The sequence below is a fragment of the Cupressus sempervirens genome, chromosome 7, assembly GCF_028749045.1.
Source record: "Cupressus sempervirens isolate cs-2001-9-10 chromosome 7, ASM2874904v1, whole genome shotgun sequence".
Classification (NCBI taxonomy): domain Eukaryota; kingdom Viridiplantae; phylum Streptophyta; class Pinopsida; order Cupressales; family Cupressaceae; genus Cupressus; species Cupressus sempervirens.
The window spans coordinates 715,733,123-715,805,211 of record NC_143124.1 but is presented as its reverse complement, the minus strand read 5'-3'; the positions used below and the strand labels follow the sequence as shown (position 1 = coordinate 715,805,211).

General features: G+C 34.9%; 1 protein-coding gene across 2 annotated transcripts; it reads left to right on the top strand.

Moving 5' to 3' along the window:
• Positions 1-28,694: 28,694 nt before the first annotated feature.
• LOC149549228 (GDA1/CD39 nucleoside phosphatase family protein) lies at positions 28,695-59,499 on the top strand. Of its 2 annotated transcripts, none has more exons than XM_089792640.1 (3): positions 28,695-28,934; positions 39,152-41,417; positions 59,004-59,499. In XM_089792640.1, the coding sequence occupies exons 2-3, from the start codon at positions 39,368-39,370 to the stop codon at positions 59,282-59,284; spliced, it is 2,331 nt and encodes a 776-aa protein (XP_089648766.1). In that variant the 5' UTR covers positions 28,695-28,934; positions 39,152-39,367; the 3' UTR covers positions 59,285-59,499. The 2 variants fall into 2 exon arrangements, with proteins under 2 accessions (XP_089648766.1, XP_089648765.1); XM_089792639.1 differs by having other exon boundaries at positions 39,145-41,417.
• Positions 59,500-72,089: the final 12,590 nt, after the last annotated feature.

Genomic DNA, 72,089 nt, shown 5'->3' with positions numbered 1-72,089 from the left:
ATGCTTTACATATTCCAAGAAATCAACTATATCAGCTAGAAATCACGATTTCCTCATTATTTGTCAAATGTTGTCCCTCGTCCAACACTGTGTTCTAACACTCAGTCATTACTAGATTACTCAGTCACTACTAACTATTCTATTTGGCACATTTATTGATACTCAGTCAATATTGACGCTCGATTGACACTATATTTCCCTCATCTTATACTGTCACTCGATCAACTCTAGCATCACTCGACATGAAATTCAAGTTCCTTATTCTTCTACTCTTTTTACTTGGTCAGCCTATGCATTTGATCATTCTTTCATCACCGCTTCTAGGCTTCAGTATAATGGTCTTTTTCACTTGAATTATGATTTAAAAACTTCATTATCTTGTCAAAGTCCAACTAATCAAGTTCTCATTGTAGTTTATCATAACTCAACCTTTTCTCTAGGTACTTTTGTTATATCCTCAAATCATCTTCATCAATCATCTTGATATGGTACCATATTCAAATAACATATTGTCTTACCAATAAGGTTTGACATCGATGAAAACATAACAATTGTTCCAATTGTATTTTCCAATAATTCTAATGAATATACTAAGTCCTTTAATAAGGCCACTCATTGAGGAGTGATAGATCTAGTTAATCTCTTGTGAAAATCCCCTTGCAGGGTTACATTTAACAAATGTGTTTGTAATCTTTAACAGGGTTGGCTCTTAACTGAGCTTAGTTTAGAAGATAAAAATTATTTGTGGGTAAAAATTCTCATGGTGGTTTTTCTCCAAATTTGATTTTTGTCTAAATACTAGTGTTAATGTGTGATTAAATGTGTTGCACATTATTTCATGTTTTCACATGTATAAATTTGTAAACTATTTCTAGCTAGTTGAATGCTTAATTTAGTTGTTTTCTAAAATGTTTAAGTAGTGAAAATTATTTTAAAGGGACCTAAGATAGCTAATTCACCCCCCTCTCAGTTATCCAACATGTCCTCCACATTTGTGTAGGTCCTTCTCCTGTATTATACCTCCCTGGAAAACCATTTTAGCACTCAGAACTTTGAAGATCCTATTTTTTGTAAGGCCAAAGTGGACACTAAGGCAAGACCTTTCCCTTTACTTGTTCTATGTTCAAGAGTTGTTTCCACAAGCCTTTATTTTCCTAATTGCGTAGTCTTTTTTTGTCTTGGTGGAGATGGGGGTTACACCATCAAGGGAGGATTTTCTTATTATAGAGCATATTCTTCTTGCTTTTTACTCACTTCTCCTTTATCTGCTTCTTGCCTTTGAATATCGAGGAAATGTGAAAGCACAACTACATTGTCTTATTCTAGAGAAAGAGGCAAAGATGAATCTTGTTTCCCTAGAGGCAGAGGTGGTATCTCCAATTTATTATTTGAAGGAAATGGAATATTAAAGGACTTCTTGCCCTCAAGCTCTTTTGGTTTCTCATCTCTTATCTCTCCTTCTTCCCTTGGGTTATCTAGGTTCACGTTGATTGGTGTAAAATCAAAATCAAACCACTCAAACATATTAGACCCCTCCTTAGTCACATCCCACTTGTCCTGATCAATTGACTCCTCTTTGCCTTTGCACCTTGAGTTCTTCTAATCAGGGGAATATCATCCTCTGGTTCTTCATCTTCTTCCTTTGGTACCTCAAGGATTTCTTCCATGGTGGAAGGTGAAATAGTAACACTCATTTTTATCTTATATATCACCTCCTTTTGACTTCATAGATTTAGGTTGAAACATAACTGGTATAGTTCTCTTCCTCCTTGGCATAGTCCTTTTGTGAGTAACTTCCTCTCATGAAGGTACCTTCTTTTTTCCTACTTTCAGGATAATTTCTTTTCTTGCCCTTTTTTATCTTTACCTGGTGAAAATATGATACCTATCTTTTGTGTCAGAATATAATGCCAAGCTTCACTAGTGAAGATGATTTCTTTATAGGGCTCATAAGTTTGTTCCCCTCACCCTTCTTGGGTAGAGTTGATGCTTTTAGAGATGGCATATTCTATAGAGGAGCCAGTGGGAAAGTCTTGGCGACCCATTTCTTTGTCAACTCAATAATGACACATGCGATATTGGATGTCATCATTCTCTTCCCTAGCAATCTCGACATTCAAAACATGTCTATCATAAATCTTATTTGTGTTGTAGGGAGGGTCTATCACATCAAGGAAGTCCTTGTTCAAAATCTTGTTTCGAGCTCAAAGACCTACTTGATCTTTTCAACAAGTGAGAGACTCATTCTTAAATAATAAAAAATCTTGACTTCATAATTGTCCACATAGTTCAACCATTGATCCTCTACTATCACATCTGGAATGAACTCCCACCCCATCAAATGTGTATACATTCCAATAGGATCAAAATAGGGGTGGGTTTTGTGGAAATCCTTGTTAGCATGAATGTTGATGATACTACATTGGAGGAGTATCCTAAGCATTGGAGAGTATTGACATGTTACATTCATGACTATGTTTTTCATTGATGTCAATATAGCAGTATGTCTGTGAAGACTATAAAAGTAGTAGACATAGATCTTAGTTGTATAGACAATTTTTTGATTATGTGGTGATGTGTGTTCATGTACATGTTTGATATTGTGTCCTAATGTTATCAATACCTGAGTTGAAGATGTATGGAAGATATGCCTAATTTATAGAGAGCAGTACAGAGACATAATACCTAAGAAGAAGTTTATGATGTTTGTATTATATCGTCTGACAGAGATATAATCTAGAGATGCATGGTTTGCCAATGATACAACATAGTCTAATGATGACATTGAAGTGAATGTGCAAGCCCTAGTATTATACATGTGAGAAGTTGCATAGACTATGAGCCGATAGTTCTATTGTAATTATGAATTAATTAATTATCTTATTATAATTAATTTGGAAAGCCTCAAGGCTGACTTAAGGAATTATTTTGAAGATATGGTATAAAGGAAAATATGTTTTCCTTGTTTGTAAGTAGCATGGTGATCATTGTATTGAGTGAGAAGTGTGAAAAGGAGTAGAGTGTTTGATGAATGCAAGTAAGCGATCCAAGGGATTATTAGATGTAAGATTTGTGATTTGGTTATAAGTTCAAAAGGAGAAGAAGTCTAGTTGATAGGTCAGAGAAAGAGGAAGGAGCAATACTATTCATTTCCATTATTCTACAAGGAATAATACAGAGATCATTTGGATAGTGGGTTCATTGGTCTTGCCCCTGAACCTATTGGGCAGTGGGTTCATCTATCTCCTACAACTCATAACAGGGTTGGCACAACTCCTAATAAGGTTGGAATCTCCTAACAGGGACTGATATGTACTTAATGTTGTTATAGACTCCTGATAGGGTCCATCCTTTAACAAGAAATATTTATATTAGTACATCATCTTGTGGGTATCATCCCCACTAGGGTTTTCCCTCTGATCAAGGGTTTCCCTAGTTAACATATCCAGTGTTATTGTGTACGAGTATCTTGTTGTGTTTTCTAATTATATTTCTCATATGATTAAAGTTTAATAAGGTTGATAACTATGATATTAGTTGGATAATTGATTGACCCCCTTCCCCCTCTCTATTATATTGGTGGACTATATATTGTAATAGTCCTCTAATTAGTATTGATCCCATTCTATCTCAAAAAAGCTTATATCTTTGTATTCTCTGATCTGATAAGTCCCAATGTAGATAGGCCAATCCCATATCTTTCTACATTTGCCCCTACATCTCTCATAAGTCATCCGCAACTTCCTATTGATCTCCAATATAACCAATTTATTTGAGGGATATCAAGGTAGCTTCTTTAGATGTAAAGTTATACCAACTACGTTGATGTATGTAATATCTTAAAATGATTGAAATAGGCACCAATCTATTTGACATGGGTCATAGTCTTAATAGACAATCTCTTGGAGTATTTGCCCTCAAAAAATTTGATGATTGTAAAAATGAAGGCATTATTTACAATTTTGTATTCTGGGTTTTCCTCCTTTAGCTCCTTTTGTACCAACTAAGGGTACATAATTTATGGCCGACTATGTTTGTCTTGGAGAATTCATTTTCTTGTCAGCCCATAATACTCATCTCTTTTTGCCAGTAGGTAGACCACATAAGAGGTCATATAGAATCGTGGGCCTATCTTTACTTTTGTGATTTTCTCATCCAAATAGTCACTGATTATAGTTCCCCACTATATGATGTTGCTTCTTTTCCTAATCTTTTCAATAATGTGCACCATCCATATCTCAAGATGGCTAGAAGCGTGCAGACCCATCACTCTGCTCAATAAAATGATGTAGTACCCTATATCTACCACCATGTAACCTCTACTCATGTCCACCTTGCTTTGTTTCTTATTGGAAGTCTTATTACCAAGTACATCTTCTAAAAGATTTCATCTACCATGGCATAGTTGTCTTTGCACCATCTTAATGTGCTCTTGAAGTAGATTGCATAATACTCATTAGATACAAGCACATGGAAGTCTTTCTCGATGTTTTCCACCTATTTTTAAAGTATTATTTCCACTGTGATACTCTTTACTACCCTTTCATCTAGTATCTAGTGGTTTGTGAGCGTTATGATCTATTCAAAAGATTATATAGATGTAGGATGTGATGAAACATTTACCAAACCAACCATCACTATAGTAGTAATCAATTCTCACCTCTCATAAGGCTTCTTACATATTCTTAAGAACTAGTTCCAGTAAATGTTACCAACCTTGGTATATGAGAATGAAGATATTCAAATCTCCATTTTTTGGGAGCCCCCTTGAACTTGTACGTAACAAGCCTAGGAGAGAGCTTTGCCTTAGCCGCAACTCCCAAAGATGATTTCATAGTGCACAAAGTCATTTGTCAATATTATAATGATAAGCTCATGCATGAAAAAAATCAAAGGAACTAGAAAGGCTAACCAATAACAAAGGCTTAAACAATAGTTAAAATGGGGAAACCTTGAAAGTTGTGCATCTTATGTAGATGCGGACTTGCACACCTACATAGAAATGCACTAGAAACTATAATTTTGCGCACCTATGTAATATGTGAAGGTGTACATACCACATTATGTGGATCTTGTGCACTTGTGGATTTTGGCAAAAGAACAAAGGGGAAGAGAGACATAAGATGGGATGTGAGCACCTGCACACACAAAAGACCAGCAAACCTAGAGACATGCACAATTACAAGTGTAAAGAGATGTGAATGATAAATAAGGCTTTATGCCATGTATTTTTTAGACTTTGAGAGTGTTTCCATCACTATTAGTGTTTAAACTTATGACATAAATGTCACGTGTGCGCAAGTGTACAAGGTGCACAATATGCACAATGATGTATGATGCAAACTTGACTTTGACCAAATGATTGACTCAAAGGACCAAAATATGTAGACCTATGTACATGTGCACATTTGCACCTACATAAGTTATACAGGAAACTTGGACAAAAAAAAAATGGAAGATCTCAAAATTGCACACTTACGTAGGTGTTCACTTGTAACACTCTGTAAGTGAAAAAGACACTTGGAAAATAAAAGATAACAAACCAAAGGACTAACTCAAAAGCTTACTAAGCTGGACCCAAAATTCCCTAATTTTTGAGATCCATAGGGAGATATTTTAATTTGACGAGTCAAAGAAACCAAGGATCTAAAATAGAAGTAGGGGGTCCTTATTTGGAAAAGATTCTAATGGAGTGTGTCTCAGAACTACAACTTGTCCTTGTGATGGAAGAACTAAAGGAACCATGTTAGGATGAGAGAGAGGAACAAAGGAGGAGTAGTCAATAAAGGAGGAATAGGAAGAAGACCACTACTCAGATTAGACTTAGGTGTACTAAATTTAAAAAAAAATCTAAATTTTTAAAGTTTACTTATACTAAAAGAGATAATCTAGATGAATTGGTGGTTTTTGAGGTATGGAAGGCTGCAAAAAATCAAGGTCTACACAATATTGATGCCTAGAAGGATGATAAAGACTATAGTTAATGGTCTATCTCACCATCATGGGGAAACTTAAGACATTTGTAAATAGGATAATCTATGACTTGCATGGATGAGAGCCAACGAACACCAAGCTTAACTTGAAATTAATCAAAATTATGAATAACAATGAATGTAGTCTCCACAAGTTTACCACAAAGTTCCACAAAAAGAGATATAAAACCATAGGGATGATCAAGGAAACTATTGCAAATTTGAATCCATACATTATATGTATCATAGGAATACTTGTATAATTATTTTTATTATAAACGTGTTATTCAATTATAACATTCACCATGGAAGAAGGGTCAACTAGAACACCACGAGAAGGAATACTAGCTACCCTACATGTAATGTAAAGATTTATATCAGGTGCTTTAATCATATCGACATGATCAAGCATAATTCAAGGTTTAGGTGGAGGTTAAGGCTTAGGTTTAGTTTGGACGTACTCAACATATTTAATAACATGGTTGGCTTCTTCAACTTTATCACCATAAATAATATGTGTAGCAAAAGAAAAGGGTTGGGCAATAATATTGGTAGAGTGAGATGGTAAAGGTTTAGTGTAAACTTCCAAGTTCTAATTAGCAGGTCCAATAAAATAATTTTCATTATATTAATATCAATGTTAATGAATATAGTATTAGAGTCAAGAAGATATTGAATGACATTCTTCAAAGAATACAACCTTTCAATGCCATTGTTGGGTTGAAAGTTGCAGTGGTGATAGTGTTGAAAATAAATTATATAGGAAGAGGTTTTCTTGGGTCAAGTGGTAATATGATAGGAAGATTAAGTATGTTAGCATTAAGTAATTTCATCATCACATTATGCAAAGATTCAAACAATGGAGTATAACCATTGTCGGGTCTAAAAATAGAGGACAATAGAGATACACCTTTAGTTATAGCCAACACTTGATCATCTACTATATTAGATGATTTTTTGATCTTTATGAAGTTGTTAATCTTATGAAAATCATTAGGATGAGATGTGACATGAACCTTATCAACAGTAAAAGGAGCCTTTAGAATGTTGCTCTCAAACTAATTCATGTGTAGTTGATAATGATGAAGTGTTGCATAATAGTGAGAATGAATTAAATTCAATAAGGTGAATCTTATCTCTAATATTTATTTACAAATTATAAATAATAGTGCATTATATATCAATATCAGGTGCATGATAAGAAATCTGAGAATGCAAACGTTTGAATCTACCAATAAAGTCATTAACTGTTTCTTTAATTCCTTGTTTAGAATGCATTAAGTTAGTGAAAGAAATTTGAGGATGAACATTGTTTTGAAATTTTTGAATGAAATTATTGGAAACTTTTTAAAATAATCAATGAAATAAGAAGGTAATTAGAAATACCAGCGATAATCTTTGTCTCAACTTAGTCATGAACCTATAATTGTAAGAAAAATCACTACACCAGATTTGAAAGGTTTTAACATGAGTCACAATATCACCCTTATCATTACAAGTCTCAAGATGAGTGATCTTAATATCTTGAGAAATAAAATCTGAGATAATGTCTAAGGACAAAATACTAGCAATGTCTAGTGTGATAATGTAGAATTTGGATTGAGTCCATGAAGCAAGTTGTTGTTGCAAGGAAGAAAATGTTTGAGCTAGGCTATTAATGTTGGAATTAATAGAGGAAATAATAGTAATAGATACATGATATGTGTTAGGAAAATTATGGGAGATAGAAGGAATGTTGAAAGAATCACGAATCTTGGTATAAGTGGATGGAGGAGGATTGGAATATCTGAAGGGCATACTATAGTAGGAAGGCATAAATGAAGGAAATGAAATAGGTGACACACTTGTATGAAGCATGGAATTATGGAGACTCATGGTGCTAGGATTGGAAACTTGTATGGAAGTGGTAATAGGAGGTCGCACATAAGTTTAAATGTTAGGTATAGAAGTAGAAATTGGCAGGGAAGTTTCAACACTTGTATAAGGAGGAATGTATCTTATCTCTTGAGTACTATCTATTAAAAATTTAACATTGGGATCAACAAGATGAAGAATTTTATGTAAGAGGGTAATGCCATGCTCATAGTTTTTAATGAGTTTCCTTAAAAATTCTATAGTGGAAACAATTTTAGGATTGTGGTTTTCTTGAACTAACCAATTCCTCCAATTTATTAGTAAGCTTTTCGAGTTGAATAGGAGCAAGACATGAGTTATCATCATCATCATCATGGGAAGAATGACAAGAGTTATTTTTTATTCTAGGATTTGGATAAAGAGGGAGTATGTTGGTTAAGAAAAATGAAAGAGGGACCTTCGAGCATAATCTTCCAAAGGGGCCCAAATTAGATCAACACTAACCAAAGGGGATGTAAGAGGCACCAATGATTAATCTAAGTCCTTTTCCAAGATGTATAATAAGGGATATCTTTGCAAAGGATATTATTTTCCTTTATTGTTGTGTAATTTATTGATTTAATTATGTGTTTGTTTAGTGCAAGTAAATTGACCAATTGAAATGCAAGTAACGAGAAACACACATCACAACCAAATTCTTGAAATAATCAAATCTAATACATAAAATTAAGAGATATGAAATGAAACATGAGAAACCAAACTCACCTTGAGGATCAATTAGAATCTAAAATTAGGTAACAAATAGTGACAAAAACTAAAATAGATTTGGACCCCAAACCTAAAAAATTGATATTTGTAGAATCCAAGAATTTGGAGGTCTTTAGAAAGGGATTCCCTAGTTCAAGGAGAAGGCAATAATTTACCTTCTTTATGAAATTATTTTGGATCTTAAGCTCTACGTACAATCTGAAACCCTACAACTAATTATAGCCAAATTTTATTGCTTTGCATAGCCTATAAATCTACACTTTCACACAAGAAAAATGGTATTTTTGTAGGAGAGGGGATTACCTTTGTTAATTCTCATTTGATGAATCTACATTGAAATTAAATAATCATGTAAAATCAAGACAAATGTAATAATTCATCTCGCTCACTAGATCTCCATGAATGAATTTAGATTAACTATCCACAAAGATGTGTGAATGCTTGTATTTAGAATTTTTTTATTAAAAAAATGGAAAAATGGAGAAAAAATACATTTAATTTACCAAGGTGCATAGGTGGAATTTTAGAAGTTAGTGAAAAGTTCCTTATTTCATGCATTTAATGTTTGTTACCAAGCCAACTTTTGGCTTGAAGGTGTATTTAATGAAAGTAATTATTTAATGTCTTTTATGCTAGGATGACTTGTAGCTTAGTTGGGGTATAAGTAGAGGGTCTTGTGGAGTCTTGAGTCATTATTCATTCAACATGGAGTAGGTGAGAGGAGTGAAGTGTAACAGAGCTAGTAGCTGCAACTTGGAAAACAAGGAGATTGTTTGGTGGCTTGTGAGCACAAGTTTAGATCTTCCTTGGAGGTTTATATCAGAGTGTTGTTGTGTTACAGTTATGGACTAGCTAAGGTTTGGGTTGGATATTGAGAGAACTTGTTGAACTATTACTTGCTTTGCATTCAATCATAACCAGGAAGGCCTTACATCCCAACACATTGCATGTAATTAGTTGTTTTATGAATAAAGAAATGATTTTGGTATCAAATCTTGTATCTTGTATTCAGTTTCTACTATACAGTTATTTGTCAAGGGCTAGGACATCTCCTTTGGGGATTCCCATGCCTTGTATTGCATCAGATGCTATCAAAGCCAAATTTCCTGAGCATGTAGACAAATCACTAAAATTGAGGTAGTTTGCACTAGGACTTGAGGTGAAGATTATCAAAGCAAAGTTCGATCTTGTAGTGAAATGTTCCTTTTCAAGTCCTAGATATATTTGTTGGAAGGTAGTCGATTGTGTTTTTGACTTATAATTGTAGAGGACTTATTAATGGATCCTAATATGGAGTGATGGTTGCGAAGATAGAAGGTTGATCTTCTTGGAGCATGACTGCAAAAAGTTTGTGTGATTTTGTATTGCAGATCCGTGTTCCTAGACTTATGATTTGTTCCAAGTGTTTTGTGTGAGGTAGCAGGTGGCGATTTGACTTTCAAACAATTTGGGTTTATCACAAGTTACTTGGGTAGGATTTGCTACAAAGGGTTTACAAAGATCTTGGGAGAGGCCTCTGACAAGATTGGACCTTGGGATGATTGCAGATCTCCATGATGTGGTGGAGACGAAGATTTCAAAGGCTTTTTCTTGGATGGATTTTTCTTTGTCTGATCAAGTTAAGGAAGGGATAGTTGAGTTTCACATAGATTTATGGAGTTGGACTCTACCAATTAGGAAGCAAGTTATCTAGCCAATTAGATTACTTGTTCAAGAGAGAAGAGGTGAGGTGGAGGTTGGTTTTGTTGATTAATTTATAGAGTCTAAAATGGAAATTGTAGAGCACTTGGTCATGGATGATCATGTTGTTTTGGGTGATTATTTGTATGTTGCATAACATCTTATTATGGATGATGATATTGATAATCGTGAGAATTCACATATGGATGTTTCTACTGATGTGGAGTTGGATGTTGCTGGTGTGGATTCACTAGTTTCTAATGTGGTTGAGGATCTACATGATATTGCGGGTCTATATGTTCCTGATATTCCTGTGGTTGACATGACTAGGGATTTACATGTTTCTCTTATTGTTGATTTGAGCTTACATGTTGTTGATTTGGTTTGGGAGTTACCTTATGTTGCTAATATGGATTTTATGTTTGAGGATATTGTTGCCGATGGTTGTGATCAATTGCTGGGATTGTTGGTGAAGCATTATGTTTAGTTTGTTCCTAGGATTGAGCTTGTTGATTGGGTTGCTGAGATTCTTTGGATTCTAATGTTTGAGTGGATGAAGCATAGATGGTTGATTTTCAGATTTTTTCTTCTATCTGGGATGGATTGGAAACCTTTGGTGAAGATGAAGTTGTGTGCAAATATATCTTTTGGCATCAAAGTACGTGACATACTTTTCTATCTACTCAGGGAGTCTAATGTAGGAGCATCTTGCACCACAAAATAAAATGGGGCATAATTTAATTTTTTTTTTAAATGAAAAATTGTGAAGGAGAGAGAAAATGGCAATAATTTAAGAGAAAAAATAGAAAAAAAATCAAGAAAAAGGCATTTCATTTACCAAGGTGTGTAGGTAGCATTTAAGAAGTTAGTGGAAAGTTCATTATTTCATGTATTTAATGTTTGCTACCAAACTAACTTGTGGCTTGAAGGTATATTTAACGAGAGTTTTTATTTAATGTCTTTTATGTAGGTCGACTTGTGGCTTAGTTGGGTATAAGTAGAGGGTCTTGTGGAGTCTTGAGTCATTATTCATTTAGCATGAAGTAGTTGAGAGGAGTGATGTACAATAGAGCTAGTAGTCATGGCTTGGGAAACAAGGAGATTTCTTGGTAGCTTGCGAGAACAAGTTTAGATCCCGCTTGGAGGTTTCTATTAGAGTTTTGTTGTGGTATGGATCTAGACTAGCTAGGGTTTGGGTTGGATCTTGAGAGAACTAATTGCTTTGTATTTTTTCGTAACTGGGAAGGCTTTACAGCCCAACACATTGCATGTAATCAATTGTTTTATGAATAAAGAATTGAGTTTGGTATCAGATCTTGTATCTTGTGTTGTGTTTTTGTTGTATGGTTATTTTTTGGGGGCTAGGACACCTCCTTTAGGGATTCTCTTGCCTTGTATTGCATCAACAATGCCTCCACAAATACAATAGATCTACAAGTTTCAAATAATAGATCTATGAATGTAAATATGTTCTTGAACACTTGAAGGGTTGAACTCTTTAATGGACTATTTCTTGAAATGGATGATGACCTGAATGAATCTTTCTCTTGATAGCATAAATGTACTCAACAATAATGTATAGATTTTGTGTGTAGGGAGTTATGGATTTCCAAATGAAATGAGTAAGCCTTATTTTATAGTAATTTTGAGATCAAAATCAAAAGGTTTGACTGCATTAGGTAGGAATGCAAATTGAAAAATCTAAAATTAGCCCAGGATTTGAGGTAAAATACCTTAGGTAAGGAACAACCTCATCCCTTACTAGGGGGTTGGGGACTTGATCTTCCCTTACCTTGGGATAAGGGATAATCTTGGCCTTAACCCAAGGGTTTCTATTCCTTAAAATGTGCATCATAATCTTGGAGATGGAGAATAATGAAAAAAATGGGCAAAAACTCGAGGAAAGACAATACTTCAAGCATAAATGCATCCATGGACCTAGAAGATAGGTCAAAGGAGGGATACAAGGTCTTAAAAATCAATTGCACATTTTCTAATATGGTACATTTGCATACAAGTCTTTAATTTTTTTCTCTCCTTGAGTGACAATATTATCTTCATCTATTAGGTGAGTAGATTACTAAGAGGGAGGTGGTGAATTAGCAATCAACCAAACATACAAAAATTTCACCTTTTAAACGTCTTAATGATGAAAAACTCTTTTGTATAAAATAAAGCATTAAAAACATGAAATAATTCACACATCTTACATAGAGATTTTGGTTATGTGAAAACCCAACTTGGTTGAAAATCTTGGTGGGGATTAGTACCCGGATATAGTTTGCACTCTTCTAAAGTACACCTTATTAGGAGCTTATCCATGTTAATAGTTTGCACAGACACTATTAGGTTGGTGGATTTTACATCTAGCCTTGTTAAGAGCTTTAACATATTAGGAGTAGCCTTGTTAGAGGACTTTGAACACTAGATAAAGTGTCACCCTATCAAATGATTTATAATAAGGACCTTTACAATCCACTTGGTTAAGGGATTTCACCTATTGCAACTCTTAGGGAATAGCATAAATATTGATCTATAAAACAACATTATCTCTTCTTGATCAGATCCACTTAAGTTCTCTAGCTCTTCTTAACTCACTTCTCTTCTTCCTAAATGGACCACACCTTTCACTTCTTCTCTTGCACAAACTGGTCCACAAACAACAACATTACACATGTCCTTCTTTCTCCTATTATACTTTTTTTTTTCCACTTCCATCAACTTTAATAAACCCTAAAAGTATTACTATTGGGAAATTCAAATGTCCCGCTTAGATCCAACTTCTATAAGACAATATCTTATGTTACAAATCAATTTACATGACCACACCAACTAATTCATAGTACTTTTTATTAAAGGTCAAACACATTTTGACTTGTCATGATCTTCCTCTAGAGTCTTCTCCACAAATTTAATATAGATCATTGTATTCCAGATCATCACCTCCACACGTACACCTACCTCACTAGATCACAAATGACTCACTCCAATTCATTTCAACCTTGTCACTTGTCATTGATTCTAGTTAACTGATCATCACTCAAGAATTCATCTTTTGTTAACCTGTCTATCACTTCTTTGACCTATCTTTCATTGCTTCACCAATCACTTATCTAACCTAAATCTATTATACCCATCACCTTTTCATCCCATAAATACCTCAAGTGTCATGATAATGAGTTTCTATCACAACTATGCCATCTTCAATATCTTGTGAACATCTTATTGTGATCATTTCACTTCGTTCATCATGGATTTGATAAACCAATCAAATCAACTATTGATTGTCACTAATTGTTCTAGTAGTTACACACCTCATCGATCATCATACTCTTCTCTTTACCATTATCAATCTTCATATTCATATCAAGAGATAACCCTAATGATCTCTTGATAATCATACACATGATTATTCACGATTATTCTTGGAAACATACTAATAATAATAGGTTAATATTTTTCATCAATGGAAACACAATAATTGATCACCATGTAATCAAGTCATCACTTTTCAAACCATAATCATATCATTGCCATCTTTAGTTATGCAACAATACCAAAACCAAAAAGAAAAGCCCCTCCAATTACAATTCATAAACTCAAAAAGAGAGAGTGAAAACTCCCTAAGAAATTATTCTCATGACCCTCCTATTTTTCTACTAAAAACTAAATGGGAAAATGAAATTATCTTTTTAGATCATTAATTAATCTTGATTCTTAATTATCCAGCACTTGGTAGTGGAAAACTACCCTCCCTATTTTGATTGCTTGAGGGCTTCAAAGTGGAATGGAAGAGATATGACTATAGTAATATATAGATATGCTCAGTCAAGAGATCCTTAATCAACTCCTATATATTCTTACAATTGTTAAAATTGTCTTTCAACTTCTTTTTACTCGTCCAAACTACTTTGATTATCTCCTCCTTTCTTTTAGGGCATCTGAAAAAAGCATAAAAATGACAAAAAAATCCTAGTCCTTCTTCATTTAATAACTAAATAGATCAAATCAATGTATACTCCTTCCCATTAGCATATGTCAAAAACTCAATGTTTAATAAATTGTGTCTCTTCCAAAAGCTCTCTTGCATACTAAACACTAGAACCTCATTACACAAAAGTGTTAAATAGATCATCATATTGCCAACAATCCTCCTCCTACACATGAATTCATTATTTCAAATGGAACTAATAAATATTCTCTCTTAAAATGCTTAATAAGACATATTATGATAGAGTTTGTGTCACTTTTAAAGCTTAAATGAAAGAAATTATTGTCTTGATCTTGCGTGTTAGGGAGCTAATAATCTGCCAATCCTTTTGCCATCAAATGTATGAGCCTTACTTATTAAATTTTTCTTATTTTATTGACACTTCATAGAAAATAGTCATTCTCCAACTTCAAAGTTCTCTTCCAGCAAGGAATTTGAAATATTAAAATGTTGAGACAATTTGATGACCATATGATTTTCAATTGTCTCCTCTTCTCTACAACTCAAACTCTTCCCTGGCATATCATTATTTAGCTACAGTAATTGTAAGAAATTCCCAAATCTTATCTGTACCCTCTTCTCAATAATTATGTACTCGTTATCACCTTTTAGACTAACTATATCATCTTGCAAGCTTGAAAATTATAGTCCAACAATTAGATTTTTTATTCTCTCTATGAAATCTTCCCAAAATAAAGTGTCTTGCCCTAAACCAACATCCCAAGTTAAGTTATTAGCTATTAATGGATGAAAATTCAATATAAAGTTCCAAATTCTTGAACCTTTTGGAGGATTTTTAGTTATAAACAAAGACAATGAATTATTATTGTTTAAATATTTATGATATAATTTTTTTGCCTATTTTCTATTATGTTATTTAAACATTCTCCGAATAATTTTTTCCCATAGCACCTCCTTTTGCCAACTATTTTTCTTTATGCCCAGGCCTCCAAATTCATCAGGTCTACATGTTTTTTTTCCATTTTATCAAAGCTTGTTTTTTTCTTATCTCTAGTTCCTCTCCAAAAGAAGCTTATAAGTTTAGAGTCTAATTTCCTTTTTACACCTTTGGTAGAGGAAGAAATGACATATCATAAGTGGGAACAATTACTAGCATTTCTTTGATCATAGTCATTCTACTAGCTTTAGTTAATCATTTCCCTTTCCAACTTCCCATTTTTTATCAATTTTTTCTAAAATCATATCCCAAGCTTTACATTCTCTAACACTTTTTACAAGTTGAATACTAAGGTATTTGCATGGAAAGGTTCCTTTTATAAATTCCAATAGTCTACAAATTTTTCTTTCCACTTCCTCTTTGGTATTAATAAAGAAAAACTCTGATTTGTTATCATTTTCCATTTGATCTGATGCTTCCATGTGATTATTTATTGTTTGCTTAAAATATTGAGCTTCTTCCAAAGTGCTTTCTCCTAGTAGATTTGTATCATCTGCAAATTGTTGGTATGTTATTTTAGGGACCTCCTCAGTTACTATAATTTCTCTAATTTTCCTTTCAGTTTGAGCCTTTATTATAGCTCTTCCAAAAGCTTCTGCCACAATAATGAAGAGAAAGGGTGATATAGGACCCCCTTGTCTAATACCTCTAGATATGCTTAAAAAATATTTAGGGGTGCCATTTATGAGAAGGGAAATTTTTGGTGTCGAAATATTGTTATAAATTAAGTTGACCCATTGCCGAGAGAACCCAAAAACTTCAAGTGAATCTCCAATCCACTTTATCATAGTCTTTTTGGATAGCTAGCTTCATTAGCATACACGATTCCTTATTAATTTATATACAATGAATTAATAGTTGGATTATGATAATACCATTGAGAATTAACCTATCATGAACAAAACCTATCTATTCAAATATAATTATATGATCACGTTTAATAATAAAATTTAATTCCTAAAATTCTTGAATAAAACATTCAAGAATAATTTCCAGTCCATAAAATGGATCTTCCATGAAACTGAGGAAATTAAGTTCAGGTTGTCGGGATAGGAAAGGCCAGAAGGGAGGATGAGAATGTCAAAATTGGCAAACTGGAGGCTAGGGTATCAGAGATTGAAAAAAGGGTGGAAAGGATGGAGACTACACTTTATAGCTCGACTAATCAGAGCCTTAACATAATTAAAGGTCTAAATGATAACACCATTTAGTTGCACTGGATGATGGAGGAATTTAAAAAGGGGAAGGGGAAGGAGGATAAGGACAAAAAGGAAACCAGGGTGACCGAGGAGAAGGTGTCTTTGCAGGGGGAGAGCCTAAGCAAAAAAATGAGAGTGGAAAAGAGGAAGAGGGGAGAGGAGGCTTCTTAGGATGAAAGTCACTTAAAGACCGAGGAGGTTGAGGCCGAGGAAGAGATGGAGTTAAAGAAATAGGATACAATTAAAGAACTTGTCTCTTGATAGCTTCTCCCAGTTTTTACTGGTTTCCTAGCTTTTGACCTTTTGGTTTTTGTTTTCATTTGTTGGCCGGGTCAGGCTTGTTGTTTTTCTGTTGCTTGGTAGCTAGTCCTGAACTGTTAGTTTTTTTATGTTGATAACTGGTGGGTTTCAGGACCCCTTGTAAAAAAACCTGTTTTACTTAATAAAAAGCATTCACGAATAATTTATTGAATAGTTTCAAATAATTTTTTATTGTTAGCATTAATAGCATTTTTATGTATTTATTGAATGAATCTCGAAACAAAGTTATTTTTGAATAAAATAACTATTTTTATTATTATAAAAATATCATTCATTAACTAAACAAAAACAAAACCTATTTTTAACCCTTGATTCTTAAAAGACTTCCATCATTTTTGAAGGATTTGAGCAATACAAATCTACAAAATCCGAAGAGCACATGCATGCAAGAACTTGTCACAAAGAAGCAAAGATAAAGAGAAGGCAAGGGTTTGGCTCTGAAAATATGGAAAAAATATATTATCAGATTGAAAGAATGAATGAAATTTACAATTGATTAATCCTTATAGGCGATCGTAAAACCTAAAAGGGAAACCCTAAGCGGGAAATGAAATTTAATAATTAATATTTAATTATTAAACGAGAATGCATGTGCATAAAGGGAAATCTTAAGAAGGGAGTAAAGGTAATTTAATAAATGAAATTAAATTAACCCTTTACTCTAACACCCCCCTTAAGATGAGCAATAATGCAGCCACAAAAAATGAATAAAAAGGCAAGGAAACTATGATATTGAAAGCAAACTTGGGTCCCAACAACAAGGCCTGATGAGGTACCCAATCATAGCCAAATCTCTATGAATCAGAGAAATAGGGAAAACCATGTGGGAAAAACCCTACGCCAAAAAAAGATATAAAGAAAAAGTACTAATGATATGTCTCAAGAGACTCTCTCAAAACCATAAGTACAATGAAAACCCCCATGATAGAGGCTTGAGACTCCATAACCCCTCCAAAATGGTAGAACTCCTATGTTAATGAATAGACCGATGTGGCTCCAATATGAAAGAAACAAAGGCAGTGGACAAGGATGAAACCCCTGAATGTAAGGTGAAGCTGGAAGTCCTAGCTAATGCTTAAAGGAGAATGCATGAGAATCCTGAAATGACATCTCCAATGGAGGTGAGATAACAAGTGTATTGAATATGTTATATGAGAAGATATGTATGTCGTTTGATATATCCTCAACAACTGCACTAGGTGGCTCGATGAATGGAGTTGCAATGTTAGGCAATGCTGAAGAGTAATCTTGTGCAATAGATGGAATTTGAATAGGAGGTGGAGGTGTAGAAGTCACAACATTGGTCTTAGGAACAACACATAAGTTCAAGTGATTTGACTCTACCTTAGTAGTCTCTCGTGAAGAAGGAGAGTGAGTCTCCAATAGTGGAGATGGTGGACCAAAATGAGAGAAAGAGTATAGGCAGGAAGAATGGTCAACACTCCTTGTAGAAATAATATTGCTTGTCTCTCTATCTCTGACGTGCACCAAATATTGTACAAACTCAACTGTCTTCCTTGTCCCACTATGTGTAATCTAATAAATCTACTTGAGAGAAGGTTAGAGGACAAGGATGGAACACACAATACATCATGAAATGTACCATCATCGATGTTAATAGAACCTTTCCCACATACAGTTATAATAGTGTTATTCCCCATCAAAATTTGTGGAGTAGGAGAAGCCTCAAAAGAAGAGAACAAATCGTGAGAAGATGCCATATGGTGTGAAGCACCTGAATCTAGTAACCATATAGAAGAATGTGGAGTAGTAGTTGGACATAGTGCATGACCCTTTCTTATGTCGTTATCATTTGATTGAAATGATGATGATGAAGAAGATCTATGAGAAGTAGAAGGAATATCAATGTTGCTCTTTTGAAGGAGAGTTGTCAAATCTGAAACTTGTTTGGCATAGCCATCTAACTTCTTCTCATAGCAATGTGACTTATCATGATTGGGCTTATTATAATAAGCACACTTTGGTCTATCTGGCTTTGGTTTATCCCCCTTAAGAGGAGGTGGGCCTAATGTGATATGAGGGCTAGAATCAATCTGAGACTCTATAGGATGTGACTTCCATTTCTTCTCCTTCTTTCTTGAATATGTCTAAGCTACCAATGCATAAGTTTGTAAGTCTGTGAGAGAATCCAACTGAGAGAACTTATCTTTCTCTCAAGTCAAACGATCACAAAAAACCTCAAAGGATGGCATGGTAAATCTAGTACCCAAAACATCCACGGTGGAATATAAGGTAGAAATAAAAATCTGAAAGTTTCCACAAAGCTTGGAAAGAATTAGGTAAACGCACTCAGTGTTAGTCTTGGTTTTCCCACAACCATGCAATAAAGATATTTGTTGTTTGAACTTCATCAAGGATTCCTCAATGGAAGTAAAATAATCTGGTTCAAGAGACATAAGCTCTGCCTTAATCTAAAGCACCATGAACTCATTCATTGTACCAAACAAGTCGTAAAGCTTGGTGCACATAACTAGAGGGGTATTGCACCCATCAAGATGAAACTATAGACTGTCGGATGCCTATAAAGAAATTAACCCCTTTGCCTCATCCATCTTGTTCTTGTGCTACATGACCTCAAAAGACCTTTGTAAAACTAGCTGCACTATGTCTAAACAAGATCACAACCCTTTTGAACAAAGAAGCCGTGTCATCAGGGACTTCCATGTGTGATAGTTATGAGAGGTCAAAAGTTCTAGACAAGAAGAGGTCTCAACCATTGTTTTAGAAGGTGTTTTTTGTTTGTTTGAATATTTCTAGTTTATTGATGTAAATGACATAAATAATAATATAAAACACCCCACACAATGCAAAAAAAATGAACCCCATATACTAAAAAGAATGTGTATACAAGCAAAGAGAAAAAATAATTATGTTTGAGAATCAAATGGATCTTTAAAAAATATTGATGAAAAGAACAGATAATCTAAAAAGTGCTCAAGAAGATCTTTCTAGCACTTTTTTCATATTAGAAAATAGAGCTAAAAATCATCTGACTTCGAGCAAACAAACAAGTACAAAAATAGAAACATTTCCAAAAAATACCTTTACCATCATGCCCATCTTAGAATTAGCTTTTCGATGATATATTGTTTTCCAAAAAATGTTACTATATGCTCAAGCTAGAGCCAAAAAATTGACAGGTCCTCCAGAAAGCAAAAAAAAATTGTAGACCCCCCAAAAAAATTGCAAAGGGGCTACAAAAAGGCCCCTCACCTCCCACGTGACCGTAGGATGGTAGGTTGAGCTGAGCTTGGGTGGGGCAGCTAGCTATGGTGGTTTGCGAGTGGCTCGTGGATAGAGCACGAGCGCAATGGTAGGGAGGTTGAGCGCTGGTTGCAGACATGGGCGGTGGTGGCATGTCAATGACTGGGTGAGTGTTGACTGCTGGTGGTTAACGAAAAATTGCAAGCGATTTTATAACAACAACTGTATTTTTAATACTGGCTAAGGTTTTTTTAATCACATATTTTTTTTTGCAATTTCTTAGAAATTTTCTACCTTGTTTTGTGTGCCAAGGGTTGTATGGCCTTAGTAGACAATTTTTTTGCCTCAAAATGTAATGTTTGCAAAAATAGACATATTATATGTGGAAATAAGGGTTTTGATGTCCTCTGAATCCAATCGTGAGGTTTGTTTGGCCTCAAAGTGCTCCAAAATTTAGAGACCCCCTATTTTCCCAAAAATACATGAAAACAGCTAGATTTGGTTCAACAAATCCTCATTCCCACTTTCTTCAAAAACTTAAACAAGCTACATTAGATTTGACTATGATACCATGAAGGATTTGAGCAATACAAATCCACAAAATCCAAAGAACACCTGCATGCAAGAACCTGTCGCAAAGAAGCAAAGACAAAGAGAAGGCTAGAGTTTGGCTCTAAAAATATGAACAAATATATTATCAGACTGAAAGAATGAATAAAATTTACAATTGATCAATCCTCATTGAAGGAGATTATAAAACCTAAAAGGGAAACCCTAAGAGGTAAATAACATTTAATATTTGATATATTTTTATTAAATGGGAATGCATGTGTATAAAGGGAAATCTTAAGAAGGGAGTAAAGGTAATTTAATAAATGAAATGAAATTAACCCTTTACTCTAACAATTTTTAAAAAAATTAATAAAATGCTATTGCCAAATTGTTTGATTAATTTTTAATATTACATTATTGTATTGCTTGATTTTTACTTGTTCAAAGTGTAGGCAACACAAGAAAATGAACAAGGAAGGAAACCCCTAACATAGCTTCAGACTTTTGTCCTACTCAAGTAAATACACATGCCCGTAAATGAATGTGGGGCTTTAACAAGACATACCTTCTTGTTCATATCTTTTAATCATTTACATTATTTATTATCCCTTGCCATTAGGATTAGAAGGCATTCCTTCTATTACATGAACATTTTCAAAATTAATATATCTTTAATCCTTCTTGAACTTAAAATTATTCGAGCCATCATGCATACTTCCTGAAACTTGTTTCCCACGAATCTTAAGGCAAATAGCTAAGATCATTATTAGAGAAATTTATTGAAATGGACCATAATCTATATGTATATTATAAGATATCTTCACATACTCAATTATTTTTTGAGATTTTTTTGCCCTTACCTTAAAATATTTACCAAGTTTTCATCTTTCTTTACTGATTGTTAAAGTTTAATTTCTAAATAAGTCACACAGTTGGACAAGCTTGAAGGACACTAAAGATCTTCATCTTAAATATAATAATTTATGAGCATATTAGTATTTTGTTGATGCATAAAACACTTCTATCCTATTTTTATTTAACTCTATCTTAGATTTTTTAAAAGCTTAGTCAGGAAGTAACTTGCATTGCTTTGGTGTGAAAATAGACAGAAAAGGCCTAAAGAGATACCAAAAGAGAGAGTTTGTGTGTTTTATAGAATTTAAATAGTGCAAAGTGATCAATTTTTTTTAGCTTAGTAAAGGACTAACATGCACCATCTTTGGCATGAAACAAGTAGATGAAAAATACCTAAAGATGTATGAGAACAAAGGGTTTGCATCCTTTGTATGATTAAGATAACCTAAATAGAAAAACAATAAAATTTATAGTGACATCCAAGATAAGCTAAGTGTTTCAATCAAGATCTATTAAAATATTCATTATCTAATTGAATAATAATAAAATATCTAACATCTAAATCTATTCCATAAACTATCCTTAGTCTTTCATTGTCAAAAAAATTCTATTATGAAAAGTACAAGAAGAGATAGTTTGTGTCTTTTGCAAAATTAAGATAGTGGAAATAGAAAAACAATAAGAATTCAATGACACTCAAGATGAACTAATTGCACAAATAATTTAACATCAATTTTATTCAAAATTTATTATAATAATCATTATCATATTGAATAATAATTTTCTTTAACATCTAAAATTATTCCATAAACTACCCTTAGCCTTTGATTGTTAAAAATATTCTATTCCAAGACACACAACAAGATTTAAAATCTGTGTTTTTTGCATAATTGAATCAATGAAAATAAAAAAGATAAATAAATTCACTTGAGTGCTCATTATGGTAATGCCAAAGAAATAAAATAATTGTTGCAAACACATTTCACAAGTCTATGTAGGATAGGAAGTAGAGATAAAGAATAAATGTTACTTTGACATATTTAACTCCACCTTCGACTCCCATATGTAGAGGCAATGGCTCTTTGAGAGCAAAACATCTAGCTTAATTAAGGACTATCTTGCATCAACGTTGGTGTGAAAAAAGTAGATGTAAAAATGTACAAAAAGGAATATAGTTTGAATGTTTTGCATAACTAAGATAGAGGGCAAAAATTCTAGATTAGCGAAGGACTGACATGCACAATCTTTCGTGTGAAACAAGTAGATGGAAAAAGGTACAAAAAGAGATAGTTTGTGTGTTTTCTAGAATTGAGATAGTGGAAAGAGGGTGAAAATTCTAGCTTAGTTAAGGACAAACATGCACCATCTTTGCCATGAAACAAATATATGGGAAATATCAAAATAAGTAAGAGAAGAAATAGTTTGCATCATTCAGATAGAAAAATAAGAAGATTTACAACGACATTCAAAACAAGCTAATTACACAAATAGTTTAACGATAATCTATCAAATTTTTTTTATCAAATTGAATAATAATGAAAGACTTAACATCTAAAATTATTCCATAAACTATCTTTATCCTTTGATTCTTAAAAATCTTTTGTTTTAAAAAATATGGGAAGAGAGAATTTGTGGTTTTGCATAATTGAGATTATAGAAATACAAAAGCAACAAGATTTATGATGACATTGTAAGGAAACTTGGCAATAAAGAATATAACCGTTTCCACATAACCCATAATAGATCTAAAATAAATACAAAATTAAAATCCACATGCAAGAGAATAGACAACATACCCACAAAATTGTGACACAAGATATACCCTGGGAAACCCTCATTGAGGGAAAAAACCCAGCCTCCAAAAGCATCCATCACCATGTATTATTCAGCAAAAAAATACCATTGCCATACAACCATGGAAGCCTTCATGGCCATAGCCACAACCGAGCAAACTATGTGAACAAGCATGAATCCACACATCCCATGCTATGCTTCCAACCTTCACAAATGCTCCCTTGGCTAACCTGTCAAGCCTTGTCCCGCTCGACTCTTGCCTTTTGTCTTCTCCTTGTCACTCTCTTACACTTACAACAACTACCCTTGTGGCTGCTTATATAGTAGCAAGTCCCACAAAACCACCAAGTGGTATTACATAAACCATGTGCTAAAACCATGTGCTACCTAACCCACTAACCCCACATTTAATATTGGCATTTAATTCTTTTCTCCCAATATTAAATAATTACATGAAATATTATCACAATGTTACAATACAACTCATCAAGAATATTTCATGAAAATCTTTACATGTTGCACGTCCATCTAGGCACAACATTACATAATAAAAATAAAATAAAAAAATAACAATATTATGCAATGTGTGCAACACCCATTATCTCAACAATCTCCCACTTGTTGTATACATTGCATAGGGTCAATCCGTAGCCACATAAATGAATAAGGGAACAATCCCTCCCAACACATCCACCATCATGGATCAAAAAATACCAAGTGCTCCATCCTGGTACCCGCAACAAAATTAAAGTATCCAACATCTCGAACATGAATGATCTCACCTCCTATTATGCCACTCCCACTGGACATACATAGAAGCCATCCAAAGAGAAAACCACCCAACCTGTCGCATTAGAAGATCATAAAATTCTGTACCGACTGAAAAATCCAAGCACAAAAAACCTGATCCAAAGGTGATCATATGTATCAGTAGTTGTCAAAATATCCATAGCTGAAATAGCACCCACAGCAAGTGCCAAACCCATCCAACTATCCATACCTCAAAGGTATAATAAGTGAATCTCATATCACCGACATATCCAATCTGCAACCTGCAATCATAAGCCTCAAGAGCAATACCTGCCACATATATACCAAGAAGCTCCCACTGCAAAAGATAATGTCAAATCTATAACCAATCCACTCAACACATCTCAAAGAAGTGAATCCATGTAGTATCAAGGACATCCACAATACATAAACTAATATCTTGCAAGAACAACTCTCGTAACAAATCTCCAATAGTCTCCCAAGTTCTCCACAACCAACAGAGGAAAGAGAAAGAAATAATCATGTCATCTCTTACATGAGCACAAACCAGTGATCACAATCTCCAACCAATCTCAAATCCAATGTAGGCAAAAACTGAACATCCAAGAAGATAACCAAGACCGGAGAAGCCATGCAAAACATGTATCATGTCCTTCTACACACACCTCTAGATGTAAACTGTGCAAGTACGATCTCCTCCATAAAACCCCAACAAGAAGCCTCAACAACACCCAAACCATACCATATAACTAATCATGGATGTAAGCCTCTCACAAGAAGATCAAACTCAATAAACCCATTCATAAACCAAGGAATAACCATTCCTAATCCAAGGAAAATGCCCAACATAAAACCATCTCCCAAACTCAACCAGCATAACAACATATGCACATGGAGATGACCAATGCTAAATCATCTCTCAAATGAACCCTCCAGAACTAACTCATGTACCATAGCTCAAGATCCATATCCATGAAAGACAAGCATAAATTTAATGCAACTGAGAAAAATTAATGGGCTATACCTCTCAAGTAGCAAACTGCCGAGTAGACCAAGAGTGGGGAATGAGAATGCTCATCAAGATACCCAAGTCTCCAACCAAGACTCATCTAAGAACAATCTCCTCTCAAGTCCATATCAGGTGACTGCCCCTCAAACTTCCTACTAAAACCATCAATCGTCCCAATAAATACTTCTCTAATCCAAGAGAAATCAGCGTCACCACCGTCTCTAAGTATCCATGAGCACCTGTAACCAATCAATCCATGCCAACTCCAAATTCAACATAGCAATATCATGAAGTATCCAGCTTATGATCAGTGTACTCAATACCAAGAAACTAAACCAAGATCAATGTCAAAGTTCCAACCATGGCCTTAGGAACATAAACATGACAACATGATCTTACCATCTCAACTAAAGAGATAACATGCTCCACATGAACATACCATAACATGTCACAACTCTAAATGCGTATCAAGAGTATACCGTGACATAATAATGAAACCATCCTCACACCAAGGATAACATGTCAAATAAAAGCATAAACCTCACCTTTACCAAGAACCCTGTGAGCCCTCAAGATGCAACCATCTCCACACACCATGAAGAAAACCATCTCCACACACCATGAAGAAAACCATCTCCACACACCAGGAAGAACCATCTCCATACACCATGAAGATAACCAAGAACTCCATGAGTCCTCAAGATCTAACTATCTTCAAACACCATGAAGATAACAAGTGCACCATGCAAATGTCAAAGATGCTTCTGCAGCAACAGGATCTAAGACAAACCTCCAACCTCTACAAACACTCAATAAATATATCAATGCCAACAACTCCCACTCAACTGTGGTACCAAGTCACCCATGGCATCATAAAATCCATCCTCTCCAAACCAAGAAGATATAAACCAAACCAGGAACTAATCCTGCACTGTCACCCCATCACTGTCACAAGCTCCCACTAAACCGTGTATCCAAGCTATCCATGACATAATGATGAAAAAAAAAATCCATCCTCTAATCATGAGAATCAACCAAGGCATTAAACCATCAAATAACTTAAAGTGCATATCATGAGCTCCTCAAAAGAAACCAAATAACCATGATCCTCAACCAAGATGTACCACCATAACTATATCAGAAATCCAAGCTAATGAACATCAAGAATGTACCTGTATATCCAATCATGTCATGTCAAAATCCATGGCACCATGATCACATCCATGAACCGAGCATCAGGCTCTCAATATGTCCAACCTGTCAGCATAAAATAGTCAACCACAATCCTCCACCATGACTATACCTGGTAACAACATCTCATCCCTTCTACATGAAGAAATCAACAAATCATGTGACTTAGGGCATAGACAACCCAAATCCAAGCCACCAATCTAAATATGCATCAATAATGAAAGATCAATGGGCAAAGACAACCCATAACCAAGCTATAAATGCAACCTGTAAGTATAGACCGCTTACAACACTGCACAACTTGTAGACCCAACAAGTCATCATGCATATCCAAATCCAAACACTGATAACCATATCATCATGAGACCAATCTGAAATACGAACTGAGTATACAATGACATCAAATCTTAAATCTCCAATGCCATAAACTCATAATGTTACCATAGTCAAAATATACCTATAAACTGTTCAGATCAATATATCAATAAATAAATCATGCAAAACTTGCACCAAATCTGAACCAATGTGTAGAGCTCTCCAAGAGCTTTCCGTTGACTACTCGAAGTCCAAAATTCGACTCCGTATGCCCAAGTTATGCCCTAATCTGTGCTCAAAATAAAGAACATCTATCTTTAGGGCTCTTAAAACCTAACAAAATTTCAAAATCATAGAACCAAATATACACCATCTTGTAGTGCTCTGAATTAGCTTTCCAACGCCTCTAAGAACTTTGAAATCTGATATTCTGAGAGAAAGTTATGGCCATTTTACTAAGACAGTCTTTTTACCATTTTCAGTACGATTTTTCATTTTTTATTTTTTTCAGTGACGAAAATTCTGACGGGATTAAATTTGACGGCCATCATGAGCTGAAATTAAAAAACTCTTTCATTTCCTCTGAACATGGCTAAACTAGGGCATATTATACATCAAAATTTATGGAAATGTCGACTCGGATCCAATGGTGAGGTCTGTTTTTACTCAGGAGGTCATTTCTGCAAGCTACCCCCCAAAACCCTCATTTAAATGAAACATCCGAAAAAAAATAAATTTTCTCTAACAATTTCACATGCCCAAATATTTTAACATCCCATCATAACAACAAATCCAAAACCCTCAGACCTGTAATAAATCATTCATATATCTTGCCCTTTCTTTTATCCTCTTATGCATTCCCATGGATTCAATCTAGGGTTACAATAATAAAACCATAGCTCTGATACCACTTGTAAGGAAACTTGGCAATAAAGAATATAACCGTTTTCACATAACCCATAATAGATCTAAAATAAATACGAAATTAAAATCCACATGCAAGAGAATAGACAACATACCCACAAAATTGTGACACAAGATATACCCTGGGAAACCCTCATTGAGGGAAAAAACTCAGCCTCCAAAAGCATCCATCACCATGTATTATTCAGCAAAAAAATACCATTGCCATACAACCATGGAAGCCTTCATGGCCATAGCCACAACCGAGCAAACTATGTGAACAAGCATGAATCCACACATCCCATGCCATGCTTCCAACCTTCACAAATGCTCCCTTGGCTAACCTGTCAAGCCTTGTCCCGCTCGACTCTTGCTTTTTGTCTTCTCCTTGTCACTCTCTTACACTTACAACATCTACTCTTGTGGCTGCTTATATAGTAGCAAGTCCCACAAAACCACCAAGTGGTATTACATAAACCATGTGCTAAAACCATGTGCTACCTAACCCACTAACCCCACATTTAATATTGGGCATTTAATTCTTTTCCCCCAATATTAAATAATTACATGAAATATTATCACAATGTTACAATACAACTCATCAAGAATATTTCATGGGAATCTTTACATGTTGCACGTCCATCTAGGCACAACATTACATAATAAAAATAAAATAATAAAATAACAATATTATGCAATTTGTGCAACACCCATTATCTCAACAGACATCCAAGATAAACTAAGAGTACAAATAGTTTAACAACTTTATTCAATATCTAATTTAGAGACAAAAACATTACCAAATTGAATAATAATAAAAGATTTGACATTAAAATTATTTTATAAAATATCTTGAACCTTTGATTGTTAAATATATTTTATTATAAAAAGTAGAAAATAAAGAGTTAGATAATTAAGATATGAAAAATATTAAAACAATAAGATTTACAATAACAACATATCTATTACAAAAACTCATTATCACATTGAATGATTATAACATTTTAACATTAAATCTATTCAATAAAATATCCTTAGCCTCTAGTAGTTAAAAACCTAGTATTCTATTCTATTTTGTAATTTTGTAAGTTTTTGTTCTTTTTTCTTTTTTTAAAGGATTATTTTGAAGTTACAAGGCAATGGTAAGAAGATGCCAGCAGTATAACGTTAGGTATCCCCGGAATTTGACTGGGCAAGTGTTTGAATACTGTCTCCCACGCGGCATCGTCTGATCGCACTATAAATAGGAGCACACCCAATCAGACAATAATTCCCTTGTTCTAATTCCGAAACATTTATTAGTTGTTAACACAAATGCAAAAAGCTGTTAGAATCTAACCAACGTAGTAAATCAATCGAATAAACAATTCAGCGAGCTGTTTCCGAAGCGCCCCCCTCCCCCCGCTCCCCCCCGGCAAATTCAGAGGATCGGAGAAGAGAATTGTGGGAAACTTGTTTGTAGAGCAAATAGGGCGGAGTGTCCAACGCAGGCTTGAATCGCTGGGGCGCTGATGTTGCGCCCCAGCAATTTCTGTTCACGGCAGAAGTGGCGTCATGATCAGACTGAAGGAATCAGGTGAGTGAGATCTAGGGTTTGATATTTTGGTTTCGGTTTTTTCTAGGTTTTAAGGTCGGGTCATGTCTGCTGAGTTTTGGTTAAGAATGCCAATTGCTTCCTTGTTGGATTGTGTTGTTTTGTGCAAATGTGAGTTTTAATTAGATTGTTTGAATGTCTACGAGGCCCACCGATTTGTGTGGCCACAAATGTGAGTTAAATTCTAGGGTTGGACATCGAGAACAATGTTGCCTCTTAGGAAGATTGATCTATTTGTATTGACTAGGATCGGATATTCGCTTAGATTGTTTTCTGTTGTTATGCACGGCTTTATCCAGCTGGAGTTGAAGCTAGTTATTCTTATGTACCCTAGGTCATTATGCTCCATGCTCCGTAGTTCATGCGCTTTGGGTTCCAAATCATGTGAGTAACGGTAAATGTGTATCAGAAATTCAATTTTAGATGCTGAAGAAGCTTGCATTGCCATTTCTGTCTCGTTTTTGCTGGATTTTTGCAGGTTTCATCAATCTGTAGTGTTTTCATCGAAGTTTTCAATACAGTGTGCAAATTTTGTGAAGTTTATCATTTGATACAATTGTTTGCTTTCAGTTAATTTCATTGAGACGAGAATGGGAAATTTGTAAATGGTAATGTGTGGTACGTGTTAAAAAGTTTTGCCTATCATTTTTGCTGTAGGCATTTTGCTAGGTTTTGACGAATTTGTGCATTTAAAATAGCTTATGAATGCAATTGACTGTGCTTGTTTTCAGCTTAACTTTCAATGCCAGTGACCTTGATTTGAATGTAGGAGTTCATTTGATAAACATGGCCATTGCAGTTGATCTCTTGCAGATGTACCGGTCACATTTGGAATTCAACTTGGTGCAGAACACATATTCTTCTTGTCAAGAAATGAATGTGCAAAACATTTACCCCATAGTTCACAGACTCGGACTTGGCGAGTACTCCGCATGCCCAAAATTTTCAACTTGGCAAAAATTCGGCAAATGCTTGACAAAAACTTGGCAACTTAGCAAGTTCTTCAAAATAAAATGTCTCAAAGTTTATTTGTTTTTTTTTGAACAATTCAATCACAAAATGCATTAAATGAAAAGTCGACATCATGGAAGAAAAAATGCATGGTTGAATGGTAAAAGAAACAATAAAAAATGCACAAATTTACCAGCATTTTTCCCACACACACACACACACACACACACACACACATATATATATATATACATATACACATACACATATATATATATATATACATATACACATACACATACATATATATATATATATATATATATATATATGTATATATATATGTATATGTATATATATATATATATATGTATATACATATACACATACATACATATATATATATATATATATATATATATATATATATATATATATATATATATATATATATATATATATATACCCATTTTTTTGTTTCTATAAAATCGTGAGCTATAACTTGTTTAAACTTAACCAGCAAATGGAAAAAAAATAGAAACTGGCAACTTGGAGAGCAGTCACAGAGTTTGCAAGGTATGGTTTACACATTCTAAGCACATGAACAAGAGTCGATGGCAAGGTAAATGAGAATGCATGATGTTTCAAACAAGGGAAAGGAAAATATAAAAGATGATCATTTCGCTGATGAGACACCTATAGTTGTAAATAACATGATGTTATATACATATTTGCTAATCTAATCTCACAAAATGACTTATTTTGCCATGTCTAAAATTAGACATCAGATTGAGAAGAATCATTATCATTCTTTTAAGTAACCCACCTAAAATTGCATCACGGTTGAATTTCCTGATCGTTAGACCTTTAAACCAAAATAAGGGAATTTGTGTCACATATTGGATAGTCTCAATCATTATCACCTCTTACATGTCTGGTCACTGGTCGTGCAGTGAGAAATTTTAACAAAATTTTTTGTAGAGCACAAAGATACAGAAGCAAGTTCCTATGCCTAAAATTGCGGGTTCAAGGGATATACTTCGTAGGAAAGACTCTCAAACATTTACTTTTCTAGCTGACTCAATAGAAATTTACATGGTTTAAGAGGGCTTTATATTATAAAAATTGAAATAACCTACCTAATGGCTGGAACTCAAAACTCGAATTATTGATAATTCAAAAATGTTAAAAAAGTTCTAATTTCTCCAATTACAAAAGTATGAACTTCAATGACTCAAATACCAAGGTCACCATATGCACTAAGCAAAAAGGGGCAGGCGTGAGTGAATTAAAAACAACAATTAAACATACTAAAAGAAAATTGTTTTAAAATTGAAATAAACTAAGTTGCTGATTCGGGTTCGGGGACGGGTTCGGGTTTGGGGTTCGGTTCGTGTGTTCGGGCAAATTTTTTTTTCCCCATTTGGGTTCGTGGGTGGGTTCGTTAGTGTGTGTGTATATATATATATATATATATATATATATATATATATATATATATATATATATATATATATATATGCAAAAAAAATATAAACTCATATAGTTGTAAAAGTAAAAGTAAGTCATTCCATAGTATGAATATATCAATGTTACTTGATTATTGATCAATGCCAAATGTCAAAGATAAACATTAAATACTCACTCATTAATCTATGCTAATGTTGTAAATAAAATCATACATTGAATTACTAAAATGCAAAATGGAATTTCAAAACATAGACTACTTCATCAGATTGATAGATAATAAATTATGACTTAATAAAGTTTGAAACTGTGAAACATAGTGATAAATCATAAATGACTCAATAAGTCAATGACAAATGGTTAAACATAGTTTACCAAAGATGCAAATACCCTTCAAGGGTCAAATGGGTCATCAAAATATGAGGGATCAATGGCTTCATCCTCATCTATATCATTGACATTTTCCACATCATTGGAACCTAAACCGGTTCCACTAGCCCCAGATGCAGCCACATCCTCCTCCTCGTCCTCCTCAACATCTAGCAAGGCAATTCTAGATATATCTTGGACAGTCATATCCAAGTTAGAAGTCTCAGGTAGTACATCCCACAACTTCTCTGGTCCCTTCTTATATCCTGGATCCTTGCGTGATAAGAGGTGCCAGTTGTTGTGAATAAATACCAAGTCCTCTGCTTTCTTTGAACCCAACTGGTTACGCTTCACTGAGTGGATAAAGGAGTATGTACTCCAATTCCGCTCAGCAGCAGAAGAGCTTGCAACTTAGAGAGACAACCAACAAATTTAAAAAAATTAGCAAAGTAATTTTACAATACAATAGGAATTTAAGAGTGCTAATTTGACAAGCTAAGTGGCCATAAGAAAAGGAAAAAAAACTTAAATACATACTTGTGACAAGATCTTAATGGCAAGAGGTTGGAGGTACATGTAACTTTCCCCATGTAAGTACCACCATCCAATGGCATCCAATTTACTTTGGTCATTGATTGCATCGGGCTCTGCATTTTTGCTTGAGACAAAATCAACAAACTCTCTCCTAACATTTGATGCCACATCAGGATCACTAAAGAGCCTGTTAAGTGCCCTCTTATACCCAGCAACAACTTTAGGATCTCTATATGGTGCTACTCTACCAGGAATAGCAAGTATCTCACTGCTATAATATCTAGGAGAAAGTGCATATGCCAAGAGGTGTAAAGTTGTAGTCATCTTGTTCCAACGATATAGAACAATTTTCTCCACCTTAGTGTACAAGGTATCAGGATCCTGCTCTCTCCTCTGAATGACTTGGGATGTCAAATGATGTACATGTAAGTTATCTTGATGTAGTGTTAATAACTTAATTAAAATCAAAAATCAAAATCTCTCAATAAACAAGGATAAAGTATTGTATAAAAATTTAAACTTACTGATTTTATTCTTTCTAGCATAGAGTCCATGGCATCATATATGTTCCCCAAACAAGGCTCATCCGTGTCGGCATACCGAAGCATAGACATGATGGGCTCGGTGAGTTCTAATGCATATTCCACCCTATTCCAAAAATTATCACTCAAGATCAAATCCTTTATAGTTTTGGCCTTTTCTGTATCAGCTTGCTTCCATCCACCCCATTTGTTGCTAATAACCATTTGACCCAGTGCCTCTTTCACCCTCACAAGTCGTCTAAGGATGATTGTGTGTGAAGCAAACCTTGTTTCAGCAACCTATTACCATGTTAATTCAAATTGTAAGTTAATATGATAAGTTGATAATACAAAAATTTAAGAATATGTATTAAATTTTGTAAAGTATGACACAAAAATTAATATGATAAATGAAGCTAAATAAAGTTTAAAATTTACCTTCAATAATTCCAAGCGGGAGAAAGTTCTGAAAATTGCTTGTGACATATGGTGGTTTGTCACAAACATTTGGATCTGCTCACCCTCCTCATACACATTTTTCATCCATTCAATTTGGCTGCCCATTGTTTTCATCACCAAGTTCAAGGTGTGGACAGTGCATGGTGTTTAAAAGATATGCTCATATCGTGCTTCTACCAAAGCACCTGCAGCCTTACAAACTTTAGCATTGTCCGTTATTACTTGGACAACATTGTCAACTCTCACGGACTCTATGGATTCAATGAGAAGTTGGGCAATAAAATTTGCATCCTTTACTTGCCCTTCACAATCAACCGCCTTCAAAAACATTGCCCCCTTGGGGCAAACAGCAATCACATTTATTAATGGACGGTTTTTGCAATCTTTCCATCCATCAGAGACAATGCTCACCCTCGTTTGGATCCAAGAATCTCTTATTGGTTTGAGGAGGTTTTCTACATTCTTTCTCTCCTTATGCAATATGGTGGTTCTCAACTTTTCATATCCAGGGGATTGGTAACCATGAGGTGCATCATTTATTGCTTTCACCATCTCTCTCCAATAAGGGGATCTCACTAGATTGAATGAAACACCATTTGTAATGAGGCAACGCCCAACCTTTATGTTAGCAATTTCTCTCTTGTTATTTTCAAATGCCGTATCTAATGGGCCTCTCTTGCGGGATGCGGGTGTTTCTATTTCATCTTCATCCATAGATGGGGTAGGTAGGAAGGGATGTGGTTTACTAATTGTTTGAGAGGGTGTTGTTGGTGGTATTTGCTTTGACTTATCTTTTTTTGCCTTTGACACTAACCTATCAGCCTCTTCTTGTTCTTTTAACATGCCTGCTATTTGAGGAGCCGACAACCCTTTTTTACCTCCTTCTGGGGGCCCCTCACACATGGAAATCCCTTGACCTGGTGGACCTATCAAATGATGTTTAACCCGGAAATAGGAGCTTCTATATTGGTTTTGGCAAAAATTGCATTTCCATATATACCCTCCCCCACTAGCACATTGCTCAATTCTTGTTGTATACTTCCACAAAGGAGAGCCTTTATCAATTTTAAATCTTTGGGATCCCACCCCACCCACTGAACCCTGACTACTCATTCTTGGATTCTTGCAATCTATAAAAACAAATTTAAAAAAATATTTCAAAACTTATACAAAACTTGATAAAAATTTAGAACAATAAATATAAAAAATTTAAAAAACTAAAAACAAACTATGAAAGAAGCAAAAGGAAGGATCAAATGCATACCTGGAACACTCAACACTGATTATTTGAAGGATTTGAGACTCCACAAATAATCTCTACAACTTTCTCTTCAAACTTGCAAAATGGCCACACCAAAATGAGAGAGCAAAATGACAAAGCAAATGAGAGATTAGATGAATGAAATGCATCTAATAGGCCTTACTTTAGGGTTTGGCAAAAAAAAATAATGAAAAAAACATAATTTTATTTCTTTTTTGGGCCACTTTTTGGCCCCACCTGCCGCGGGTCCGCCCGGATTCACCCGGGTCTGCGACCGGTCCGGGCAGGGTCTGCATTTTGGCCTGCAGGTCCTCCCAGGTCCGTGCTTGGACGGACCTGGGAGGACCCGCAGGCCAAAATGCGGACCCTGCCCGGACCGGTCGCGGACCCGGGCTCGGATCCGGACCCGAATGAATCCGGACCCGGACCCGAGCTCCAGGGTGCAAATCCGGTAACTTAGGAAATAAATAATTTTGAAATTGATTTAATCCTTTGCAAATGATAGAATGTGGCTTTGTATCAAACTGTTTAAGTTTAAGAACAATAAGTTTTGGCACCAAGTATTGTAGCATTGTGCCTGATTGGGTTTTGTTCATTGGGTGTTTATCCTTAAGGTCGTCTTAAATGGCATTCAAATCATGGATGATGAAAAATAAGTCATGACACATTTTGTAAATTATTTGAAATCTGTATTGCTTTTTTAACTGATTTACTTTTTGCAGACACTTCTATTTTAGATCTTGCTTTACATGAAATTTTCTAAACCATCCACTTGTAACTGTTTTTAGATACATATGAAAGCAACTCCCAGAATATACTAGAGTGATTGTTGCTATTAAATAAGCTGTACATCCATTTGCATTGCAATCGTGGATATAAAATTAGGCTTGAAAGGTAAGCCAAGTCAGCTATTTGTGCAACAATCTAGGTCCTAGATTACCGTAAAAAGAAATCTCAACAAGCTAGTACACATGCTCCTAATCTTACTCCCAGAAAAAACCACTAACATCATATATAAATATCTACTAATGGCCTCACTTAATGATAAACCAGACACAATTACATGTTTTTTGTGATGTAATTTGTCCTAGAATCACACTTATAATAAATTAGGGTTAGGGTTACATCTTACCAAGTAAACATCTTCAAATAGTGATCTTGGATTTGAACAACATAATCACAACATAAGAAATATATGCACATTTATTATAAGCAGTATTCCATAACACATGATATTCATATAATATCATTTCAACACATTAGAGAAGGAGCATGATAGGTCAGCCCGAAGCCATCCCCCACTAAGCCCAAGAGTGGAAATTTAGCCTTCTCAGTCCTGGTGTCAGGCAACATGGACATTCGCTCGGGGTCCCTACCTAGTGGGGTGCTCTATCCATGCTTCATCTCCTAAGATTTAGTAGAATCATAATAGGGTCGGAGAGGAGAACATAATGGAGGTTCTTTGATTGATCTATCTAAGCCCGAGAATGGAGTATTGGCCCTCTTGGTCCTAGTGGCTGGCAACATGGACATCCACTGGAGTTCCTAACTAGATGGCAACCTCTTTCCTTTGCACCTCCTTCCTTCTATAATGATGGAAGTTTACAAACTGATTACTGATACATGCATTCTCTATCAAATAATAAATAAATCTATATAAAGATAGTCAACTGACAAATAATCCAGAGGCAATGATAAGACCACAAGAATAGCTAACAAATTACTAGATGCTGAAGATGATTGTTCTGATATAATATCTGCCTGCCGATCTGAAGATAATTTCTGGGATGTAAATGCTGAACAATTTCTATGAATTGATCTTTTAGTCCCATTGTGTGCTTTTCTGCCACTTGCTTAGATAATCTGTACTGATTATATTTTCTGATGCAAGTGCCTGCTGAACGTATTAGTTGTTGGACAATCTACTCATCCCTTATGGCTCTGATCTGCCATTTAATGAGTACCGATTGCTGATTGAGTATTGATTATTAATCCCTTGATTCACAGCACGATGTATCCCCTCCAGTGCTTGGAATGAATCCTCCTTTATACTTTATGGGTGGAGGGGTCACCGCCTTTAGTAAGGAATTATTCAACACTTTTCATTGTTGCCTTTTCAAAATAATGTGCTATTCTCCAAGTTGATCTCTCTTGGATGTCTTTCCAAATGAACCCTTCTCCCCTTTATGTTTTCCAATGTGAGGGAGAGTCTCACCTCTTCATTATGTCTGTCCCTTCCCAATGGTCACAACCTTTGAGAGTTACCACCCTTTGAAAGAGTCACAACCTTTCATAATTACCACCCTTGAAAAAAAGTCACAACCCCTTATCATTCCACCCTTTGATAGAGTCACAACCTTTTGTATTACCACCCTTCAAAAGAGTTACAACTGCTCATGATTATAACCTTTCAAAACCGTCACATCTCTTAATAATAACTTCCCTTTGACAGAGTCACGACCCTTCATAATTACAGCCCTTTGAAAGAGTCGCAACTCTTCATCATTGCTGCCATTTGAAATAGTTCTTTCCTTATTTTCTTCTCGTTCCCTTAATTTTTTAAAATTCTATGCTCCCCTCTTTCTTCCTTCCTCCATGTCTCCCTCCTTTCAAATGAATTCTCATCCCTTTTATATCTTATGTTGAGGGAGTCACAATTCTTCATTATGTATCTCTTGACCTTTAATTAATTAATTTGTAAATATATTATATTATACCTTATTATTATTAAATCCTATTCCAGAAAGTGGACATTATATTTATCATTAATTTGAGAAATTTATTTCTACTACGTGGTTTAATCATTATTTTCAGCAATCTGTTTCTCTATAGGTAAGATGACAATAACAAAAACAATCATCTTCATCATCTGCCAACTGGTTGATGTAAAGCTGATGAACTAATATGTTTGGTTCTGGCATGATAGTCTGGCTTCTTCACCATCTTGGAGACTCCCTGATTATTACAAGATGAAAAGATTGAATTCAGTACCATGGAATTGAGTTCAAGATCAGCCAAGATCCTTTTCAGCCACATCCTTTTATATTTTGTGCTAACAGCTGTCTTGTATCCTGCTTTTGGGGAATAGTGTATATACACTAACTTGTTTGGCCATGAGATTACTCTTGATCTCAGATAATATTTATGTATTTGAAGATCAATGGGAATCAATTGATCCAGCCCAATTAGAGTCAATATAAACAGATGTCATGAAGTTGGTGAAAGTTGAAACATTATGAAGGTGAGTGTTCCTTCAACATATCAAAAAACATAGTTTTCTGCTTACCAATGCTATTCTCGAGGCTAATTTGGAGCTTTTTATTGATGTCCACATTCACTTTCTACTTATAGAAATTTCATGAGTTGAGGGGGCAGTTGCTAGCATGACACCACATGGATGGAATTGTGATTATTGATAAAGAAATGGATTAGAACAATACACATCCATTGTTTTAGGTGTGAAGGACAAAACCTGGAAAAAAATAACTACCACATTTAAGCTTGCAACCAAAACATTTAAGCTTACAACCAACACCAGTTAAGCTTATATAGGAATTTAATTGCATACAAACAATAAATATTTATATTAGATTTCAGATTATGTGTCTTGAAAGTGAACTTGGGTCCTCTAATGGAGTAACACCCTTACACTAACAGTCTAACAGGCGTTTGCCTCATGAAGCTTTTCAATCTCTTAGAAATAGCCTACAGAGAAGAATTCAAAATTGCATATACTGGTGTGTTAACTCAGTTTTTGAGATATCCAAAACCACTTTAATGCAAATCCTACAGGTTTGATATGGGGCTTTTGCCTGCAAATTTCTTTTCTGAGAATTATTCTTCCATTTCTCTCATCCCATTGGGGAAACTCATGATAAAATGGGATTGTTTTCGTACATTAAGTAGGAATCATTATTATAAGAGTTTTGCACATTTATGTACATCATCTTCTGCTTACATATTAATGTAGGATGTAATTACCTATTTTACTTCTTATGGCATTGGTGAAGTTGAGACACCAATTATAAATCTGCCTAGATGCCCAAGTCTGCAATTTCAATCAGAAAACGATAGCATTCTTTTGTCTTTTTAACATGATCTATCATTTTGAAGCAAAAGATTGATGTTTTGTGAAGAATATGTAATCATTGATTGAATTTCCTTACTACTAATGCTTTGCACCTAGTGTTCAAGGCTTTGCATTTTTGGCAACCATGTTGCTATATTTGGTCATTTACTCAAGTCCTCTTTTGGAGAGGAATGGATTATTTGCATGACGGATCTAGAGTTTTTGTTCATTTTAGTTGTAAATGTCAATCACACTATATTTGAACAGTTACGGAAGTCCAGGGATACCTGCAAGTGTAACAGTTGTCTAGAAAAGTGTGAAATATTTAGTATATACTATATGTAGCCTTGAGGCTTGTTCAGATTCACCTGTATGTCAGTGCTTTGTATTCCTTCTTTTCTGCTTTTTTGATAACAGTAGTTGACTTTAGAGTCTAACAATAGATTTGATAAGAATGAAAGCTTATTTTATATTTGATGGAATGCACAGTACTTTTGAAACACATAGTTGAATATTTGAAAAGTGAATGATTTTAGCATTACATTTATTGACTTTTTTCAGGAATCAGGTCATCACAGTTGCAACAGGTTTAATGCAGTAGCAAAGTTCGTCACATTGAAACATGATCAGTAGCTTTTTGTGTTATGTTAAAGCATATGACTTGATGGAGGAGTTGTACGTTGGTATAAGCAGTGATCTGAGTATCAGTATACAATATTTATCTACAGCTCCAAATTCAGTCTGCCTTGGAAAGGCACATAAATAAGTAGAAAATAAGGTTTGAATGGGGCTTGATCGAGTGGCTGCAGTTATTGCTGCAACTTTGAGTCATTTTTCACCATCATCATCTTCAGTATCTCCTGTTTCAACTTCTGCATTGCCACCATTGGGTTCTCCATTTAGGTCTGCATGGGCTAACCATGGAAGGACAGGCGGTTTGCGGCTTTCATCATCTCTCCAAGATTTTTCAACTTATCGGAAGGTCAGCACAGAGGAAACAGATTTAGCTCCGGGAGTTGGTGCTGGTGCGCTTCGGTCAAAACCTTCACCATTGCAGTTGTTAAGGGAAGGGAATTTGGGAAGCAGTAGTTTTTCAAAGGAAAAGGCTTTGTCTTCAGCATCAGTGAAAAGTCAAAGATGGCTAAAGATGGCTGTTGGGGTTTCTCTTTTTTGCATACTTCTTACTCTTATTTTTTTAGGTTCTGGACGGTTAAGATCTAATTGGAGAACTGAAGCTTCACAGTTTTCTATTGTTTTGGACTGCGGGAGTACTGGTACCCGAATTCATGTGTATGAGTGGGTTCCCAATGATGGTAAGGATCATGAAAAGCTCCCTATGGTGTTGCATCCATTTCCCCAACTGGTTGATAGCAAGACACGTCAGCAGAATGGCCGTGCCTATCATCGCATGGAAACTGAGCCCGGTTTTGATAAATTACTGTATAATGAATCAGGATTGAGGGCAGCCATAGAACCACTGCTTCGGTGGGCAGAGAAGCAAATACCAGCTCATACTCATAGAAACAGCCCTCTTTTCCTATTGGCTACAGCAGGGCTTCGCAGGTTGCAAACTACTGATTCAGAATGGGTTCTAGACAAGGCATGGTCAATATTAGAAGAATCTTCATTTATGTGTCGAAGAAGCTGGGTTAGAATAATTACTGGAGAAGAGGAGGCTTACTATGGATGGGTAGCTCTTAATTATAATAAGAACAGATTGGGAAAATTTCCAGTGCAAGAAACATTTGGTGCGCTTGACTTAGGGGGCTCATCCCTACAGGTCACATTCGAGGCAGGAGAGTCAGTGCAAGGTGATTATGGTTTAAATCTGAGCATTGGAGCAATGGATTATCATCTTAATGCATATTCTCTTTCTGGTTATGGCTTGAATGATGCTTTTGAGAGGTCAGTTGTTCTGCTGCTAAAAAAAAATTCAAATGTTCACAGACGGAAGATAATTGATGGTCAACTGCAGCTCCACCATCCTTGCTTACATGTTGGTTATATCCAGAAATACTTGTGTTCTCAGTGTTCTTTCCTGCATCAAGATGGAAGTCCTTTAGTAAGTGGAAAAACCATGAATGGCAAAGGTCCTCAAGTGGTTATTGAGTTAATTGGTACGCCCAACTGGGAAGAATGTGAATCACTAGCAAAATCCACTGTCAATGCATCTGAATCTTCACAATCGATTGCAGGGATAGATTGTAAGCAATACCCTTGTGCTCTCAATAAGAATCAGCCACAACCTCAGGGCCAATTCTATGCAATGTCAGGATTCTTTGTCGTGTACAAATTTTTTAACCTGTCTTCTGATGCAACACTTGGTGACGTAATAGAGAAAGGGAGGTCATTCTGCAAGAAAACATGGCATGATGCTGAACGGAGTGTAGTTAAACAGCCTTTCATTGAACAATATTGTTTTCGTGCACCATATGTTGTATCACTCCTAAGAGATGGTTTACATTTGAAGGATCAACAAGTAGTTGTTGGGTCTGGCAGTATTACTTGGACTTTAGGCGCTGCATTGCTAGAAGCTGGACCATTATTCTCAGGAAATTTAAGAAAAAGAGGCCAGGCTGGGCTTTACATTTTTAAAAATGACCATTTTTTTCTAGATCTAACTACTCTAACAGCAGTGTTCATCATATTTCTTATTATCATCATGTTTGCCGTGTCTTGCACTCGCAAATGGATTTTTAGGTTTTGGCGCAAACCGCATTTACCTCTTTTTGGACATTACACTCCAAGCAGCAGTTCCATCCCCAAGATTCCATCACCTTTCCGTTTCCAATCACGCAGTCCTTCTAGCAATGGAATTTCTGCAGGACGTTCTGGTAAGCTCAGTTACCAATTGTTTTTCATCTTCAAAAGTTCTGTGCTTGTCTTTCATAGTGTTTGATATCTGAAAGTAAAGAAATCCTTTGAGGACATGCTTATTTCAAAATATGTTTTTAGCATCTGTATTTGCTCTAAGAGATTACTTTGTTCTGTCATTTTATGTTAACTTATTTACCAAGCTGCCTAAGTATTGTGGGATATTATGTCACTTCATTCTATTGAAGGGGAATCTTTCAACTTCCAACAATTTTATGCACATATAACCATAAGCAAATTTATTCTTTCACTTTATATCTCATTTTTTTGTCCATTTTTGTGGGCTTTGACATATTTGATATGGCAGATTTGATCTTATATTCTTTTCTTTCTAGTGCTCTGGAAACTGTTTCATTGTGTGCACTGATTAATGTCCATGAAAGTTTTAGAGCTTTACTCAGATATGAAGTCATCAGTTCTTCTGAATCACAGCAAATTCTACATCGGAAAAAACAACATTTTCTGAATTAAAAATTGGGTTCCAATATGGACGGTCTTAATCTCTGTCTGCCACATACTGATAGGTGCACTCCACAATTGTACACTAGTTATTATTAAAAGGCCATTGTAGTGTCTAGAAACACTAAAATTATATATTTTGTGAGTTCAAATATGAATTTTAACATCTCTTATAGATAAAATATAAAATGTTATTGTAAACATGCCAAGAAATTGAACTTAATATTGTGTAGACTGTGGTATCAATAAAGAAGATGTTATATATTGATTATCTGAGTGGGGCATCACTAATAAAATAATGATGTCCATCTGACAGAACTACATAATGATTTGATTTTGGTTCTGTTCTTGGGAGATAGTTTTGTTTGGTTTCTTTCTTCATTATTTTCTTTTGAAACAAATTCTCTTGTTTTGTCCTAATTCTTTGATGTTTAAAAATGTGGATGAGTTAGGTTATTTACAAACAAACCCGATATCACAACTGCAGAAATATGTTGAACTGATATAGCAAGTTCTAGTTAGTAGGATTTATGTTTGGGTTTGCAGTGAATGTGATGTAAACCTGCAAAGCTCATATGCTAATGGCAAAGCTCATATGCTAATGGAAAAGCTCATTTGTAGCTATGCCAACATCTTAAGTGCTGGAATCTTTTAGAGTAGGAGTAAGTAGAAGCAACAATTGCTTGAAATTGTTAAAAACGGAATAATATAAATGAGTTAGGTTATTTACAAACAAACCCGATATCACAATTGCAGAAATATGTTGAAATGATATAGCAAGTTCTAGTTAGTAGGATTTATGTTTGGGTTTGCATTGAATGTGGTGTAAACCTTCGAAGTTCATATGCTAATGGAAAAGCTCATTTGTAGCTATGCCAACATTTAAAGTGTTGGAATCTTTTAGAGGAGTAAGTAGAAGCAACAACTGCCTGAAATTGTTAAAAACCGAATAATAACTATTAACAATGAACTCTTATAGAGTTTATAAATGCTAATTATAGTGTGAACAAAGAAACAAAGTGGTCCAAATGAAGAACTGAATATGCAATATAAAATTAAAAAACCTAAATGACCGTTAACTAAGGTTCTAAAAGAACATGCGAAATATAGCAAGTATGTAAGATACAATAAAATTCTAATATTGGCTTTTGAATATGTTGTCTTTTGGCAAGTAGAGGATCTTGATCAATGAAGTCCCTTCCTTTTCCATCTATAGAGAGACACCCATTTTTGGCCATGCATCAAGAACATATTACACAGCAATCATTATACAAGTAATCTCAAAAGGACATTTGAGAGATCAATGATCAATGCGTTGCAGCATGCATGTATGGAAATGGTTCAAGTTTTAATGTTGTTTGCTCATGGTATCGACAAGAAATGATGAAGAAACAAATGATATTCAAAAAATGTACAAGGGCCTAGGTTTTGAGAAGTTTTTTTTGGAAAATGAAGTGAAACTTGTTAAAGATTCACTACGGTAATTATTTTTACTGGGTAAAAGGATGCAAAAAGTTGGTCCTTGATCACTGTGAGTGTAGATTCCCTTGAAGGCTTAAAGGGCTTGTAAGGATTAAGGTGCCATTTACCATGCAATCTTATCTATTATTGATTTGTCTCCGACGCAAATTGTAGTTGGAAAATGAATTTGTTATTTCTAATTCATATTCTTTTGGAATCTTGATAGTAGTATTTTCACATTTATGAAGGGGGGCTGGCAGTGGCAGTTATAAACCTATATTTAGCGAATCTCTCAACTTGGGGGTGAGTAGAGGGGTATCTTGAATGTAATTGGTGGTTTTGTATGAGTTCGAAGATGATTCTGGATGCCTAGCTTAGGATATGAGCCATTATGGAGGAGTTACAAGTTAAAGATGCCATCTATTATTAGTGTGGAGGTTGTTTTAGCTATTCATGGTCCATTGGGAGTTGCATTTACTATTCTTAGAAGAACCTCTTCATTTTGTACTTGAGAGACATCAAATTTTACAATGTGATGATAGGACATTGTCTTGGAAAATCATTTGCAGTATTCCTCTCCCATTCCAATAAAATTTGTAGGCATGAGATGGCAGTTTTATGAGGTTAGTTTATAGATACACAATAAATTTTAGAGTTTAGAGTGTTAATGTGTGAATGCCTCTCCTCTTATGATTATACATACTTTTCCTCTTTCTCATGTGGATTTTTTTCTTGAAAGGATTTGTCCATATAAAGCTTGTGTCATTTGTGATTTGTTGATTTTGCAATCACACTATATTTATCATACGGTAATCCTTTTTCAAAAAAATTTAATGCCTGATAAGCTTTTTACGTGATTGGTGATGCTGACATGACACCCTCTTTGGCTCCATATGAAGCCCTTTTGACCCAAAGCTATGAATCGGTGAGGCCACAAATGGGGGACCTCATTCGTACACTTCACTTGTTTAACCCTATGAGCTAAATGGCCTAATGAAGGCACAAAACTAGTGAGCATAGTGACCCAATATGGGTTTGAACCTTGTGGCCGTTTCATTAACAAAGTGTTTATATCTCGATACTCCACTTCTGAAGACTATCATATGGTAATCCTTTTTAATTAAACAAATCTTAGATTCGTGAGCACTTTTTTGAGGATTTTAGTGGAATACTTTCACCTTGTAAATCAACAAGACAAGTGCTTTTGAAGATTGTGGATTGTGAGGAGTGGATAAATTATGCACAATTCGCTGTTCACATTCTCATAGGAGCTATTGAGAAATTGGGGCTTTGTAACATTGTTCCCACACTCTTGGATGCCTTGTGCTCTCTCAATTTGCTCCATCTTTTGTTACAAAATACGGGCAACAAAATTGATTGGATAAAACAGGTTTATGCTGAGTCAAAGGAGATGCAAATGTTTATCACTAACCACCATACATCCTACGGCATTTTAAAACCATTCTTGGAATTGGAGATATTGAAGATAAATAAAACAATATAATTTAATGTTATACTTAAGTAATTTACTCTTTTAAATATTAGTATTTTTTTCCTTTCCTTTTAATTTTTTGAATGGGTATTGAGGCTCAATTCATTTCCAATAGAGTCATCTTAGGATGACTTGTGAAGCTGCAAGGATCACTTATCTGCATGGCCATTAGCCAATGTTGCTTTGCATGGAGGCAAACCAATAGGTAGAGGGTAACAAATGTTAAATTGATGATCCTAGATGAGATTTGTGGGATTGTGTGGAATAAATTATTTTTACCAAGTCCTTATTGAGTCTAATATATTTGATTTGCTGATTGAGAAAATGAAGGCCATCATAAATGAGAGAAATTTTTATTTTATTTTTGTTTTCTTTAAATTGATAAAAGTCTTGTTGAGTAATGGAACAACATTGTTGATGAATAGCTTTTGATCGGATAAACTAGATGATATAACCTGATATGCCATATATACTTATGCATACATATTCCTTTATTTTGAAATTACTCTCTCTCTCTCTCTCACACACACACACACACACACGCACACACACACGCACACACACGCACATGCACACACACACACCCACACCCACACGCACACACATTGCAGATCATCATATAACACCCTCATATCTGTCCTCTTATTTCAAATATATTGACAATCTATTATTATAGCACTTGATCACTCGATAAGATGAACATGAAAGGAGCAACAACAAATTTGTAATAACCTAAGTTGCCAATTTGGATTTTGGTTCGGATGTGGGTTCGACATTTGGGTTCGAAATTCGATCAAATTTTTTTTGGGTTGGGTTTGGGTTCGTTCGTACAAGATTTTTTTAATTTTTTTTAATATATATGTAAAAATATGATGCAGTAAATAAGTTCATACACCACTATATGAAGTGTAGGCCTGTTTTAGGGTTGGTTCGGTTGGATAAAGAATCATATTATATTTAAACCAAAAAAATGCCTTTTCAAAACAATAAAAGCATTAAAAAGTAGTGTAACGGTCAAAACCCCCAAGCACCGGGTGCGTGTATGTCCTCGGTGCGGTATGTTGCACAGTCGAGTACCCCCACGGCGGAAAAAATGCGGCCCCACCGGTCGAAGCACCCAGGTGGGACGTGGGGATGCGGGTGTGTGCAAGGTGCGGCGATGTGGCCAAGGACTTGACTGAGAAGTAAAAAAATACAAACTTTTTAGCAATTGTTTTTTTTGGCAAGGGAACATCATCACGAACATCTTTATGATATATGATATTCATATTTGAACAATGAATTTTGAATCTTTCATCTTTGTCATTTGATAAATTGATAGTCAATGGTTGACTTACATGGTACTATGTGTGGTTCGTATTTTTCATTTATCGTTATCATTATTATGTTTATAAGTTTTAGTATTTTACTAAGTTCAATGGTCATTGGTAATGGTTATGAAGTTTCAAGTTTCAAGTTTGAACTTATGGTTCATGAATCGCATTTCAATTTTCTATATTCAACTATATTTGGTATGCTATATTGAAGTATCAATTCATTATTAGCATTTTCAGTCACACACACACACACACACACACACACTATGCAACCTTCCCCTGTCCTCCCACCCTCCCTACCGTAGTTAGATATCCAGATCCATTTGAATAATATAGAAGGGGGGCCCCTACAATAATAGGCTCTAGAAGGGGCCCCTACAATAATAGGCTTTAGAAGGGGCCCACAATAATAGGCTACTGGGGCCCAGCCCTAGCCCCACCATCCCCAAATTGTGGCCCTTTTTTTTCCTGCACCCAAAACTTGTCCTGACGCCCCCTCGCACTGCTGCATCCCGCGCCGGTGTAACACTGTTAAAAAGTCAAATGTTTTTGGTTGCACGTCCAAATTCAGTCATTTCTCTTGGGCTCTTTTATCAACTACAAAATTCGCTTGACATTCGCCCAAATTTGTTCAAGGTCAGAAAAAGAGAATCTGTAGGAATTCATCAGACATGTGACGAATTCGACAAGAACTGGAACTGACTTCAAATTAGCTACAAATCTAATGTCGAATTTGCATGCTGAGGGGCGAATATGGTTACTTAGGTAATAACAGATATGAGGGTGTTATCTGATGATCTGATCGCCAATCTGCAAGATGGTAACTATAAACAAATCTGTGAAATGTTTACATTGAATCCGATTGTGTAATCATTACCCGATCACTCAATAAGATGAACACGAAAGGAGTAACGACAGATCTGTAATAACAGATTGTCAAGATGTTTGAAATAAGATGACAGATACAAGGGTGTTATGTGATGATCTGCAATGTGTGTGTGTGTGCGCGTGTGCGCACACACACACACCCACACACACACACACACACGTTGCAGATCATCATATAACACCCTTGTTATATGATGATCTGCAATGTTTGCGTGTGCGTGTGCGTGTGTGTGGGCGTGTGCGTGCGTGTGTGTGTATGCACACAAACACGTTGCAGATCATCACATAACACCCTCATATCTGTCGTCTTATTTCAAATATACTGACAATCTGTTATTACAGATCTGTTGTTACTCCTTTCATGTTCATCTTATTGAGTGATCGGGTAATGATCGGATTCTATGTAAGTATTTCACAGATTTGATTATAGTTACCATCTTGCAGATCGGCAATCTTTATATGAGTTTCCTTGGACGAATCATTAACAATCCCGATTGGTAATATTTGTGTTTGCTAAACTAATTGATGATTATGAGCTGTTATATACTGAGTGGACATGCCTCCTCCTCGAGGAGACACCCACTCAACATGTGTCAACTTTTCGACACCCACTCAACATGTGTCACCTTTTCAAATCTTATTAATATCCAATTTTGATCGGGTAAAGAGGATATAGAAAACAACAAATGTTCTGCCCTTCCAGAGTTCGACAATCGGACTTATTTGATCAGAATTTTAAATATTGAATTATATTCACTTTGCATCAACAGATATCAAGACCTCTATATTCTGATCGTAATCTGCAATAAATAAACAAAGATCAGTAAGCTAAGAATTCTGACATTCGAAACATATATAATAGATTAATCTGATAGAAATTTAATTTGCATTACTTGGTATCAGAGCCATGTTCCTTTGAATAGAGCTTTACCGCTTAAAGGAAGATTCCTGCCTGTTGAAAATTAGAGATCTGTTAGCATTAATAGAGGAAACTTGATGGGAAGCAAATATATACGGTCGATACACAAGCATCGCCGTATCAACCCAATAACAGATCCCGATTCATATATATGCAGAGGTATATACAATAAGGAGCATAATAGATTTACATTGTATGCAGATCAAGATCATTAGTAGATGCTGTCATATCAGTCAATATTGATTGATATACCATTGCAGATATTGAAGGTGACATCTACTCCAAGCCTTGGATCGGAAATTTCCATAAAATACCAAAAGACCACATTGACTCCTTCAAACCCAGTCACAGTCGACACACAACTTCTGCAAGGTGAGCCCACGAGCAGAAGGGTGGGAGCCTAGTTGGTGGGAGCCAAGTATCACTGCAAAGAGGTAGATGGGGTGTGAGTCAAGTTTCATTAGTTACTAACTCAATGGAGACTAGGTTTCGAATCCAACATTTAGGAAACTATTGAGGATGCTGTTGAAATGTTCAAAGTATTGATGAACAAACACAACATCCAAGATATCGCTCATGGGGACTTCTGTAAGATGATGGAGATATCTACAAGGTGGAACTGAAATTGTAATTGTTCACAATCTGCGGGACCCAACATATGTAACTTTACAAAGCATGAGTCTTAGCAGGAGAAGTCTGTGGTGGGGCAGAATACTATACCTAAACTTGCACTTGCTGGCCACTAGTTATTATCCTTCCAGCCTTCTCCAGTAGAGAGCCATATTTGCAGCAATATGGCAGCAGATTAATCCAAACATACAAGTCAATGTTGATATTAAAGAATTGGAAACTCGTGACATGTATATTACTCGTCTGAAGCATTGACTGATGTAAGACAGACATATATGATGTGCATAACATGTTTGGAATATCATTACATGCAGAAATCTGACAACAAAATTGGTTCATATACCTCGTTAGACAGTATTGAATAATGTGTCAAGGATATCTAACTAAGAGAACCAATCATGGTAGAATACTGAACATTTGGGAAGATTGAAGCCATCATTCAAATCAATGTTCTCTATATGTGAGACGTTTGCATTCACCTGGCAAGCACTAAGTAATCACTTTATAGGCCTTGACGTATTAAAGTGGCTTCAATGTCAAATACTGCTTCAGGAGACTCTTATATGAATCCATTAAAGAAATGAATCATCATTGATGGAATTGCTATTAAGGATTATATGACAACTACTCATTAATGTATATCTCCTGCAACCTATGGAGGTCACAATTAATTGAACAGCAAGTAGTGTATTGGACTAATATATTGAAGGTTATATATTGCTTTTTGGAGAGAAAGGGAGCACAAGGAAAGCGATGATTCACTAAGTTGGGTCAATCACTGAGTCACATATATTGACGTTCCTTGGCAACATCTGTGTTATGTTTTGTATCTTACAGCTGTGGATGAAAATCAGAATATTCAGGCAGTTAGAACAATCCTTAATTATGATCAAAATCCAATCTGGTATCAGTATTCCTTGGCAACTAAATATCTATGTGATGAATGTGACATTGTTAAGTAAGTCAACTATTGGCACGAGAAGTCTAACTGTGGTATTCTTTGAGCAAGTCCAGGACGGTGTCAAGTTTTACGATTATGAGACATCTCTAGATATCATCATCAAAACTATCTTATCTTTTGTTTGTTGGAGTACTTGGATCAATATATACAACACGGAGACAGGTATTGGCAACTCCTAAATACAAGTATTGATCCATCTCCTCTTCAAAAGCAGAAATTGATTCCTCTAGATCTTATAACAGATCGATGCTCTGCAATCCACGGAAGGAATTAAGTTGCCAACAATAGTGATTTCAGACTGATCTTCATCTGTTGCCAAGGAATGAAATTGAAAGACATATTAAGGCAACTATTATAATTGCAGCAAATTCTTTATGATTGTCTCCCATTGGACTTGATAGTGGCTGAAAACTCTAAATAAAGAAATAAGTGGAAATCTGACATTGTGTGGGGGGAGGGGGGATAGTAACCAATGTTGCATTCCCATTTGAACCATCCTTATAAGGGAGATGTCAGAGAAGGGACAAAATCAGAATCATCCCTTTATTTGTATGGACCTTCATTGGAGCATCTTATATTAGGAAGGATATTGATGACTATTTACTCCTGAATAATGAGATATATATTTATATTATCTTTCAAAAATTACATTTATTTGCTTATCATAGACAATCTCTTATATATGTATTCATGTGTGTACTATAAGAGCTTTCTGTCTTGATCTTTTCCTTTGTCTCCAGGAATGTTCTTACAGGAAAAGAAGAATGGTGCATTAAAGAGGACTCAATTTTAGGATTGAAGCTCCAAAGTGTTTTTGGATATTAACCATATGTTTATCATGCTAGAAGATGTGAGTCTATCTTCTATTGGAATTACGTAAGGATATCTCTCTATAAAAAGGAGCAGCTAGAGGATCTGATTCAATTGATCTTCAAGGATAGATGGTTACTTAAATGCTTACAATCAAGGGACTAAGTTAACGATGAAACATTTTCGAAGAAGAGAAAAATGGCATTTAGAAGGACTTTGACATTACATTAGAAATAACCTTGGATGAAGAGTTCAAGAGGTTGACGAATGTACTTAGAGCTTTAGAAGCCAAATTAACATAAATGGCTGGTGTAGACAAATATGAGGAAAAATCCACATTTTCTTACGTTCACTCATGTTACTATGAATTAGACAAGTACATTTGTGTACGGTAAGTTGCTCTTGTGAACAATGTTGTGATTATTAAATCACGTGCCCGATGATGAATCCCTTGGAACAAGATATTTTCAATGATTGGAGTATATTAACAGGACACACCTTTGTGATAGAGGGAGCAACTTATAAATCTTCATTTGTTGACATCGAATGATATCAATTCTGAGGGAGTAGACCGTGTTGAGATGGTTTCTTTAAATTTCAATTGTGGTACATTATCACTAAAGAATAGATGACTGACATTCTCGCCAAGCCTCATGCTAGAGAGTTTTGTGTTACTTCTGAAACAAGCTTGATACGTTGGAGAATGAAGCCTTAGCTGGAAAGGAACTCCAGCATCAGTGATCTATTATCTGTATCCTTGTATATTCTTTCCTTTGACATAGAATTATGAGGTGAAAGCCATTGTTTTCACCCTATAGATTGAGCCATAGTGGATACACCCCCTGCTATGGTTCATGGTGGATGTCATATGCGTGATGCCATCATGTGAGAGAATCCGTGGTGACTCCATGTAAAATCTTTTACTGTCATGTGTGTGACTCCATGACTTTATGGGCCCCCTATGTACATTACAGAAAGGTGATGATCTTTCTGATGATATACACTTGTATCTAGCATTATAAGGTGACGACTTTACAATGTTCACTATCATGTGACTTGATATTCATATACATATTACAATAGTATCTCTTTGACATATTGATAAATTTCATGAGACGTGATATTTGTTGTAAATCATTATGTTCTTAATGAGATATCATGATGGATATTTTGTAACGTAACATTTGTGGACATGCCATGATATGTTATGGTAGACATCACAAGATGTGATGTCAATGCACATACCATAACTGGGATAGAAGAATGTCATGTAACTTGATGTTCTCTATATTCCTTTAGGTGATATCTAAATTGATTTATACTTGTTTATCTTCCTTAGCTAAGAGGGAGTGTTGATGAATAGCTTTCGATCAGATAAATAGGATGATATAACTTGATCTGCCATATATATATGCATACACATTATTTTATTTTGAAATCACACACAAACACACACATATTGCAGATCATTTGACACCCTCATACCAGTCTTCTTATTTCAAGTATATTGACGATCTGTTAGTACAGATCTGTTGTAACTCCTTTTCATGTTAATCTTATTGAGTGATCGGGTAATGATTACATGATCGGATTCTATGTAAGCACTTAATAAATTTGATTATAGTTACCATCTTGCAGATCGGCAATCATCTCAATTGGTAAAATTTGTGTTTGCTAAACTAATGGATGATAATGAGTGGCTATATGCTGAGTGGACATGTCTCCTCAAGGAGGAGACATGTCCACTCAACACGTGCCACCTTTTCAAATCATATTAATATCCAATTCTGATCGAGTAAAGAGGATATAGAAAACAAAAAACGTTCTGCTCTTCCAGAGTTCGACAATCAGACTTATCTGATTAGTATTTTTCAATATTGAATTATATTCACTTTGCATCAACAGATATCAAGACCTCTTTATTCTGATCATAATCTGCAATAAAGAAACAAAAATCAGTAAGCTTAGAATTTTGACATTAGAAAGATATATAATAGATTAATCTGATATTAATTTAATTTGCATTTACAAAAATGACTACCCATTGCCCACTGCATCTTGCCTTTGCATTGACTTAAAAATATTACGACGTTGAAATTTTTTTTTTATGTTGAGGAGGCATGCACCTTATTTGTGAATTCAATGAAGGGTGCAAGTTAGCATTTGCTAGATTCTTCGTTGATCCAAGCTTAATGTGTTTGCTGATTTTGTACACTCCTATGATCGTATATCCCATTTTTTGTAACAAGTATAAGGAGGATGTTCGCAATTGGTGGTGCAGCCATGGCCAAACATTTAAACACCAACAATCAAAGTTTTGTTGCAAGTAAATCTTTTAGTCTTGTTTTTAATCTAAAACTATGTTAATTTGAATTTCGTTTTATTTTGATTTGTCATTAAGACTGGAGTTTTATTTATAATTTTGAAATTCTGACGATTTAAATTCATCTCAATAGGTTGTTAGTTTATCTTCGTTTCAGCAGAATTGGAGTAAATATTCATTTACTTGGTAAAGTGCAATCGATTGTTATTGATTAAGATAGAGGAGATAATGTACATGCACTTTAACTTTTATTTTCTTTACACAGACAAATGACAAGGGGCAATGAAGTTTCAGGATGCAGAGCCAAATTATACTAAAATAGAAACTTCATATTATGAGCAGTAAGGTAGCCACCATACTTTTAGGGCGATTTCCACTAGCACTCTTTGTAGTTTGTTTAATCTACCCACATCTAATGTCAATGATGATGATGATCTTTATGGAAGACCATGTGACGCAGATAGCTGAATTTGTAATTGTAATATTGAACAAGGAATACCTATCATGACATTCTAGTATTTTTCATTTTTATGGTGGTTTTGTTTGTTATATGCATAGATTAAAATAGCACCATTTTATCCCCAATAAGTAAACTTATCACAATAAGTTGACTGCCGTGAGAAAACATCCAACCTCATTTCGGACTACTTATTGCTTGAAATATTTAACACCAAAATATTGGCGATATTTAGCCAACTTATGGCTGCAGTCTGTTTATAGGGATTGTCACCCAAAAAGAGTCATTTTACATTTTTTTGTTTGCAAATTGGTATTTGGAGAGGAAAATGGGGGTTGTAGGAGAAAAATGTGATTTGCATTGTTTTGGAGCAATTTATTGTGGATTTGAAGTGGATGAGAGCTATGATTTGGAGAGGTAAGCTATGGAGGAGGGTTGTTATGTAGTGGGATTGGAAGACATTTGGGAGGATGAGGTTATAGAGGAGGATTCAGATGATGAGTAGTCATTACAAGCATCAACACCATCTACAACTAGGATGGAGATCAAGTCACAATCAGTGGTGCACAGGGAGGAGGCACAGGCACGAACACAACAGACTTCTTGGAAGGGGAAGAGGAAGATAGAGACTATTTTGATGTTGCACTTGTATTTGCTTATAGTTTTACAAAGACAATTTTGTATTTTTAGTTTGCTCTAGAGTTCAACTATGAGACTATGGCTGCCACTCATCAACATTCCACATGAGGATACAATTCTGTACCCAATTTGCATTTATAAATATCTAGACTCAGCTTGTTTGATTTGTTTACTGACTCATTAGATGCATTTCCTCATTGAATTTTGCAAAAAATAATGCGTTTCTAATTAAATCTAAGCAATTTTTTAAGTTCTTGATATTTTATGATAAGTTGCTTATTTATCTGCGATATTTTCCCATTTTTTTTGTCCTTGACGATAAGTTGCCGATAACAATATTTTGAACTATGGTTGTATGCATGCATGATGTTGTGTATGAACTTAGTTCATGTTTGAAGGTTGCATATACACACACATACATGCACGCCTATAGACACATGTATGCATGTATATATCTGTCCATTTACATATTTGTACACATACATTCACAATTTTTTTTTTGTATGGACATACCACAAACACAACTCCAATTTTTAGTTGTATTGACGTACCCAAACGTAAACATGAATCCGGACTGTTAACTTAGATAAAGACAATTTTAGTAGGGTTTCCTCAAGAAGATAATTCCAAAATTGTTGAGCATTATGGAAACAGGTTTCACAATAGAATTGTCCTTGTAATTAAATATTCACTAATTACTCTTTACTTAAGCTTACTTATGATAATGTATTGCATAGTAGTTTGTGTATGATGTTAATTGCTAGGATTGTCGTTGCACCAAATGATTGATGTGTTAATGCTCGATACAACCACTATACCAATAGAAGACACGAGGTTGTTAAACCATTTCATGAATTGAGCATTACTCGCCGTGGCATGTAAGGATTCGAACCTGTGACCAAGCTCTGATACTACTTGTGCACCGCTAGGATTGCCTTTGCACCAAAAGATCGACCTGTTAATGCCTAATACAATCACTAGAGTTATGGGAGACACAGGAGGTTATTAAACCATGTTATGAATCCAATGAGGGATGTTGGCCCACTGCCAACTAAACCATGTTACGAATCCAGTGAGGGATGCTGGCCCACTGCCAACTAAACCATGTTACGAATCCAATGAGGGATGCTGGCCCACTGCCAACATATGAGACACCTAGGAGTTTGCACCTTTATTTGCACATGGTGTAGGAGAAATTCCACCTTAGGTGTTGATAGTTGTTATTACATTCCACCTTGTGTGAGATCCACCTTTAGTGCACTTATCACATCATCACTCTCCTTTTTGCACATAATCCATTGCATAATGGAGGATGATCCACCTTTGATGGACATGTGATTCTTTCTACCTTGTGTGGGTGATAACTTATCTACTCCTTATCATTGTCTGTCATTGCCTATCTACTCCTTATCTACTCCTTATCTATGAGGGATGCTGGCCTACTGCCAACATATGAGACACCTAGGAGTTTGCACCTTTATTTGCACATGGTGTAGGAGAAATTCCACCTTAGGTGTTGATAGTTGTTATTACATTCCACCTTATGTGTGAGATCCACCTTTAGTGCACTTATCACATCATCACTATCCTTGTTGCACATAATCCATTGCATAATGGAGGATGATCCACCTTTGATGGACATGTGATTCTTTCTACCTTGTGTAGGTGATAACTTATCTACTCCTTATCATTGTCTGTCATTGCCTTGCCTATATAAGTAAGCATATCTACATTGTAAATCAATCCATTAGTTATGGTATTGAAATTCAATTGATGTCTATTAGCAATAATATCATTCTTGCATCTTGTTGCAATTATCTTGCCATTCTCTTGTGGAAGTTGTCTTTCATCTGATCTTGGAGGTGTTATAGAGTCACATAACACACTAAAAAGAATGAGTTAATAAAAATGCTAATATTGAATCTTCTTGGATTAGATGTGAATATTTTGGCCAAAATATTGTTTGAACAGTCCTTTTAGCCAACTTATCACAATATTTTTTTGAGTCTCTAAGTGCCTACAGTGAGGAACAATATCTCATGAGATTTTTGTGAGAAGTTCTGTACCTCAATAGGTATTTGGAGGCAGTGTACACTGTATATGACTCAGGTGCAAGGATTAAGGAATATCTCATTTGTAAGCCAGTCAGTTCGCATTAAGTTTGAAGTTGGCTCCATGAGCTTGTATTAAAATTGATTTCCATCTTATTAGATCAGGATTCATAAAATGCCCCATCCATCTAAATCAACATGTCATCAATTTTCTGATAAGATTCAAATTTTATTTGTGGATACACGGTCAGTTTTATGATGTCATTTTGACATGCTAGCTTAAGCTGTATTTTATCAGTATATAGGAATTAAGTTTTGATGGACTAATTATATACTTTTCTTTTCTCGAAAGAAGTAACCCAGAAATTTGTTGAAGAAATTTTAGATGCATGAGAGTAAGTGGGCATCTTGAGGCTGGTTTGAAGTTATCAGCCAATAATGATTCTGCCTAGACCCAGTTGATGGGCAATTTAATATATCTATCTTACAGCTGCAAGTCTGACCTCAGTGTTGCTGTGAGCTGTACTGGTTCATGAGTGAACCAAATGTGGAACAATAGACATCAATAAAATGAAATGTTAGTTATGGAAAAGAAAAACAATGGAGTTTGGCATTTGGTATTGTCGATTATTTTTCAGTTTTGTTTCACTGATGCTTGATTGGGCAGGTTCACAAATGAGAGAAACTGTATGATTGGGCGTACTTTTGGCCCAAGAACTTAATTTATTCAATGAACTAGCAAAAGACTCTATATACAATTCTCTCTCCTCCACTGAAGTGAAGAGAAAAATATCAATGAACCTATACAGGAGAAACAGAAGTTACAAATGTTAAATGCAGCAGAAAGAAATGACACTAGCAATACAACAAGTGAGTTTACTCTTGGAAATCCTTCCAGGAAAAAAGCTAGCAAAATGGCATTCTCAATATTAATTCAATCCTTCACAATACAGATTCAAGTATTTTTAAGCACACCAATACAAGAAACTACTAAGTGGTATTACAAACATCCTTATTTGGAGATTAGTCCTGATAATACCCTGCTATCATGGCAAAGTGTACAGTCTTTTAAGGAGTGTGAAATATGCATAGTATACAGAAAATATCGAAGATGGAGTGGAGTATAAAACTGCTGCCTTCACAGCTTGTGGAGCAGTTCAGTTGAGTGTAGTACTTGCTTATTTGTGACTTATTTATTGGGAGCAGTGGAGATACATTGCAAGAATCACAATTCAATCAAACTGACCAAGAATTTTGTCTTTTGTGCACAATAAACTATTTTGAGGTAGTATGCTACTCCCTCAGGTTGGGAATGTGGATGTATCTACATTTTTTGGGGGTCAGGTTTGTCCGATAAAAAACATATAAAATCAGAATTATATACATATTGCCTTTCTATTTTTTGTAGTGCATCAGTAACGAGGAAGCATTACTTTTTAGAATACCCATCTTCACCATTAAATCCAAGATGAAGATCCAAATACTTACTCCCACTTGTTACATCTATAAGAGTTTGATCCTGGACTACTAGGAGAGGTAAGTTTAATTTGCTGCTTGAATATTCATTTATTATCTGTGAATGGTTAAAAAAGTCTATTTTCATCTCCTCTTAATTTTGGGAAGGGAAACAATTAATGCACAAATACTCTTAAATATTTATTACAGCATACCTAAATATGGAATCACACCTCTATTTTGTCATTTTTTTTTCTCATTTTTGTGTTGTAATGTTGTTCCTGACAATTGTTCTACTGGAGAAGCTCCTTCCTTCTATTGATAACATGCTTACTTCTGAAAGCTCAGTTATTGAGATAGCAATATGTTTTGGTAACTATTCTGGATTCTTATTCCAACATTATTTTTTAGTCAAGTTTTTTGCTTTTGATACATCCTAGTGCATTTTGTCATGTCTATAACATAGATCATAATTACCTAATAATTATTGCGGAACCATTGCAGATTGTTGTACGATCATGATTGATGACTGTAATTGAATTTTGTTCCTAATTTATGTGATTTTTATTTATTTATTTGAATGCATAGTAGATTACCAAGATCAATCATTAGTTTAGGCAGAGAAGCAATCCTGAAGATATACCAAGACATAAACAAGACCATAGACAATGCAGGGTCTCTGAAAAAGACATATAAAGCCGACTAAAAGAGCAGAGTTAAGTGATGCAAGGCCATAAACACTATTACATACGTTTAAAAAGCCATTCAATGAGTTTGCTGAAATCTTGAAGCCAGTGGATATTGCACAGTCGCAGAAGTCTTGTAGAGATAGGTACCCTAAAAAATTGCTACTTTGACTGTAGATATCAAAGTTATTCCACCCAATAGATTGGTCAATATCTGAAATGTTATCATTTGGCCTTACAACATCAAGGGCACTGTCATCATTATGGAACACCTGATCACTTGAAGCCCCAAGTCCTTGTCTAAAGTCTCATGAGATATTTTTTAGTTATAACTATTTTGAAAGGCCAGATAGTTCCTCAGAAAAATCTCAGTGTTCCTTAGCATAGGGCTGCATATGGCCTGCGTCTAGTATACCTGACTTCAGATCTATTTATTTGCACCTGTCCAGTGCCCAGATGCTTATGAAATATCCAAAGAAATCTTGTCCAGTGCCAAGAAGTTTATGAAATTTAGTAATAAGAGAAATTTGTGTGTTTATGAAATTTGTTTTTAGAAATCTCCTAGGTTATAGTGACTTGCATAGAAATATCATGAATATGAGTCTTCTAGAGGACTCAGTAGCCAATCCGTTCGCACAGAAATAATCTTATGCCAAGTCAAGTTGCCCCTATACCCCAACCCCCCCGGTCGGCAAAGAATAAAAGCTGAAATTATATATTAGTTTTGTTGGACACCCTATCTGTAAATATTCAAGAGGAAAAGGTAAAGGAAAATGTCAAATTCATCTATGCTGGGTCAGTAGTCGTGTCTGGTAAGTTGGAGGAGATCACTTAGATGATAATGTTTATGTGCCATATTTTTTGAACTATGATTTTGCCCTTATGATGCTGCCTGGGAAGTTCTAATGTAGTCAATGCAAATTTTGCAAGCATTCTGTTGTTTGATTTTAACACACTATTTTCTATTGTGATCGTCATGCTTATCTCTATCATTTTCAGCTGATGGAAGAATGAAGATTCCTCTTAGTCCAACTTCGTCAGGTCAGCAGCCATTTGGACTTGGACAGACCCTTGCAGGTGGAAGCAGTGATTCTGGAATGCATCAGTCACCTACATCGATTGGAGTAAATTTCTCAAGTGGTAATTTGGGGCAGGTACAAATTGATTCTGGAACCATCTGGACACCTCATAGAAGTCAAACACGGCTGCAGAGTCGGCGCTCACAGTCCAGGGAAGATCTTATTTCATCAGTTTTAGAGAGCCACATTACCAAGTTGTGATGAGCAAAGGCTATGTCAAGATATTGGAGGACCGTGCCTTTGTCAATGTTGTACAATACACAGAAACTGCTTTTATATAGTCAAATTTTAAGCCCGGTTGATCCTTTCACACTGTACCTGGGATGGGGCCTTGTGCATCTAAGTGACATTTTCTGCAGTGCAACTTTTGTTTATACTAAATTATTTTCAATAACAAGTTTGGGTTGTTCATGTTCTCAGATTGTCGAATGTCTTGACATCCAGCTAAAATCTCGTAAGATGCATTGATTTTGCTTATCACCTATGATTACCCCTTGGTTACAAATATATTATAATACAACGATAGTTAACAAGGTACAATTATCCTGATTTGTGTTGAATCAAGCCGTGTTTTCAAAAACCAATTATTAATTATTTTTAGCTTGCTCATAGAAGAGTTTGGAGAGAACTTGGAAGAACATGCATATTGATTGAACACATCCTGTTTTAACATCTTGGCAGTATTGCCAATTATTTGATGTACTATACATATCTCACTATCAAGATTCTAAAAAGTCTATTGATGCAGGTCTGCTTTTTAAACGTTTCCATGAAACCCAACAAACCAAGGATAGATAGATGAACCTTTTCTGTCCATTACTAACATCTGTGAGTGACTAGTCCTTTCGATCCATTGAAAGCATTGAAACTTAGAACATTATTCTAATGGTGCCTCATTTGTGTTCGTGCTCATCCATTAGCCTTAAAGACCAATAAAATATGCTCACCAATTCTCTAAGTCAATATCACAAGTCAATAACTTAAGACTCTAGTAACACTACAGCAATATACACGAAAATAACAAGAGATGCAAAGCGTCAAAGTAATACTATATTCTCTCATACATACTTAAAATACCCATAAATATAGAATTGTCTTGAAATTGGGTTGTGGGATTAGAATAAGGAGGAAAGGAGGCGGTTCATAAATCAAAGTTGAAACTCTCTTATCTAATGAATATATTGAATTTTGATATGTATTATTTAATATGTAAAATAAAATGAAGATTGCAATTCAATTATAAATAATTATATTCTACATGTATTGTAAAAAAATAATTTTATAAGTTTTCTTTTTTCTTAGAAATAATTTTTATACCATAAAGAAAATTAAATTATAAACCATTTTTAGCACTAAAGACCATTGAGAAACTTTCAATAATTAAAAAAGTCGAAAACATATTTTTTAATTAATTAAAAAAATAGTAAATAAATATTCAATTTAAATTTAACGTAATATTAAGTTATATTTGAATAACTCTATAAAAATAATAAAGATTGGTCATCTTTATTTTTACACTAGAAATTTATATTCATATCTTATTTCACATTTATTATTAATTAAAAAAATTACTAAGCAAAATTTTTCATTTCTTAGTTTACATTCTATATTTTACAATTTTCACGTAAGTTTTATTTGGTATATTAATTTTTTTATATCATATTATAATCTATCTATATCAAAATTTATATTTTTATATTTTAATTTGACTTATATTTCCTCTTCCAAATCGATACGAAAGTTGTATGTGATATTTAATATTTTATTATTTTAAAATTATAAATTAATTGTTAAATATTTGAATATTTATTTATATTTGACCTTAAAATTTATCTAGATGTTTATGATACATCTATTTAAAATAATATATAGGAAAAAAAATTATCTTTATTAAAAGTTTAAAATAGGATAGATAGATAGATAGATAAAATTTTAACGTCCACGAGGCCAAAAATAGCCTATGGGACAGCAAGACAACTCAAGCAGACTTAAGTAGCGCTGTTCGCCTCTTGTGTAGACTAATGATGAGCCCCCCCAATTGCTCAATGTACTCTTCGTTGAACAGGTTATGCCAAGAACTGTCACATATAGTATCCGCAAACTTATCCCTGCTATCCTTGTAGGCCTCACATTCTAGAATAAAGTGCTGTTCAGTTTCCACTTTCCCAGAATTGCAAAATCTGCAAATTCTCTCTTCCCAAGCCTCCTTTGGCCTCTTCCAACGCCCGGTCTCACAACGAAGTTGGTGAGAGTTGGTTCTCAGCTGAGCAATAAGAATTTTAGCTCTCCAAGAAATGTTGGCTCCTATGTACACTTTTTTGAGTTGATCACAAGTGGGGTTGAACTCATTTATATAATATAGTTTCTTCCTCCCAATCTCGCTTCCCCAATTTCTCTTGTAGAATTTCTCCATAACAAAGACCTTTATTTCTTTATTACTTGTGGGGCACATATTGAAATTATTCATTATAAAGTAATTTTGACATTATTAGCAAAAATACAATGAACATCAAGTTAATTCCACAACCACATGTTCTCCATTGAAATTGTATTATCCTTGCATAGACTTCAAGTCTAGCCCATAGTTCTTCGGATGCAGGTCATACATAATATACTTCATTATTATATTTTTTATACAACTATTTGGACAATGATATACTTAAACTAAGCACAATGGCATTTAATTGTTTAAAGAGCCCTTGTTTTACAATATATAAATATTTTTTCAGCTATCACAAAATTGCGAGCAGAAGAGAATGGGCAGTCAAAAGTCCATGTGTCTATCTATGCTTTCACATCATGCAGAGTCGTCCAAACGTGGCATTTTTATTGTTTGACAACATGGATATCCACGTCATTTCGGAGAAGAGGCATTGGCAGCTGGCTTTCATGCGGAGGCTTATAGATATTTAGAATGAGGCCGGTGTCTATTGTAATACAGACCATAAGGGCCAGAAAATTCCTCTGAATGGGAGTGTCTGAACGCAGTTGGGGCGAATGTAAGGGAGGGCAAGAGTGGAATTGGACTTGTTGAGGGCTGTAGTTGCAACTGCTCTGGTAGACATCTCTGCAAAATGTAGAAGCAGATAAGGCACAACAATATGAATTATCTGAAAAGCTTTAGACTTCCAAGAAAATCCAATGCTTCTGACTCAATTCAATAAATTGTATATGTTTGATTTTTAAATATGCATTAAAAAATGAGCAAATTCCTCAACTGATACCTACCAAATGGAGCCCTCAATTGTAAGACAGCTCTAGATTTACTGGTTGATCTCTGGTTAATTATAGACAGAACAATATAATCCAACAAGTTTTTACTAACAATTAGATGATCAGTGACAAAATGCTGATTAGGTAGCCAATTTCTAGTAAACTGGTGGGGTTTATAAACACTAAGGAATATATTTTTGTTGCAGATATCAATATGAATAGATACTGAAAGTACCCCCTGCAAAACTATTAGTAGTAAGTTGGTCATTGTTTTTGATTCATATGTACTTTGGGATGATAATAGGAAGGTTTTTGTGTAAAATGTTTCTGTTCCTAAATTCATGACTAGATTGTGTTTAAATTGGCAAGGTAGATGGAGGTACAGGGACCTGCTCCCAAGATTTGTGCATCATGCCTTTAGGTTTTTCTGGAACTCCAGCAAGGCAATTTACACATATTTTTGGCCTTCTTTGCAAACTCTCCCTCAATTTCGGCGCCAGTGGGTTTTGGACGACGGCGAACCAAATGTCATTTTCTCAAAATTCCATCTTCGCCCTTCTTTCTGTATTATCAGGCTTCCTAGATCTTTAGGAAGCAGAGGAAATGTATGAGGAATCAAAAGACTAGGCTACATCCCAGATGCCCTCTGTGTGGCCGCGGAGAGAGTGCTCAAATGCGTGCTTGAGGATGAAACGGGATCGCCATGGCTTTCAAGTGTATCATGTTGATGTCTGCAAGGTAAATAGGCTGATCCAGACGCTCCTGTTGGAGTTGGGAGTCGCTTACTGAGTCCGTCTAGGCTTGTCCAAAGATGCCCTAGCCGGCTTAAATCTGTGAAGACAAGTTAATATTTACGTTTCCTTGTCAAGTCTAATGGAACCTTCGAGATTCGCCTTATTGAAGCTTTCGATTTTTTTAAATTGTTATTGTGCTATAAATCTCATATTTTTCGAAAAGGAAAATGATTTTTCTACTTGCTCAAACCAATGAGAAATCAAAAAAATCATGTTAAAATTTTTTCAAAAATGAAAATTAAACTAAACTTACATGTTTCGATATGATAAAATTTAATACTCTGTTCTGATTGGCTGATTGACTTAGTCGAATAGCAAATTATGGATCAAACGATTGCGTTAGTATCCTGCCGCAGGCAGGAACTAATAATAATATTGTGATGAATTCTCAAGTAACATACCTAAAAATTTAATTGTAAATATGTGCTAATGTATGAGCGTTCAAAATCTATCAAATCTGCTCGTCCATTGTCTAAGTTAATGGCAGATGTCAGTAACGTATGGACTCTAAAACACCACCCTGCTATAGACGACATAATTACTGTGATGAATTCGTAACGATACCTAATTCTTTAATTGTAAATGACATCTCAACATTGGATTGGAAAATGTGTGGATGACGCAATGAGGGCTACTTTTATTTTTAATGAGCTGAAACAGAATGCGAAGAACGTAGTTAAGATTCTCTTATAAATTGCCTTCAACTTTGTACATATGTGTTGGGGACACAAAGGAGGGCTCACTTTTAAATACTGATCTTGAAAATTCCCTTACTGAAATTGACAAACTTATTTTTAACCGTCATCTAAATGAATTATTTAGATAGATAGATAGATAGAAGAGATTTTGACGTCCACGAGGCTGAGAAATAGCCTATGGGACCATATACCCACTAAACCGACTTTGTTAATTCGGTTTGCTTTTTGTGAATTCGGTTTGTTTTTTGTGAAGGCTGATGACGAGACCACTATACTTCTCAATGTTCTCTTTGTTGAGGAGGTTGTACCATGAGTTGTTGGATAGGATATCCACAAATTTGACCTTGTTGTCCTTGTATGTCTCACAGTTCAAAATGAAGTGTTGTTCGGTTTCCACCTTCCTAAAATTGCAAAACAAACAAATTCTCTCTTCCAAGAGTTCTTTTGGTCACTTAGACCGCTCGGTCTCACATCAAAGTTGATGGGAGTTGGTCCTTAGTTGTGCAATGAGTGTCTTAGCTCTCCATGGTATTATGGCCTCTATATACTCCTTTTGGTGGTGATCATATGTGGGGTTGAACTCATTGACGTAGTAAGCCTTTTTTCTGCCAAGCCCCTTTCCCTAGTTTCTCTTATGAAATTTCTTCATAACAAAAGCTTTTATTTCTTTATTGTTGGTGGGACACATGTTGAAATGGATATCCCATTTGCTCATCCACTTGATGTTTTGCTGCATTTAGGTCCTTTTACGTTTACACAAAGTATCCTCAAAGACAATTTTAGGCCATTTAGTTGCCTCCATCTTTTCAATTTTTTTATGATAGCTAATGAGGTAGGCCATAGTTGTGAGCTTCAATAGATATCGCTGCCACTTCACAAAGCATGATATCATAGGGGACCGTACATTTGATTTTAAACTTGCTGGTAATCTTGCGCTTTTGTATCATCTCAATTTGTATCAATTTGAAGCCTGAAATGCTGCTGGCTCATATTTCATAGCGATAACGAACCATTGGAAGCATAAGGAGCCCGAACAAAGTTTGATTGGTTTTCCAATCCCAAACCTCAACATCACGACATCTATTTTGCAAAGCATAAAGTGCCTTCCAACCTCCCAAAATCTTTTTCTTTCTACAACCATCCCAACTTAGATTTTTGTTGAAGTCAATCCCAAGGTATTTATATTTTGCTACCTTCCTCGAGAACATTGCTCTCAAAATTGAATTTATGTTGATTTTTTTGCTTTTTGAAAAGAGCATAATGTTAGTTTTAATGATATTAACTTGCATCAACCATTTTGCAAAAGCGCTCGAGCGATAGTAAATGTTCTTGCAAACCATATGTAGATTTAGCAACCAAAATGAGATCGTTCGCATACAGGAGCAGCCGTATCATAAACTCACCTAATTGGATACCTTCACCATTTTGCATGTCTAACCATTCTTCAAGTCACTACTACATTTGGGCCCAAATTGCGACGATAGGCCGTCGCAATTACGACGGTAACTCGTCGCCCAATCGACATCAAGAGGAATTGGCTCCCGTCAGACGGGTGTCGGACTTTTGCTATCACAAGTTGCGACGGAAAGGGCGATCGTCACAATTCCGACGGACATAGGTGTCGTAAATTGAGCTAACGTATTGCCAAACCATTCATTTTCATTGTCACAATTGCGACAGAAATCTGTCGAAGACACCGTCATAATTGTGATGTCTATGCAACATAAATGCTATGGGCCCCACGACAAGCCGTCAGAAATTTTCGTCGTAATTGAGATGAGCATGTGGTAGGAATGCTATGTGATTGATGACTAACCGTCGAAAGTTGTTGTTGCAATTGCGACGATGTGCTATATTAATAATAATAAAAATTGGTGGCAAACGTTGAAGAACTATGATGCAATCATAGGTTAATATTGAGTGTCACTTGGTTTTGAGAATAGTTTAATATTCTCTACTAATTAGGGCCAACCACGTGAAGGTGGAAGCTCATTTGGCCACCCCCCCCAATCTAAATTCCTTGTTAACATCTAAAATCTTTAAGAAAATACCAATGTTTAAATTACAAAAAAGGTTCCAGATCTGCAAAAGTGACATCATTTTCACATCTTCTGGTGCATGTCATTTTTTCGTCGCATCCAAAATAAGATTTTGCCACTCTGAAACGAGAATGCACGTGCAACTATGTTCAAATGCATGGACATCAGGTGGAGCTGATAAAACACAACACAATTACATTTATTTAATAGGTCTATTAAGTTTTTAAAATTATAGGCCATCATGAACAATGTTCATGATGGTCTATAACTTAAAATATGTAACTAAAGACCTTTAAAAAAAATGCAAACCCGTTGTGTTTTCCAGCTCCCCCTGATGTTGTATGCATATGAATTGACATTGCATATTGAACTATGACATCCTTTTGCATTGCCTAAAAATAAACATTTCACACAATTAGTTGTCATATAATCATAGGTTAATGTTGAGCTTCACTTGGTTTCAAAAATAGTTTAATATTCTCTACTAATTAGGGCTAACCACGTGAAGGTGGAAACTCATTTGGCTCCACCCCTCCAACATCTAAATTCCCCATTAACATCTAAAATCTTTCAGAAATGATCAATCTTTAAAGTACTTGGAATGTCCTCATTGCCTCTTGCTACTCTCAGGGGAAGTCCATATTCATTGCTCATGAGCAATTAATCGCACAAATACATCCAGGAATGTCCTCATCGCCTCTTGCATAAAATGAATCCAATGTTACAAATGCCCCCTATGAAATAATAGTTCAAGGGAAATAAACACATGAAAAATGAGAGAGAAAGAGGAATCTACTTACCACTAGGCATTGCCATTGAATCTGTGGCCATGCTACCTATTGAGCGAGTTTTATTGTTTTTCTGTTGTGCCAAGATCTCTCTATTTATATGCCTACCTACATACATATACACATATACATACATATACATATGTATATATATGTATATACATACATACATACATATACAGAGATCATAAGGGCACGACAATGAGATGTAGCGATCACAAGGGTACGACAAGTAGCGATCACAATGTCACAGCAAGAAAATCCTAGATCTCCATTGATTTTCAAAATCCACAAGATTTCTCTATATATATGACACACACAATATCTACACATATATATACACATACACATACATACATATATACATACATACATACATACAACATACATATATATACACATAGATACATCTGCATATGCAATTTTATCACTTTGGAAAACTGTATTTGATCTTGCTAGCTGGGAACAATTGATTGTTCGTTTTATTGTACCTAATCTGGTGACAGTTCTACAGGATTGGTAATCAACCCATCTAATCAACAACTAGACCAAATTAACAACAAAAATAGATACTTGGGATCCTCGCAGGGAGAGTGTGCCAATACGTGCATGGTTACATCCTTGGCTTCCATTGTTGGGTTAGCGTATGGAGCCTTTATATCCAACCATTCATTATAAATTGGGGAATGCACTTCATGCCTGACATTCAAGTGATGCATCTGCATATGCAATTTTATCACCTTGGAAAACTGTATTTGATCTGGTTAGCTGGGAACAACTAATTGTTTGTTTTATTATACCTAATCTGATGACAGTTCTATAGGAATTTGTAATCAACCCAGCTAATCAACAACTAGATCAATTTAACTAGGTTATGGCTCGGGCATGTGCTATTCCCATTTATCATATGGTTGCAATGTTGGTTATTTTTTTATTTGTGTAGGATATGGAGGAAGAGTAGTGGTGTTGGCAAACATGAAAATTTAATAATGCGAAGTCACCTTGAGGAACTTGTGTATGCTCTTGGAAAACATGTCATCGAAAATGTTCATCATGACATTTTTTGCTTCTATATGTTTTTGCATGGAGCCTTCACACACCTAGTGCTCACAAATGTATGTGAACTTGCAATGCATTGGTATGTGGTGAAATATGTAGAAAATCATATAATCCTTCATCACACAAGGTCTTCCACTTGGTGTGTGCATTCATTAAGTTAAGCACCCAAGTTTGCATTTCAAATCATGATTTATTTATTTTGGGCTTAAGAACTGGTACAACAGCCTAGAAAGAGTACCTAAGAAGAGATGGATCTCACATTCACTCATTAATGAAATATAGCATTCATTCATTATCATATGAAATAAAAAACAATTATGAGCATCCATAAAATAATCTTATAATGTCCAAAGCTAACATCTAACATTAGTTCATCCTTTAATATTCATTAACAGTAGCACATAAACACATAACACCCAATAACATGTGAAATAAGGTATTTAAACATGCCTCAACTAATTATGATTTAATTTTAGATCACCTACCTGATTAGTTTGAAATTTTGTTTTCACCAAAAATCATAAAATATAAGAAAAATTGTGCCAAAAAGAGCGTAAAAAATGATTATCATGCACCAATCATATTTTTAAGCTCTTTTGGCACAATCATTCTCACAATTTTTTGGCTCAATCTCCAATTGGTCAGTATGTGTTTTGAAAAATTATTCTTGGACTGTGAGTCAGGAAAAAGAGAAATATCAAACTTGAAAAAGATGTTCATAAATGCAATTAATTTTTAAACTTCAATTTTATAAACTTACAAAGAGAACCACAAAATTATAAGGAACTATTGTGGTTTGTACTATTTGAAAATTATAGTTACAAGTGATAAAGTTATATACCTTTGATTCAAAGAGCGCAAATAATGGAAATGAAGTATTGTAGAAGGTGCAAGCTCAACTGCTCCCCCCCGTCCACCCGCTCCATGTGGATGGCATTGATGAGTAGAGAATAGTTACATCCATACATACATATATACATACATGGTTAAGTATTGCCTAACTTTGTCCAAGCCGTTTTGATAAAGGGCCACACCACCCTTACCAACTCACAACCAATAATGCAACAATATAGAGACCAAGAAAAAAAAAAAAAAAAAATGCTTCACAAATAATTTTATTATACTTGAAAAATCCTTACAACACCCACAAGATGATATGATTTCTTCCACATAAGAGAAATCCTAAATAAGAGTCTTCACACCTTCTAGCTTTTACTTCTCTAACTTCTCCTTGAGCTTCCACTCCTCAAGCTACTCCTTGAGCTTCCACTCCTTAGCTACTCCTTGAGCTTGATTAGAAATGCTCATATGCTTTGCTTAAATAGGCACTTACCACCCTATGCATGACTTATCCACAACCTTCTAGAATTCTTCCTACACAATATCCACAACCTTCTAAAACTTCCATAACCTTCTAGAATTACAACTAAGCACCACCATGTGGCCCAATTAGAACATTACATTTCCTTTATGGATCACAACAAATATTAAATGCAAGATTTAAGAAACTTTTCACAAGCTTCTAAGATGCCACCTACACACCTCGATTAATGTAATGACAACTATTATTTTTTTAATTTTCTATTTATGCCACCTATGCACCTCGAAAATAAAAATCCTCTTTTCCTTTCTTTTCTCCTTTTTATTTTTTTATTATTTCTCCTTTAATTTTCGTCACTTTTCTCTCTCCTCCAGATTTTTTTTTTTTTTGGTAAATTTTACATTCAACATGTCTCCCCTTTATTTTGGATGCAAGATGCTCCTGCATCACGTTTGCACACACTAGTACATTTGGGGATCATTTTCGACCAAAATTTTCGATGGTAGGCCAATTTGGCTTGTCAACTTCATTTAAAAAAATATATGACCTCGATAATGTTGAAATTTCGACGATAGTTAAGTTTAGCGTTGAAATTTCCATGTTGTTGGGGATATAAACAAAAAAGAAAAGAAAAGTGAAACTTCATTTATTCACCCAACAAAGTGTGGGTGAGATGGCATGAAGATTTTTATAGCGCTGTTGAAGGTAAGGGTTTTTAGAAAACAATTTGCAAGGCTTATCTTGCTTTAAACCAAGTTCATTTTTTCTCCGTCTAGTACTCTTCTATTTTCTTAAGTGTATGTGTCACATTATCTAGGAGGATATTAGTATTTCATGATTCATGCTATTTGCAAGCCCAAATTGTAGGTCCTATCCTTCATATCTTATTTACCTGGCTATAAGTTGTGCCTAGCTTCTCAAAAATTGGATTTTCCCACAGACTGGAAATCCCATCAAGAGGTCTATTGAGTGAAATCACACTTGATAAGGAACCAAATTTCCATTATTTCTCCACATCTTTGGTGTCTTTATAGACTGGTCGTTAGAGATACCCTTGTCTTTATAGATTGGCCATTAAAGGAACTTGATTCATTCACATAGCAACAATCTCTATAGATTGGATGTTAGAGATACCCTTGAACGAGAACGAATCTCTTTGACATGTAAATATTATTAGAATACATTAAAAGCCCTATAGTGATCAATTAGGGTTTTCAGATGAATAATAAAACTAATGATGGTTCACTAGACTCTAGGGATTGGTTATAAACTTGCATGATATTTACATGAATGACAAAATCTAATAAGCATGTAGTTGGCAAAATTTGTTAGACCATGAAATTTAAAGGAGACCATGAAATTTGTTAGACCCAAGACTAAAAGAGACATAATTTTTCTTAAGCAAATTGACCTTGAGGCTTGAAATGTACACTCATCTTAAACTTGAAAATTGATTCAACAAATGGAACAAGACACTACTGTACCCTTAATGTGGATTAAAATATTCTTCCAAGGCTATTGAACATAGCATCCTGAGCAATGAGCAGACATAGCAAACTCATTGAAAGGATTCATGAATTTCATTAAGGAAAAAATAAGTAATATTTTCCCACATAGGGCCATTTGGGCTAAAGAATAGCAGTACGAAAATATTTGATTAAAAAAATGATGAAATCATATATATTGCCCATGATCGATTAGGAAGAGTAAAGCCTTTCTTACATAAATTTTTAGTAGTCAATACCTTATTTTGAAAGAACAACTAGTAAAAGATATTTATTTTAGAAATTAGAGAGTTAATCCAAGCTTTAGACCAAAATGAACTCTCAAAAGTCTTTAAAATTCATAGATTAAATAGAGGAAACAAAGAACCTTCCATCAAAATTGTGATTGCAGAACATATTATCATTAAGACTCGGTCTAGTAAAATAGGAATTTGGATTTTAGTTAATAGGAGGAAGAGCAGGATTCACATCCTTAAGTATAATTCATTCATTGTTTCTCTAGTAGTTTCTAACTTCAATCCCTAGTAAATTCTTGCATTTTTATGCATGCTAGAAGAACATAAGATCTTCAAAAATAGGATTATCCATAATCTAACTATCACCCCTAAACTTGATCTTCCTTCAATTACCAAGATTCCATCTTTTTCCTTCCTTAACATGTTCTTATCTTTATGGATACTATTCTAGATCTGGTAACCATTAATCCAAACATCTAAATAGAGGTAATCCTCAAGGTTAGGAGTTTCAAAGACATACTTTTTCTTAATTAGAGAGCTCCATTCTTTTTCCTCTTCAAATATTTCCTTATTCCAATTTTTGATCATTTATTTACATGTCCATGTTTCTTTTCCACTTTGAACATAGTTGTGCCTTCAACTTTAATGCTTCACCATTCATGTATGCATTTTTCAAGATTCAGATGAGCCAACCACATTCTTTCAAACTTGAAGGGGTAGTTACCCTTTCCAGAGAAATGTTTTTTTGTAAAGGTTAGAGGAAAGTGTTTTGAACCAATACAGGCACAAAACAAAAAAATACATTTATAATATCTCTGAGTACATGATACACTAATCCTTCAAGATAAATTATTTTTGCAAGTAAATAAGACATTGTTAAAAAGTTTTCACTTGGATGATTCCAACAAAAGAGAATACCTACATGCATCCACCATTAAACCAATCTAGTACCTTGTTTGTAAGCAATGCACATATGTAAGAGACCTTTATAAAACTTAAAATGCTTTAAATGGAAGAAACAAAATAGCGTTATCAACTCCTTGAAATGGAAAGTTACAAACTATAAAAATATTGTATTGAAATGTGGCCTATTTAGTCACAAAATCTAGAGAGATAGAGGCTACAATTATTTACAATATGAGATGACATAGGAAATATGGAACCTGTCTCTTGGAAATTGGGTGTCTAATGGTGAAGAGAACATAGCATTCTAAAAAATAATTTCCTGAGATTAAAAAACAACCTTATTTGTGACATTCATTCTGATTTTTGTAAAAATAAATTTGATCATGAGGTAACATCCATTTCACATGAACTCGATAACATGGTTGAGTCTTCTTATGTTCGTATTCA

Coding starts and splice junctions, on each gene's coding strand:
- LOC149549228 (XM_089792640.1), top strand. CDS start 39,368: ATGGGGCTTGATCGAGTGGCTGCAGTTATTGCTGCAACTTTGAGTCAT. Junction 41,418..59,003: donor AATTTCTGCAGGACGTTCTG/GTAAGCTCAGTT, acceptor TATCATTTTCAG/CTGATGGAAGAATGAAGATT.